Raw genomic sequence first — 65,915 nt, forward strand, 5'->3', positions numbered from 1 at the left:
TTCAATTTACAACATCTGAAGGTGTAACCTTTCAACCCAAAACCAACCACCATTGACCAATCTAACAATACCAAGCTTACAGTAACCTAAACATTACCAGGCCCAATCGCCACATGGTGTCACAGCATTTAAAGGATTGTGTGACGGATGAGACCAAAGTAATAAGACACAATTGCTGAGAAGTGTCACGGCCGTCAAAAGGAGGAGACCAAGGCGTAGCGTGGTATGCGTACATTCTTCTTTAATAAGAAGAAACACTGAACAAAATAACAAAAACGAACCGTGACGCTATACAAATGAGTGCTGACAGGCCACTACACATAGACAAGAACCCACAAATACCCAAGGGAAAATGGCAACCTAAATATGATCCCCAATCAGAGACAACGATAAACAGCTGCCTCTGAATGGGAACCAATTCAGGCCACCATAGACCTACATATGCCTAGACTTACAAACTCCCCATGACATACAAAAACCCTAGACAATACAAAACAAGCATACCCACCCTCGTCACACCCTGACCTAACCAAAATAATAAAGAAAATATAGATAACTAAGGTCAGGGCGTGACAAGAAGACAATAAAACTTTGCATAGAGTAATTCAGAGTCCACCCTGTACAGATACAAGTAATGTCAAAAGCCACACTGAAGTCTAACAAAACAGCCGCCACAATCTATTTATCATCAATTTATCTCAGCCAATCATCAGTCATTTGTGTAAGTGATGTGGTTGTTGAATGTCCTTCCCCGTGAGCGTGCAGAAAGTCTGTTGTCAATGTGTTTACTGTAAAATAGCATTGTATCTGGTCAAACACAATTTTTTCCAAATGTTTCCAAAGGGTTGGTGACAGGCTGATTGCTCGGCTGGTGAGTCTGCTGAGTATGCAGGCCATGGAAGAACTGAGAACATTTTCAGCTTCCAGGAATTGTGTACAGATCCTTGTGACATGGGGCCGTGCATTATCATGCTGAAACATGAGGTGATGGTGGCAGATAAAGCATGACAATGGGCCTCAGGATCTCAAATCAAATCAAAATCAAATCAAATTTTATTAGTCACATGCGCCAAATACAACCTTACCTTACAGTGAAATGCTTACTTACGAGCCCCTAACCGACAGTGCAGTTTCCAAAAATATGGTTAAGAATAAGACATGAAAGTGACAAGTAAATAAAGAGAAGCAGTAAAAAAAAATATATATATATATATATATATATATACAGGGGGGTGCCAGTACAGAGTCAATGTGCGGGGGCACCGGTTAGTTGAGGTAGTATGTATATGTAGGTGGAGTTAATTAAAGTGACAATGCATAGATGACAGAGAGTGGCAGTGGTGTGGAGAGGGGGGGGGGCAATGTGAATAGTCTGGGTAGCCATTTGACTAGATGTTCAGGAGTCTTATGGCTTGGGGGTAGAAGCTGTTTAGAAGCCTCTTGGACCTAGACTTGGCGCTCCGGTACAGCTTGCCGTGTGGTAGCAGAGAGAACAGTCTATGACTAGGGTGGCTGGAGACTTTGAACATTTTCAGGGCCTTCCTCTGACACTGCCTGGTATAGAGGTCCTGGATGGCAGGAAGCTTGGCCCCAGTGATGTACTGGGCCGTTCGCACTACCCTCTGCAGTGCATTGCGGTCGGAGGCCGAGCAGTTGCCATACCAGGCAGTGATGCAACCAGTCAGGATGCTCTCGATGGTGCAGCTGTAGAAACTTTTGAGGATCTGAGGACCCATGCCAAATCTTTTCAGTCTCCTGAGGGGGAATAGGTTTTGTCGTGTCCGCTTTATGACTGTCATGGTGTGCTTGGACCATGTTAGTTTGTTGGTGATGTGGACACCAAGGAACTTGAACCTCACAACCTGCTCCACTGCAGCCCCGTCGATGAGAATGGGGGCGTGCTCGGTCCTCTTTTTCCTGTAGTCCACAATCACCTCCTTTGTCTTGATCACGTTGAGGGAGAGGTTGTTGTCATGGCACCACATGGCCAGGTCTCTGACCTCCTCCCTATAGGCTGTCTCGTTGTTGTCGGTGATCAGGCCTACCACTGTTGTGTCATCGGCAAATTTAATGATGGTGTTGGAGTCGTGCCTGGCTGTGCAGTCACTGGTGAACAGGGAGTACAGGAGGGGGCTGAGCACGCACCCCTGAGGGGCCCCTGTGTTGAGGATCAGCATGGAGGATGTGTTGTTACCTACCCTTAACACCTGGGGGCGGCCCGTCAGGAAGTCCAGGATCCAGTTGCAGAGGGAGGTGTTTAGTCCCAGGGCTCGTCAGAGTCGTGAAAGAAGAAAAAGGATTCTGCTTGTCCGTGGTGAGTAATCGCAGTCCTGATGTCTAGAAGTTATTTTCGGTCATAAGAGACGATAGCAATATAGCAACAAAATAGTGAAACAAATTAGTTACAAACAACGCAGATAAACGAACAAAAAACACAATCGCTTGGGGGAACGTAAAACGTCTGCCTTCTGCTCGGCGCCATTTTCTCGTCACGGTATCTCTGTGCATTAAAACTGCTATCGATAAAATGCAATTGTGTTCGTTGTCTGTAGCTTATGCCTGCCCATACCATAACCCCACTGCCACCATGGGGCACTCTGCTCACAACCTTGACATCAGCAAACTGCTCACCCACATAGCACTTTACATGTGGTCTGCGGTTGTGAGACCGATTGTACCTACTGCAAATTATTTTTTGTGCATATGGAACATTTCTGGGATTTTTATTTCAGGTCATGACACATGGGGCCAACACTTTACATGTTGCGTTCATATTTTTATTCAGTTTAGATAGCATCAGAGTTATCCTCAGTGAACAATAGATACTAAATATGGATTATATAGTACTTTTCTATCACTCATTCAATACTCAGTCCTCTGGATACTGTAGCAGAGAGATACATTTTGGCCCCTCAGCAGGGAACAGGCTGGCTAGTCCTTGGGCATTGTTCTTTGTGCTTTCCTTGTGTTCCTGGGCCATTTACCATGCAACTCCGAGTGTCAGAGAGCACACAAATTAGGGCTGACCCTACAGGACCCTATTTTCCTGTTTTTCCAGTTTTGCATTTTGCATATAGCACCTTCACTAATCGGTTTTGGGTGTGCAGTAGATTCTGCTTATTATCAGCAACCAGCACAGAGAAAGGCCTGTCTTGCTGAAAGGGGCATTCTGGGATTCAAACAACACTTTTTTGGTAAAAAGCTGAGCAGTATTGCTGGAAAGTTTTTAACCACTCAAATTCATTGAAGGAGCTATGGATGCAAGGACAAACAATGGAATAAAACAAGATTAGAACAAGATTAACTAAGAAAGTTAAACTAAGCTCATGAGGTATTTATAAATTCTTCAAGAATAAAATGGCTATATATAATTATTTCAAACGTTTAAAAAAAGGATGTACCACCCCAGATTGCCCTTTTAAGAACTGCTTGTATAATGTTTTCTAATACTGTATGAAATCATTTAGGTTTCGCTGCATGGCTCTAGACATTTATTATAAATGCAATGAAAGATGTTCGCCATGTGTGCACATTTGTTTGAACCTTTAAACAATAAATAATGATAAATGATCAAACATATTCACAGGTTATAAAGATCAGTGCAAAACATTTGAAATTTCAAGCAGAATAGTACAATATTAGCACCTATCCTAGTCTTTGTATAATAGCATTTACTTGGCAACTTTGGGAAAAAAGTGATGTTCCCATATAATTACATTTGATTTGAAAATAGTAAGAAAGATGGCTTACCTGAGTGCGTGGCTTCTTTCTCACTGTGTTATAGTATTTTCAAGTGTGTGTTCCACACTATTATTTTGAAAGCAGCGTATTTTAGGCTACAATCGTAAACATACTGTATCTATAGCCTAGTACATGTATATATTATAATAAAGTTTCTTGAAACTAGAGAAACTCCTCTAATGAATCCACCACGAAGCGCTTGACTCCGTGCGAGCGCTACGAAATAAATGTACACATAATTGTTATTCAATAAGTTCATCCAAGCTGCTCCCGCTCATCAACCGGCATCTCCGGAGTTTGTGTAGCCAGTTTTTTTGGTTATATTTGAGAGGCTTGACGCACTGCCTGTCCTGCCCCTCCCATCTACTCATTGGTCACGAGCATAGTAAGGGTTGTGAACGTTATTTATAAGAAGACACCTCTCTGAAAATCGGACTGCTCTGAAATGAAAATGGATGGTCCTCCCCTTTCAGCAAAACATATTTTACCTAAACCCTCCCAAAAAGTGACCCTCCCCTATACCCAAAATAATAATTAAAATATAACGTGGATAGCAGAGAGCATGTTTACCATTTACCACCACTTATTGGACAGACCAGAGCCTTAGATATGCAGTTTTAGAAATTGTGTAAGCATTTTATGGCAAGACAGAAATGTTGATAGCGCACAGGGCTGCCGGCCAGAAGGTCTGGTTGTGGGTTCGCAGACCACTGTGGACAAGAGTAGGGGTGGAAAGATCTCCTTTATTTATAGTAAAAGCATTGCATGAATCTGTCATTGTATTTACAGGTCTGAGAAACAATAGCCTTTTATAAAAATGTCATGCAATTCTAAGTCATTTTACATATTAGCAGAATGAATCTTCTGGATGCTACAGATAATCCTGAATGAATGTGAATAATGATGAGTGAGAAAGTCATACCCCTCCAAAAATGCAAACCTCCCCTTTTATTGTAATGGAGAGAGGTTAGCATGTATTGGGAGCATGATATTTGTCTAACTTTCTCACTCATCAAATCAAATGTATTTATATAGCCCTTCTTACATCAGCTGATATCTCAAAGTGCTGTACAGTAACCCAGCCTAAAACCCCAAACAGCAAGCAATGCAGGTGTAGAAGCACGGTGGATAGGAAAAACTCCCTAGAAAGTCCAAAACCTAGGAAGAAACCAAGAGAGGAACCAGGCTATGAGGGGTGGCCAGTCCTCTTCTGGCTGTGCCGGGTGGAGATTATAACAGAACATGGCCAAGATGTTCAAATGTTCATAAATGACCAGCATGGTCAAATAATAATAATCACAGTAGTTGTCGAGGGTGCAACAAGTCAGCACCCCAGGAGTAAATGTCAGTTGGCTTTTCATAGCCGATCATTAAGAGTATCTCTACCGCTCCTGCTGTCTCTAGAGAGTTGAAAAAAGCAGGTCTGGGACAGGTAGCATGTCCGGTGAACAGGTCAGGGTTCCATAGCCGCAGGCAGAACAGTTGAAACTGGAGCAGCAGCAAGGCCAGGTGTACTGGAGACAGCAAGGAGTCATCATGCCAGGTAGTCCTGAGGCATGGTTCTAGGGCTCAGGTCCTCCGAGAGAGAGAAAGAAAGAGAGAAAGAAAGAATTAGAAAGAGCATACTTAAATTCACACAGGACACCGGATAAGACAGGAGAAGTACTCCAGAAATAACAGACTGACCCTAGCCCCCCGACACATAAACTACTGCAGCATAAATACTGGAGGCTGAAACAGGAGGGGTCAGGAGACACTGCGGCCTCATCCGATGATACCCCCGGACAGGGCCAAACAGGCAGGATATAACCCCACCCACTTTGCCAAAGCACAGCCCCCACACCACTAGAGGGATATCTTCAACTTACCATCCTGAGACAAGGCCGAGTATAGCCCACAAAGATCTCCGCCACGGCACAACCCAAGGGGTTGAATTATTCACTACTAATTCAGGATTATCCATAATTATGGTAGCATCCACATTAATGTAGAAGTCTTTAAAAACATATTCCATTCTTATTTACAATAAAAGTAACTCCTAAATGACACAATACATTTTTAGCATTATTTCCTATTGGCACAAAATAATCTGAAACACAACCAAAACAAACAGCAAATGCATCCAACACGTTTGTACAGTCACAAGCTTAATGTAGTCATTGCACGCTAGGAATATGGGACCAAATAGTTACATTTTACTACTTTAATACATATAAGTGAATTTGTCCCAATACTTTTGGTCCGCTAAAATGGGTGGACTATGTACAAAAAGTGCTGTAATTTTGAATCAATTCACCCAATATGGATGAAAATAACATCGAATTAAAGCTGACCGTCTTCACTTTAACTTCGTAGCTATTGTATCATTTCACATCCAAAGTGCTGGAGTAGAGAGACAACATATATATATATACACAGTACCAGTCAAAAGTTTGGATACACCTACTCATTCAAGGGTTTTTCTTTATTTTTACTATTTTCTACATTGTAGAATAATAATGAAGATATCAAAACTATGAAATAACACATGGAATCATGTAGTAAACAAATCAAAATATATTTGAGATTCTTCAAAGTAGCCACCCTTTGCCTTGATGACAGCTTTGCACACTCTTGGCATTTTCTCAACCAGCTTCATAAGGTAGTCACCTGGAATGCATTTCAATTAACAGGTGTGCCTTGTTAAAAGTTAATTTGTGGAATTTCTTTCCTTCTTAATGCGTTTGAGCCAATCAGTTGTGTTGTGACAAGGTAGGGTTGGTATACAGAAGATAGCCCTATTTGAAAAAAGACCAAGTGCATATTATGGCATGAACAGCTCAAATAAGCAAAGAGAAATGACAGTCATTCATTACTTTAAGACATGAAGGTCAGTCAATACGGCAAATTGAGAACTTTTAAAGTTTCTTCAAGTGCAGTCGCAAAAACTACCAAACGGTATGATGAAACTGGCTCTCATGAGGACCGCCACAGGAAAGGAAGACCTAGAGTTATCTCTGCTGCAGAGGTTCAGTTCATTAGAGTTACCAGCCTCAGAAATTGGCAATTAACTGCACCTCAGATTGCAGCTCAAATAAATGCTTCACAGAGTGCAAGTAACAGACTCATCTCAACATCAACTGTTCAGAGGAGACTGTGTGAATCAGGCCTTCATGGTCGAATCACTGCAAAGAAACCACTACTAAAGAACACCAATAAGAAGAAGAGACTTGCTTGGGCCAAGAAACATGAGCAATGGAAATTAGACCGGTGGAAATCTGTCCTTTGGTCTGATGAGTCCAAATTTGAGATTTTTGGTTCCAACCGCCGTGTCTTTGTGAGACGCAGAGTAGGTGAACGGATGATCTCTGCATGTGTGTGTCACGGGCGTGTGGAGAGACGACCAAAGCGCAGCTTGATTGGAGTTCCACATCTTTATTTTTAGTGAAACTTAAAACAAACCAAGAAACAAACAACGACCGTGCAACATGCACTCACTCAAAAACAATATCCCACAAAGCAGGTGGGAACAGGGAACCCTTAAGTATGATCCCCAATTAGAGACAACGAACATCAGCTGCCTCTAATTGGGAACCATACCAAGAGCACCAACATAGAAATATATAACCTAGAACACCCCCTAGTCACGCCCTGACCCACTACACCATAGAGAACCAGGGGCTCTCTATGGTCAGGGCGTGACAGTGTGGTTCCCACCGTGAGGCATGGAGGAGGAGGTGGGATGGTGTGAGGGTGCTTTGCTGATGACACTGTCTGTGATTTATTTAAAATGCAAGGCACACTTAACCAGCATGGCTACCAAAGCATTCTGCAGCAATACGCCATCCCATCAGGTTTGCGCTTAGTGGGACTCTAATATTATTTTCAACAGGACAACGACCCAACTCACCTCCAGGCTGTGTAAGAGCTATTTGACCAAGAAGGAGAGTGATGGAGTTCTGCATCAGATGACCTGGCCTCCACAATTACCTGACCTCAACCCAATCGCGATGGTTTGGGATGAGTTGGACCGCAGAGTGAAGGTGGAGCAGCCAACAAGTGCTCAGCATATGTGGGAACTCCTTCAAGACTGTTTGAAAAGCATGCCACCTCATGAAGCTGCCAAGAGTGTGCAAAGCTTTATTCAAGGCAAAGAATTTTAAATATAAAATATTTTGGGGGAAACTTCATGATTCCATATTTGTTATTTCATAGTTTTGATGTCTTCACTATTATTATACAATGTAGAAAATAGTAAAAATAAAGAAAAACCCTTGAATGAGTAGGTGTGTCCAAACTTTTGACTGGTACTGTATGTGTCACTGGTTTTGGATCTCACTGTAATTAAATCTGAGACGTCATTAGGAATCTGAGCATGTTACTTTCAAAAGCTAGGTCTACCTTTCCAACCCAGACAGAGTAGGCCTACCGACACAGAAAATTGTAAGCTTTAACTGCTGGCTACTCTTCTTCCATGGCTTTACCCAATGAAAGAACGTCACAAGGGTTTCCATAAAAGCTGTCTGGATTTAAACATATTCTATTTTACAGAAAGTGAATAGCTTAATCAATTTATAGTGATAGAATTAGATTACTTCCCAAGCAAAGACCATGTTTTGTCTCCTCTACTATAGAAGGTTGTAGCTCAGTCTCTGAATGTCAAGGAAATTAAACAATGATATTGTCACGCCTGCTCCCTCTCCCCCCTCTGGTGCTCAAGGGCGCCAGGAGGCTCATCATTACGCACACCTGTCACCATCGTTACGCGCATTAGCGCTTCATTGGACTCACCTGAACTCCAACACTTATTGATTGCCTCCCCCTTTTCTGTCTATTTCTCAGTTTCATCCCCGTGTCAGCATTAATGTATTTTTGTTCCCCCTGTCCAGACACTGTCTGTGTTTTGTTTCATGTCGGTTATTTATTAAACATTCACTCCCTGTACTTGCTTCTCGTCACCCAGCGTCTGTCTTCACAGATATCCCCATATGCATCGGAGTCGCGTCTTTCCCGGGTATTTTACAGCTTGTTTCTAGCATAAAGCATTGTGGACCAAAGCGCTGTTATAGATCACTTTATATAAACGGATCCATTTTATTTTCCTCAAAATCTTACCTTTTACTGCAGTGGGCTAAATCAGGGTCACACAGAGTACTAATCGGTAGTCTTAAGCAAATCCACTTTGAAATGATTATGGGTTTAAAAAAAGAACACACCTGTAGGGTACTTGGGGGTAACTGGACCCCATTGTAATTCACATTAAGACCATAAGATGTCACCAAATTATTTCCCCCAACACTTTTCCTGGCTGCCACTGCTCTTGCTCACAACTTTTGGAGATATTTCAACAAAACAATTTTGTGGTAGTTTCTTTGCCTGAAGATTTTGTTCTTTAATTAAACCACCATCTCTAGTACTGCTGTGTCTGCCTCATCTTCTGGGTTCTGACGATTATTAGTGACTGTTTCTCACACCGGGTCCTGACAGAAACACTGAGCCATTATAATGAACCCAGAGGCAGCCAGTACCCAGGATTTTTGTTCCATCCTGTCCCACCACGAGGGGACTGTCCAACGCCACGAAGCTGCTCTGGTTCAGCAAGAGGCCTTAATGGCTAGACATTCTCAACTTCTGTCAGAGATGCTGACTTTCATAAAGCAGATTTCTGATCGACTTTCCCCGGCAACCGCTTCTGCTCCAGTTCATCAGATTCAAGTGCCCCTGGCAGTTAACTCCCTGGCTGAACCTCGTCTGCCGCCTCCCCAACGGTTCTCAGGTGATCCGAGTGTTTGTAAGGGGTTTTTCACCCAATGTTCTCTCTCCTTTGAGCTACAACCATCGTCGTTTCCTACCGACCGGTCCAAGATAGCATATATCATCACCCTGCTGTCGGAAAAAGCCCTAGCCTGGGCTACTGCTGTGTGGGATGCCCAAAGTCCCTGCTGTGCCAGCTACTCTACCTTTGCTGAAGAATTCAAGCGAGTGTTTCAAGGTCCTACCAACGGCCCTGACTCAGCCAAACAGCTCCTGACTCTCCGCCAAGGTCGGCGCAGCGTGACGGACTATGCCATCCAGTTCCGCACTGTGGCAGCAGCAAGTGGCTGGAACGACGAGGCGCTCACAGTGTGTTTTTTGAAGGGTCTTTCTGACACCATCCAAGATGAACTGGCTACTCGGGAACCACTGGACAACCTCGAGTCCCTTATCAAGTTGGCTTCACGCATAGACCAGCGTCTGAGAGAGAGAGAACTCAACCGTAGACCGCTCACCCTAGCTCCTATCGGTCCCAGCTCCGAGTCTCCACCTTTATCCTCGCTGGCTCCACCAGAACCCATGCAGGTTGGACGCATCTCCCAGGCTGAGAGAGACCGCCGGATGAGGGAGCGATGCTGTCTATATTGCGGCAAACCGGGCCATTTTCGCTCCACGTGTCCCGGACTCCAGGGAAACGCACTCTCCCGTGCAGGCCTGGGAGGACTGTAACGGGAAACATAACCTCCTCCCATCCATCCAACTCCCGCCTACTCATTCCAGTTACCCTTTCCTGGGACGACCACGAGTTTTCTCTTCAAGCCTTGGTAGACTCTGGAGCCGCAGGTAACTTCATGGATGGGGTCTGGGCGAAGGAGAATGGCGTTCCTTCTGAACCTTTAAGTGACCCCATAAGGGTTACTACGTTGGATAGAAGCCCTTTGGGATCTGGACTTGTCACTCATGCCACTACCCCCTTGCGACTTTCAGTTTCCCAACACCAGGAAGTGATGAACTTCCATCTGATCTCCTGTTCCGAGTTCCCTCTCGTCCTTGGTTATCCCTGGCTTCACAGATATAACCCTCACATCGACTGGTCTGTGGGCACTATCAAGCAGTGGGGTCCTACGTGCCAAGCCACTTGTATCTTCCCTTGTTCCCCGAGTTCCCCTTCCGAGTCTCTAGAATCCATCGACCTGTCCCGAGTTCCCGAGTGTTACCATGACCTCAAACTGGTGTTTAGCAAACAGAGGGCTACCAAACTACCACCCCATAGACCTTACGATTGCACCATCGACCTGTTTCCGGGGACCTGCCCTCCCAGGGGTCGGATCTTTTCCCTTTCTCCTCCCGAACGAGCTGCTATGGATACCTACATCAAGGACGCTCTGGCAGCAGGCCTCATGCGTCCATCTACCTCGCCGGCGGGAGCAGGGTTTTTCTTTGTGGCCAAGAAAGACGGTGGTTTACGACCTTGCATCGACTACCGGGGACTCAATGCCATAACCGTCCGTAACCGCTACCCGCTGCCCCTTATGGCCACAGCCTTTGAGCTGCTCCAGGAAGCAGTTGTCTTCACTAAGCTTGACCTGCGGAACGCATACCATCTTGTGCGGATCAAACCCGGGGATGAGTGGAAGACCGCTTTCAACACGCCTACTGGTCACTACGAATACTCGGTGATGCCCTTCGGCCTGACCAACGCCCCGGCTGTGTTCCAAGCGCTCATAAACGATGTGCTTAGGGATATGCTTAACATCTTCGTGTTTGTTTACTTGGATGACATCCTCATCTTTTCGAGCTCCCTTCAAGAACACACTAAGCATGTCAGACAAGTGCTCAAACGCCTCCTAGACAGCCATTTGTACGTTAAGCCGGAAAAGTGTGAATTCCATTCCTCTCGAGTACAATTCCTGGGATTTATAGTGGAACCCGGTCGAGTCCAGATGGACCCCAAGAAGGTAGGGGCGGTAGCGGATTGGCCCACCCCCAAGTCCGTTAAGGAAGTTCAGCGTTTCCTGGGCTTCACCAACTTTTACCGCAAGTTCATCAAGAACTTCAGCTCGGTGGCAGCCCCTCTCTCAGCTGTAACCAAGGGTGGCAACACAAGGTTTCTGTGGGGAAGAGAAGCTGAGACGGCCTTCCAAGGACTCAAGCAGCGCATCCTCTCTGCTCCCATCCTGACACTACCAACGGCGGATGAACCTTTTGTGGTGGAGGTAGACGCATCAGAGGTTGGGGTTGGAGCTGTCCTGTCTCAGAGGGGTGAAGACAAGAAGCTTCATCCTTGCGCCTTCTTCTCTCACCGGCTTACCCCGGCCAAGAGGAATTACGATGTGGGGGATCGTGAACTACTAGCGGTTAAGATGGCATTGAAGGAATGGAGACACTGGCTCGTGGGGGCTTCTCAACCGTTTCAAGTGCTTACGGACCACAAAAATCTGGAGTATATCCAGCAGGCGAAGCGGTTGAACTCTAGACAAGCTCGATGGTCTCTTTTCTTCAGCCGATTTCAGTTTATCCTCACCTATAGACCCGGGTCGAAGAATCTCAAACCGGACGCCTTGTCACGAATCTACTCTCCTGCCATTCGAGAAGATACTGACATGACTGTCCTTCCGGCCGCTAAGATCGTGGCTCCGATCTCGTGGCAAGTGGAGGATACCGTGAAACTAGCTCAAGCCATCGAACCGGGCCCTGGAGGAGGTCCTGCCAATCGGTTGTTTGTTCCCAAGGCAGCAAGGTCCCAAGTCCTTCTGTGGGGGCACTCCTCTCGCCTCACCTGTCACCCGGGCGTAGGTCGCACCTTGGAGTTCATCCAGCGTAAGTTCTGGTGGCCCACCATAAAAGAAGACGTTGCCACTTTCGTCAAGGCCTGTTCCGTGTGCTGCCAGGGCAAATCTTCTCACCTCCGCCCTCAAGGACTCCTTCACCCTTTATCTATTCCCCACCGACCCTGGTCCCATATCTCGTTGGACTTTATTACTGGCCTTCCTCCGTCCCATGGTAATACTACGATCCTAGTCATCATCGACAGGTTTTCTAAGGCGGCCAGGTTTGTTCCCTTGACCAAATTACCTTCTGCCAAGGAAACAGCTGAGTTGGTGATTAACCATGTGTTCCGAGTCTTCGGCATTCCGCAAGATATGGTTTCCGACAGAGGTCCCCAGTTCGCCTCAAGGTTTTGGAAGGCCTTCTGCCAACTCATAGGGGCTACGGCCAGTTTATCTTCAGGGTACCATCCGGAGTCCAATGGCTAAACTGAGAGGATGAATCAGGAGCTGGAAACCACCCTCAGATGTATGGTTTCCAACAACCCGTCCACATGGTCATCCTTCATTGTTTGGGCCGAGTACGCGCACAACACCTTGTGCTCCTCCTCCACTGGTATATCCCCGCATGAGTGTCAGTTTGGCTATGCTCCTCTATTGTTCCCGGACCAGGAGGCAGAAGTCAGAGTGCCTTCAGCCTCGAGGTTCATCAGACGCTGTCGGCTTACGTGGAAGAAGGCACGTCTTAATCTTCTGCGTTCCTCTCAGCAGTACCAACGACAAGCCAACAGACGTCGCCGTCCCGGTCCTACCCTGTACCCCGGCCAGAGAGTATGGCTCTCAACAAAGAACTTACCACTACGGGTGGAGTCTCGCAAGCTGTCCCAGAGATTCATCGGTCCCTTTAAGATTGCCAGGAGAGTCAATCCCGTTACTTTTCGCCTGCACTTACCCAGATCCCTTAAGATCAATCCAACATTTCACATTTCTTTATTAAAACCTGTTGTTTTTTCTCCCCTTATCCCGGCAGGCAGACCTCCCCCTCCGCCCCGTGTCATCGGTGGCCAGTCGGCTTATACCGTCCACCGGATACTGGACTCCCGCCGGGTGCAGCGGTCCTGGCAGTATCTGGTGGACTGGGAAGGCTACGGTCCCGAGGAGCGCTCCTGGGTTCCTGCCAAGGACATACTGGACCCTGACCTCATTCGTCAGTTCAGGACCCTCCACCCTGAGAAGGCTGGTAGGAACGTCAGGAGCCGTTCCTAGGAGGGGGATTCTGTCAGGTTTTGGCCAGGACTGTTCAGGTTTTTGGTCACTAGATGTCCCCATTGCACCTTTTTTGTTCCTTTTGTTTTCTTCCTTGCTCTATTATTGTTTGCAGCTGTTTGTCGTTCCCTTGTTAGTATTTAAACCCTGTGTGTTCCTCAGTTCCTTGCTCAGTGTTTGTAAGTTAGCACCCAGCCCCAGCCCAAGCCTTGTTTTGTTCAGATATTTCTCTTGTTGGATTTTCCAGAGGTTCTCTGGTTTAGTTCTTGTGTATCATTTGAGTAGTATTTTGAGGTTTGTTTTTCCCTGCTGTTTTTACCACTTTGTGGAGTTTCTTTTGTATTTTGGAGGATTTCCATTTTGTGCCTTTTGGCTATATTTTTGGACATTGTGGATTTAGTTTCTTTGCCTGAAGATTTTGTTCTTTAATTAAACCACCATCTCTAGTACTGCTGTGTCTGCCTCATCTTCTGGGTTCTGACGATTATTAGTGACTGTTTCTCGCACCGGGTCCTGACAGTTTCTTATGAGGAATATCTTAATGGCGGACAGTGACTTCAGAACAGCGCTGGTGAATACATACACTGAGTATACCACACATTAGGAACACCTTCCTGATATTAAGTTGCCATACTACGTAATTGATACAGCTTAAACGTCCACTACACAACTTGATATGCATCAGTTGGGATTAAGAAGTGTAGTATATGCAATGCCTACAAAAAAAGTGGGTATACGGTGTATACCTGCGTATAACCTCCACTACACCACTGCCTGGCATATTTAATGGAAAATTTGTGCAATCACGTTGCATCATTTAACACATAACACAGGTTAAATGTGACCAAAAAACACACCAAATTTCCCTTGACAAACAAACCCGCAAGTGCGCAACTACACAACCGCTTACAACAATGTTGCTGACAAAACAGACCAACTGTCCGAGTCCGACAGGTAACAAACATAATGAAATACAAAACATGTTTATTATATTTTGAGAGAGTAAGAGAAAGAAAAAAACTAAGAGATTCTACAGAAGTGCAGTGATAAAATGGGAAAAATAATAAGTAATAATAATAATAATAAGTGTTCAGTCCGACAGTCCCAGCTCATTAAGCATAGTCAGTTCAGAAAGGAAAACAAAGTGCCCGCCTTAGTTGACACATCAGCCGCGTGCCGACACCGGCCTCGGGGACGACCCGGAGGACGAGGCGCAGTGCGATCTGAGTGGAGACGGTGAAATTCTTGCAGTAAGGAAGGGTCCAGTATGTCCTCCACCGGCACCCAGCATCTCTCCTCCGGACCGTACCCCTCCAACACCACGAGGTACTGAAGGCCCCTCGCCCGACACCTGGAGTCCATGATGGCTCGCACAGTATACACCGGTATACGATGGCTCGCACAGTATACGCGGAGGAACCTCCCGCACCTCAGACTGCTGGAGCAGACCAGCCACCACCAGCCTGAGGAGAGACACATGGAATGGTTAATACAATAATCCGGGGGAAGCTGTAACCTATAACATACCTCGTTCAGTCTCCTCAGGACTTTAAATGGCCCCACAAACCGCGGACCCAGCTTCCGGCAGGGCAGGCGAAGGGGCAGGTTTCGGGTCGAGAGCCAGACCCGGTCTCCCGCCTTTTTTCTGACGCAGCACGGCCCGCTGAAGGTGAGCACGGGCAGCTTCCCATGTCTCCTCCGCGCGCCTGAACCAGTCGTCCACCACAGGAGCCTCGGTCTGACTCTGATGCCAAGGCGCCAGAATCGGCTGGTACCCCAGTATGCACTGGAAGGGAGAGAGGTTAGTGGAGGAGTGGCGGAGCGAGTTCTGTGCCATCTCGGCCCAGGGCACGAACGCCGCCCACTCCCCCGGCCGGTCCTTGCAATAAGACCGCAGAAACCTGCCCACATCCTGGTTTACTCCCTCCACCTGCCGATTACTCTCGGGGTGAAACCCTGAGGTGAGGCTGATCGAGACCCCCAGATGTTCCATGAACGCCTTCCAGACCCTAGATGTGAACTGGGGGCCTCGATCAGACACTATATCCTCAGGCACCCCGTAGTGCCGGAAGACGTGTGTAAACAAGGCCTCCGCAGTCTGTAGGGCCGTAGGGAGACGACAGGACTTAGAGAACCAATCCACAACGACCAGGATCACGGTGTTACCCTGTGAGGGGGGAGATTGGTAAGAAATTCCACCGACAGGTGCGACCAAGGCCGTTGTGGAACGGGTAAGGGGTGTAGCTTCCCTCTGGGCAGGTGCCTAGGAGCCTTACACTGGGTGAACACTGAGCAGGAGGAAACATAAACCCTCACGTCCTTAGCCAAGGTAGGCCACCAGTACCTCCCGCTCAAATAGCGCACTGTCCGACCGATCCCAGGATGACCAGAGGAAGGTGACGTGTGGGCCCAATAGATCTGTCACGGACAGCAGACGGGACGTACAGACGCCCAGCGGGATACTGGACGGGAGCGAGCTCTGCACGTAAAGCCTGCTCAATGTCCGCATCCAGCTCCCACACTACCGGCGCCACCAGGCAGGAGGCTGGGAGTATGGGGGTGGGATCCATGGGCCGCTCCTCTGTGTCATACAGCCGGGACAATGCGTCTGCCTTCACGTTCTGGGAGCCTGGTCTGTAGGAAAGGGTGAACACAAAACGGGTGAAAAACATGGCCCACCTTACCTGGCGAGGGTTCAGTCTCCTCGCTGCCCGGATGTACTCCAGATTACAGTGGTCAGGCCAGATGAGAAAAGGGTGTTTAGCCCCCTCAAGCAAATGTCTCCACGCTTTCAGAGCCTTGACGACAGCCAACAGCTCCCGGTCCCCCATGTCATAGTTTCGCTTTGCCTGGCTGAGCTTCTTCGAGAAGAAGGCACAGGGGCGGTGCTTCGGTGGCGTACCCGAGCTCTGAGAGAGCATGGCTCCTATCCCAGCCTCGGACGCGTCCACCTCCACTATGAACGCCAAAGAGGGATCCGGATGGGTCAGCACAGCAGCCGAGGTAAACAGAGTCCTCAGGTGACCAAAAGCCCTGTCCGCCTCAGCCGACCACTGCAAACTCACCGGGCCCCACTCCAGCAGTGAAGTAATGGGAGCCGCTACCTGACCAAAACCCAGGATTAACCTCCGGTAGTAACTGGCAAACACAAGAAACCGCTGCATCTCCTTTACCGTGGTGGGAGTCGGCCAATTACGCACGGCTACAATGCGGTCACTCTCCATCTCCACCCCCGAGGTGGAAATGCGGTACCCTAGGAAGGAGACGGACTGCTGGAAGAACAAGCCTTGACGTACAGGTCATGGTCCAACAATCGAACAAGCACCCTGCACACCAGGGACACATGCTCGGCGCGTGTAGCGGAGTATATCAGAATGTCATCAATATACACCACTACATCCTGCCCGTGCAGGTCCCTGAAAATCTCGTCTACAAAGGCTTGGAAGATTGATGGAGCATTCATCAACCCGTACGGCATGACGAGGTACTCATAATGCCCTGAGGTCGTACTGAATGCCGTCTTCCACTCGTCTCCCTCCCGGATACGCACCAGGTTGTAAGCACTCCTGAGATCTAGTTTGGTGAAGAAGCACGCCCCGTGCATTGACTCAATCGCTGTGGTGATGAGAGGTAGCGGGTAACTGTACCTCACCGTGATCTGATAGTCAATACACGGGCGCAGACCTCCCTCCTTCTTCTTCACCAAAAAGAAACTTGAGGAGTAGGGTGAAGTGGAGGACCGAATGTACCCCTGACACAGGGATTCGGAGAAGTATGTTTCCATAGCCGCCGTCTCCACTTGTGACAGAGGATACACGTGACTCCTGGGAAGTGCGGCGTCTACCAGGAGATTTATCCCACAATCCCCCTGTCGATGGGGTGGTAATTGAGTCAAATCGGCAGATTCAGGGCGAATGCGCACGGTGGAGACCTGGTCTGGACTTTCCACCGTAGTAGCACCAACGGAAACTCCTAAACACCTCCCCGAGCACTCTTGCGACCACCCCGTGAGAGCCCTCCGTTGCCAAGAAACAGTGGGGTCATGACAAGCTAACCAAGGTAAGCCTAGCAACATGGGAAACGCAGGAGAGTCAATGAGGAAGAGACTAATTCTCTTCTTGTGACCCCCCTGCGTCACCTTACCCAGAGGAGAGGTGGCCTCCCTAAGTCAACCATTAGGGTCATGGTTGATATCTAAGGCATGAACGGGTAAGGGCACAGCCACGGGAACAATGGGGATCCCTAAACTATGGGCGAACCATCTATCTATAAAATTCCCAGCCGCGCCTGAATCGACGAGCGCCTTATGCTGGGAATGCGGGGAAAACTCAGGAAAAGTGACATACAAAAACATATGTGCAACAGAGGGCTCTGGGCGAGAATGGTGCCGGCTCACCTGGCGTAACGCCAGAGCGCCCTGCCTGCTGCCTCGATCCCCAGAGGAAACAACCCGGCACCGACCGGCAGTGTGACTCCAGGGCTTTCCCGGTGAGGAACGAAACGAGGGCAGGCACCCTCTCACGGCCCGAAGGAGCCGGGTGGACGGTTGCCAGGTATAAGTCTAGCTGCAACAGGAACCCCTGGCAGTTCCCAGCCGTTCCGTCGTATTCCCGGGGAAGGGAGAGACGAATCCCACTGGGACAAGGAGAGGGGGGGGGGGGGGGGGGCGAGTAGTGGAGACCCTGGTTGTGCTGGTGGAGGCGCTGGAAGAACTCCCTGTCTCTCCCAGCGGTCCATTGTCTGGACAATGTGGTCCATGGCGGTGCCAAGATGGTGGAGCATCGCCGCGCTTCTCCACCCCTAAACCCGAGGTACCTGCTCCTGCTGACTCCATATACGGGTCCGGAATTATGTAAGGGGTGCGTACTGGGTAGGGAAGTCAGGCGCAGGAGAGCAAAACTGGGTTACAATGGAGCAGTTTAATAATTTAAACCACCGGAAATCCAGAACAAACAATCAATGGGTACAAAACCCTTTCGCACACCAGATAAACGTGCACAAGCACTTACAATAAACAATTCTGGACAAGGACATGGGGGGAACAGAGGGTTAAATACACAACATGTAATGAGGGAATTGAAACCAGGTGTGTGGGAAGACAAGACAGAACAAATGGAAAATGAAAAGTGTATCGATGATGGCTAGAAGACCGGCGACGCCGAACGCCGCCCGAACAAGGAGAGGAACCGACTTCGGCGGAAGTCGTGACAAGCACACTGGTGGCACCATAGGTCCCAGCATGGTGGGGCAATTTTTACCATCTGGGGCCCAGAGTTTTTCCTTCTCTGTTAACCTAACCAGGAACACTCGGGACCCTATTAGGTATGACAGTGATTCATCAGTTGTAAAAAGGTTTTATAAGGGCTATGATGGGACCAGTTTTTCCTAATTAGGTCACATGGTTTTAAAAAACTGAAAAAAACTCCAGGCCCTGGGCGGGATGAAAACCCTGTCAAACTGCAGCAACCTTATACTTGTTCATATGAGTTATATTTAGACTAGATTAGGAGGGGGATTTCCTCTACCCATACAGAGACAACAAGTGATAGACATTAGAACTCATGCAACTGTAAGGCTCATAATTCCAGTTAATAATTTTGGATTGAAAACGTATAGGCAGCCTAGCCAGCCCAATTTTGAATATAAACCACATTTGATCACATTCACATTTTCTCCTGACACACAAATGGACTATAAATACATAACGTTACCCCGACCAAATGGACAGTGCACATAGGCTGTATGCATCTGCTCTTATTAGTAGCCTACATTTGATCAGACTGAAACGTTTTCTCGTTTTCATCCCATGCAGCATGTCAGATCTCTCATGCTTAGGTGTAGCCTAGAATACTGCAACATTTATGTAATTCGTTTTTTCTTGTGTCTGTCCAGAGTGATTATGTGTTATCATTTTTGCTAAATAATGCATCAACCTCTCTCTTTAATCTAACTCTTAATGGATGATGCGATGGAAGCTATCAAATCATTCTGAAATGATTTCGACATTGCAGAAAAGACAGTAGAAAGTTCCATATGTTCAGCAAGTAAAGCATCGTAACGTGCAATTACCGTTGCAAGCTCCTTGCAGTTACACTTGTTCGCGGAACTTTCCCTCTCGTTGTGTGCTCTAAAAGCCTATTCTTGCATGCCCCAAAGTGCAGTGGTGCTGATAAACTGCTTGAGAACATCCCTGTTTCTTCTTACTTTCTCGTTGTGTTGCGTAATTTGAATACGCAGAACTTCATCATGATCGATGTGGCTTTTTCCCAGAAGCTTGAATCTGATAATAATCATAATTTGGGTCAATTGGAGGTGTACCTGGGGATGTATTTCAAGGCCTACCTTCAAAGTCAGTGCCTCTTTGCTTGACATCATGGGAAAATCAAAATAAATCTGCCAAGACCTAGAAAAACATTTTTAGACCTCCACAAGTCTGGTTCATCCTTGGGAGCAATTTCCAAACACCTGAAGGAACAACATTTATCTGTACAAATAATAGTACACAAGTATAAACACCACGGGACCACACAGCCATCATATAGTTCAGGAAGTAGACGCGTTCTGTCTCCTAAAAATGAGCGTACTTTGGTGCGAAATGTGCAAATCAATCCCTGAACAACAGCAAAGGACCTTATGAAGATGCTGGAGGAAACAGGTACAAAAGTATCTATATCCACAGTAAAACGAGTTCTATATCGACATAACGTGAAAGGCCGCTCAGCAAGGAAGAAGCCATCAAAAAGCCAGACAACGGTTTGCAACTGTACATGGGGACAAAGAATGTATTTTTTGGAGAAATGTCCTCTGGTCTGATGAAACAAAAATAGAACTGTTGGGCAATAATGACCATCGTTATGTTTGGAGGAAATAGGGGGAGGCTTGCAAGCCAAAGAACACCATCCCAACCGTGAAGCACGGGGGTGGCAGCATCATGTTGTGGGGGTGCTTTGCTGCAGGAGGGACTGGTGCACTTCACAAAATTGATGGCATCATGAGGCAGGAAAATGATGTGGATATATTGAAGCAACATCTCAAAACATCAGTCAGGAAGTTAAAGCTTGGTCGCAAATGGGTCTTCCAGATGGACAATGACCACAAGCATACTTCCAAAGTTGTGGCAAAATGGCTTAAGGACAACAAAGTCAAGGTATTGGAGTGGCCATCACAAAGCCCTGACCTCAATCCTATAGAACATTTGTGGGCAGAACTGAAAAAGCGTGTGCGAGCAAGGAGGCCTACAAACCTGACTCAGTTACACCAGCTCTGTCAGGATGAATGGGCCAGAATTCACCCAACTTATTGTGGGAAGCTTGTGGAAGGCTACCCGAAATGTTTGACCCAAGTTAAACAATTTAAAGGCAATGCTACCAAATATTAAATGAGAGTATGTAAACTGACGCACTGGGAATGTGATGAAAGAAATAAAAGCTGAAATAAATCATTCTCTCTACTATTATTCTGACATTTTACATTCTTAAAATAAAGTGGTGATCCTAACTGACCTAAGACAGGGACTTTTTACTAGATTATATGTCAGGAATTGTGAAAAACTGAGTTTAAATGTGTATGTAAACTTCCGACTTCAACTGTATACACATTCTAGTCATACCTTTTCAAAAGCCTTTTCAAAATCTGCTGTGAATACCAGACCTGGTTTCCTAGATGTGTCATTGTGTTCTATTGTTTCAAGTACTTGTCTTATATTATCTCCAAAATATTTTTACGTTCAAACAGCTCTCCTGTGAAGTCGTGACTTGCGACATACGCCTCGTTTCCTGGTCACAATTTATAACCTACCTCCTCCGTCTCCTGAAATTTGAAGAAACTAATTTGAAATGAATAATATACAAAAATTGCTCAACTATCACCTTTCAATCTCTATCTAATAATGTCACTCAACACATAGAACCTCCCCCCATAATGCTCTGCGGCACAACCCTAATACAACATACTAGGTTAATTCTCTCATCCCAATCCTATGATTGGATGGACAATATGCCAGTTCATACTGCAAAAGCTTTGATTGGTTGGAGGTTGTCCTCCGGAGGTGGTCATAATTACCATGTAGGTCTATGATGAAAGGGGGTGAGGCCTATGAGCTTCCTAGGTTTGTATTGAAGTCTGTATACCCAGAGGAGGACAGAAGCTAGCTGCTCTCCGGCTACACAATGGTGCTACCCCAGAGAGTGCTGTTAGAGTTACTGTAGACCTTCATTGCAAAGCAGTGTTTTAATACATTATTTGGTGACATATTAATATATTTAGTATAGTTTCAACTAAAAAGGATAACTTTTTTAGTGTTTCACTTTTATTTTCATGAAATTTCACTGAGGAGGATGGTCCTCCCCTTCCTCCTCTGAGGAGCCTCCACTGCTGAACCCATAATGCCCATCTAGCGTCCTAAAACACACCTTCAACAGCCGATTGGCGTGGTCCAGGTAAGAAATCGGGACAATCCCATAAACCTGATTCAATGCTGCCACCCCTTAAGTGCCCAGCCGAAAACCCTATAAGCCTATGGCATGACCACGAGAGGAGCATCCTCTTCAGGAATTAACCACATAACAAAACAAATGGAAAGGGAGGGGTACGGTCCGGAGGAGAGATGCTGGGTTCCGGTGGAGGACGTGTTGGACCCTTCAATGCTGCGGGAGTTCCACCGTCTCCGTCCGGATCGCCCTGCACCTCGCCCTCCGGGTCGTCCTCGAGGCCGGTGTCGGCGCGCTGCTGGAGCCGTGCGTCAAGGGGGGGTACTGTCACGACTTCCACCGAAGTCGGTTCCTCTCCTTGTTCGGGCGGCGTTCGGCAGTCGGCGTCACCGGTTTTCTAACCGTCGTCGAGCCACTTTTCATTTTCCATTTGTTTTGTCTTGTTTTCCTACACACCTGGTTCTCATTTCCCTCATTAAGTGTTGTGTATTTAACCCTCTGTTCCCCCCATGTTTTTGTGTGGAATTGTTTTTTGTAAGTGCTTGTGCACTTGTTTACTGGTGCGCGTCGGGTTTTGTACCCATGTTGGTTATTTCTTTATGCCGTTGGATTTGAAATTAAACTGCTCCGGCTATTACCATTAGCCAGCAGCATACCACCCTGCATACCACTGCTGGCTTTCTTCTGAAGCTAAGCAGGGTTGGTCCTGGTCAGTCCCTGGATGGGAGACCAGATGCTGCTGGAAGTGGTGTTGGAGGGCCAGTAGGAGGCACTCTTTCCTCTGGTCTAAACAAAGATCCCAATGCCCCAGGGCAGTGATTGGGGACACTGCTCTGTGTAGGGTGCCGTCTTTCGGATGGGACGTTAAACGGGTGTCCTGACTCTCTGAGGTCATTAAAGATCCCATGGCACTTATCGTAAGAGTAGGGGTGTTAACCCCGGTGTCCTGGCTAAATTCCCAATCTGGCCCTCAAACATCACGGTCACCTAATAATCCCCAGTTTACAATTGGCTCATTCATCCCCCTCCTCTCCCCTGTAACTATTCCCCAGGTCGTTGCTGCAAATGAGAACGTGTTCTCAGTCAACTTACCTGGTAAAATAACGGATTAAAAAAAAAAAAAAAATTACCTAGTTCTGCTCTCCTGCGTCTGACTTCACTGCCACAAGTTACGCACCCCTTTACAGTTAGGTAGTACTGAGGACAATAAGATAGAATTTTTTTTACAAAAATACCCAGACAACATCAAAACATTAAACATAATACTAATGATAATATAACAAATAATAAATCTTCCTTATCACTTATCATCATATTCCTTATCACTAAAAAAGGCAAACTTTTTTATTAACATAATTGGTGAAGCAAAGGGAAATTCTAAATTGATCTGGGAGAATCTAAAAAAGTTAACAGGGAAAGACCATAGTAACACTGCAAAAAGACTAGAAATCATGGTGAATAACAATCTAACACGGGATGCAGTCGAAATAGCAATAGCCTTCAATTCCTACTTTATTGACTCTGTCAGGGTACTGACACAGAACCCCTCCACTGGTTTCTTGGGCTCAGTGCTAGTAAATGACACTCAACCTGTCTTCATCATAAGGGAGGTTTCTGAGTCAAAGGTGAACAAGGTGATTAGCTCACTAAAGAACTCTAAAGCCAAAGATGTGTTTGGGCTGGACTCTACCTTTCTTAAAAACTACAAAGAGTCACTCATTGGCCCCATTACTAAGGTCACCAACACATCTATTGGTCTCGGGGTGTTTCCAAGGGTATGGAAGTCGGCCATAATAACGGCTATCTTTAAATCGGGCAACCCTGCTGACGTGAGTAACTACAGGCCCATTAGTATACTACCTGTGGTGTCAAAGGTTGTTGAAAAGTGTGTAGCAGAACAACTGATTGCCCACCTCAACAACAGCCCCTTCACATTACACTCCATGCAGTTTAGCTTCAAAGCGAAACACTCCACAGAAACGGCCAACTGCTTTCTTCTGGAAAATGTGAAGTCCAAGATGGACAAAAGGGCTGTGTTTCTGGACCTAAGGAAGGCTTTTGATACTGTTAACCATGAGATTCTCATTTCAAAATTGTCCAAGTTCAACTTTTCCCCCGATGCCTTGAGATGGATGAAATCATACCTTGAAGGCAGAACTCAATGTGTCAGAGTGAGCAAGGAGCTGTCGCCCACTCTTAGCTATGATGTGGGCGTGCCCCAAGGGTCAATACTGGGGCCCCTCCTGTTCAGCCTGTACATTAATGATCTGCCTTCTGTCTGTACTGTGTCTGAAGTTCAAATGTATGCAGATGATACAGTGATATATGTGCATTCAAAGAGCAAACAACAAGCTGCACAAGAACTGACTACTGTAATGGTCCAGGTTACAAAGTGGCTCAGTGACTCGTGTTTGCATCTCAATGTGAAAAAAACGGTTTGCAGGTTCTTCACAAAGAGGGCAACAGATGCTACTGAGCCAGATGTCTATGTGTCAGGGGAGAAGCTCCAGGTGGTATCTGATTTTAAGTACCTTGGCATCATACTTGATTCCAACCTCTCTTTTAAAAATGAGCCTGTAGCCCATCCCAGCCTTGTGCAGGTCTACAATTTTATCCCTGATGTCCTTACACAGCTCTCTGGTCTTGGCCATTGTGGAGAGGTTGGAGTCTGTTTGATTGAGTGTGTGGACAGGTGTCTTTTATACAGGTAACAAGTTCAAACAGGTGCAGCTAATACAGGTAATGAGTGGAGAACAGGAGGGCTTCTTAAAGAAAAACTAACAAGTCTGTGAGAGCCGGAATTCTTACTGGTTGGTAGGTGATCAAATACTTATGTCATGCAATAACATGCAAATTATTTACTTAAAAATCATACAATGTGATTTTCTGGATTTTCTGAAACCTGCAAAATCGGCAGTGTATCAAATACTTGTTCTCCCCACTGTATATAATCCCTGGATTGCTGACGCAATGTATTGACCAATGAGAAGCTTTGGATAAGAGTGCAGCTAAATGACTCAAATGTAAATGTTGTGTAAAATGGTGACCATCGTTGTGACCACTTTCAAAGTGTGTTGTATTATGGTTATATACATTTTGCGACATGTTGATTGCATAAACTTTACAAAAATCATGTGATCAATCATGCAGTTTTTGATGAAGTAGCCTTAATGTCACTGCAGTTGCCCTTCACCAACTGCACCATGCAGCTATCACCTGCATTGTGGGAGGCACTATTTGTCAACCAACCATAACACCGAACCCAAACCAGCTGGTCGAAAAGCATTAAACATTTATGGCAATTTAGCTAGCTAGCTTGCACTTGCTAGCTAATGTGTCCTATTTAGCTAGCTTGCTGTTGCTAGCTAATTTGTCCTGGGATATAAACATTGAGTTGTTATTTTACCTGAAATGCACAAGGTCCTCTACTCCACCAATTAATCCACACATAAAACGGTCAACCAAATCGTTTATCTAGTCATCTTTCCTCCTTCCAGGCTTTTTCTTCTCTTGACTTTATATTGCGATTGGCAACTTTCATAAATTAGGTGCATTACCGCCACTGACCTCGTTCGTCTTTCAGTCAACCACGTGGGTATAACCACTGAGGAGATGGCACGTGGGTATCTGCTTCTACAAACCAATGAGGAGATGGGAGAGGCAGGACTTGCAGCGCGATCTGCGTCAGAAATAGAACTGACTTCTATTTAGCCCTTGGCAACGCAGACGCTCGTTGGCGCGCGCGAGCAGTGTGGGTGCAATAATTGAATAACATAGATTTCTACATTTATTTTGCAACGCTCGAGCACACGACGCGAGCGGTGTAGTCAGCCTGTTAGGGTGTTTTTGTTTGACCCATGCGAACGTGCTCAAAGAAGTGACTGAAACAGGATCCAAATTTGCCACAATTCTAAAGCTACAGGGAATACAAATTAATGTGATATTTGAGAATTCTCTCTAACCATTTCATTGTACACACCTTATGTTTTCAGATCGTGAGTGTGTGATATGGGGATATAGAAGGCGTAGTTTGCACAGGGTGGCGCAGTGGTCTAAGGCACTGCATCTCAGTGCTAGAGGCGTCACTACAGACCCTGGTTCAATTCCAGGCTGTATCTGTCACACCCTGATTGGTTTCTCCTGTCTTTGTGCTTGTCTCCACCCCCCTCCAGGTGTCGCCTATCTTCCCCTGTGTTCTCTATTTGTCTGTTGCCAGTTCGTCTTGTCTTGTCAGGGCTTACCAGCATGCTTTCTCAAGTTTCTGTTTCCTAGTTTCCCCCGGTTCTGACCATTCTGCCTGCCCTGACCCCGAGCCTGCCTGCTGTTCTGTACCTTATTGACTCTGCCCTGGATAAAAGACCTCTGCCTGCCCTTGACCTGTCTTTTGCCTGCCCCCTGTTTGGGACAATAAACATCTGTGATTCTAGCTGTCTGCATTTGGGTCTTATCCTGAGTTCTGATAGTATCACCACCGGCTGTGATTGGGAGTCCCATAGGGCGGCGCACAATTGGCACCGCGTCGTCCGGGTTTGGCCGGGGTAGGCCGTCATTGTAAATAAGAATTTGTTCTTCACTGGCTTGGCTAGTTAAATAAAGGTTAAATAAAAACAAATAAAAGTCATTGCATTCTTATTGGGCCAGTTGAATAGAATCTCCTCATTGCCATGTTGATCTGAGCCTTGCTGTTGGAAAACCACTACAGTGTCTGACTTTCGGCTGACACAGATGCACCTCTCCCTCATTAGACGAGAAAGGAACAGGTGAAGCGAGAGGGATAACTAGGCCCAAAATTAGTCTTCTCCAGCAGGTGTCTTTTTCTTGTGGAAACTGTTGTGCCTGTTGTTCACACGCGTATCTGCCCTCTCATTGGCTAGAATGGTCCCACCTGATCTTGGCTCGTTCAGTCAAAAGAACGAACCTTTCGACTAATCTCATTTACTTGAGTCAGTAATGCCCAGAGCCCGCAGGACCCCCTATCGGAGAACGATGAACTGAACAATTGAAAGAGCCATGATTCTACACGCCTCTCATTCACATGTCGTTCACCATAGGGGCTTATTGGAGCTGTCATTTGTGAACGAGACTTGTGTTCTAAACAATGTACATTTGTTGATTGCTAGGCATAATAAGATAATTTCTTGATATATTTGAAACAAGGTCTAGTTGTTGCTGCAACCAGACTGGTTTGTGAACAACGTATCAGTGATTTTGGTTGTCCGGTGACGTCCTCAAACAGGTGCGTTGCCTGGAGAGGTATGCCAGTAGGCCTAATACAGGTGTCGTTGAACTAACTGGTAAGTGTATTTTGTTTGAGCGTAAACGTGGAGTTAGTGTTTTGATAAACTCTGTAGGTGCTTTGCACCCATCTTTTGCTACAGCCTTTTTGAGTTGTCCTGTTTGGTAGGCTCAGTGTTGGTTGCCTTTGTTTGTTTATTTTAAACTTGCCACTGCGGTGGATAGTTGGTTGTGTGCTGCGTTGGAGAGAGTAACATTGGTTAGTTTCCAGGCCCCTGCCCAGGTTGGAAACTCTTGCTCTACTCGCTGTTGGGACATCGGTCCAAGGAGGTGAGTACAATCTGTTGTGTACCTCAGTGGGAGATTTGGGTAAGGTAGTGCCATTTGCTACCCGGAACTATAGCCTTTCTTTTCCCCTGTTAGGCTTAGCGACGTATATTGGAATACGTTGAGCATGGTTATTTTGTTTATGTTTGTGTGGTGTCTGTGGACGGTGCTCGGGGGGGGGGGGGGGATGCCAGCACGTGCTGTATTTTCGTGCCAGCGGGCTACAGTGCGTAATTACCCACGCGAATCCACACGAAGACTAGGGTTGAGCTATTGTAGGATAGAAGGATGTTTCTGCGTTCATCAAAGCCTGTCACACCTGTCATTTAACGGGTATACCTAATCAAGCTATTAAGCCGGTACAGCTGTTTCCTATTCCCGTAGTCAACCAGCCTTTTGAGTACCTGTATGTTGACTGTGTTGGCCCTCTGCCTCGCTCTAAGTAGTTACCTGTTCACTGTGATGTGTCAGACCACTAGGTTTCCTGCTGCCTATCCTATCTGGTCTATCACGACTATGTCCGTGCTAAAAGCTTTGACTCAGTTTATCTCGCTGTTTGGAATCCCTACTGTTATTCAGAATGACCAGGGTTCTAATTTCACCTTTAATCTGTTTGGTCAGGTTCTCCAACAGCTCCATATTAAACACGATTTGGCTAGCGCCTATCACGCTCAGAGTCAAGCAGCGCTGGAACGTTTCCATCAAACACGTAAGTCTTTGTTGAGAGCTTATTGTACGGAGATGGAGACGGACTGCGAGGAGGGGTTGCCATGGTTACTGTTAGCCGCCTGGGAGGTTTCACAGAAGAGCACAGGTTTCAGTCCAAAAGACCTAGTGTTCGGACATAGTTTGCGTGGGCTTTTAGTAGTACTCCAGGATGAATGGAAGTCTTCCGAGCCACCTCAGTCTCTTATCTCATGTGTGTGACGCCTATACGCCGCCTGTGAGATGGATAAAGAGAAGCTGTCATCTTCACAGGGGAAGATGAAAGGAATATTGAACGGCGAGCTGAGCCTCGTCACTTTAGTCTAGGTGACTAGGTTCTTGCTCTGCTGCCAATTGTTGGTTCTCCTTTTCAAGCCAGGTTTCAAGGTCCATAAACGGTTGTGCGCCGTTTATGCAAAACTATCTAGTTGCCACTCTGAAACGGAGCAAAGCGTACCAACTGTGCAATGTAAATCTGCTAAAACCCTATTACGCACATTCCTCTGGGGCTGAACAGTGGGAGTCCGCAGAGGACGGTAAACCTGTTATTTTGGCCGGTACTGTTACATCGCTGGGTTCTTCTTTTTGTCATGGTAATTCCGTGAGGAGGATGTCCCTAGTCCCAATGATTGCGTACTTCACGGTAGATTGAAAAATTAAATCACTGGGTGTTTTGGATAGCATTCTCGCTCATCTACCTGCTAATAGGAGAGACGAGTTGGTCGGTCTGATTAAGAGTTTTCCGGTTTTGTTTTCTGATACGCCTACACGTACAATCTTAACAGAACACGATACTGACGTTGGGGATGCTGACCCCATCCGTCAGCGGTTCTATAGAGTTTCTTCAGAGAAACGGCGTTGTCTGGATGCTGAGATCAGCTACATGCTGGAGAGTGATATTGCGTGATATTGCAGAGCCTTCTTTCTCCAGCTGGGCTTCTCCCTGTGTCTTGGTCAGTAAACTAGATGGGACAAACAGATTTTGTATGGACTACAGTAAGGTAAACAGTGTCACTAAGCCAGATTCATTTCCTCTTCCTCGGATGGAGGACTGCGTTGATCAGGTCGGAGTAACGAAGTTTGTGAGCAAGTTTGACCTGTTAAAGGGCTATTGGCAGGTGCCACTGATGAGTAGGGCTCTTGAAATCTCTGCCCTTATTACACCCTCAGGTCTGTACCTGTATTTGGTTATAGTTTTGGCCTTTTCAGCGGCTTTTGAATAGGGTTGTCTCTGGCTTGGTCGGGTGCGCTGTTTATCTGGGCGGTGTAGTGGTTTATGCAGATACTTGGGAGTAGCATCTGGCCCGTATTCAAGCCTTGTTTGACCAGCTGACCATTCCCTACCTTGGTAGGGTGGTTAAACAAGGTTGCATGGGATTTATCTTAATGCGACTCCATGCAGCCAACAGCAATGTCCGCTTTAGGAGCTGCTTGTGAATTTGACATTTCTATGCAGTTCCACCTCCTACACCGCCAAAACCACCGCTATGCAGATGTCTGCTATGGCGGATCTTATTGTGTAGAGCCCTTTATCTCATTCCAGATGGCCGCAGCTCACAACAACGATATACTATTTCACATCGCACCACACACACCACCACACACACCTCTTGGAATTATGTAAGGGGTGAATCTATCATTTATAGAAGCTCCAGTTCCCTATGAAACTTCTGCTTTTCTACTCTGTTTACACTCAAAGAGAAAAAGAACAGGAAGAAAGAGGTGGTGAAATTTAAGTCGCAAGTCTGTCACAAGAATAAAGTGTAAGATACAGTGTGAGATACAATATAACATAGGAGTTCAATTGGTACAGCATTTTCACTCATGGGTGCAAACATTTTTTGGTGCTCCAAATACATGGTACAGTACTGTATTCTGTGGGGTGGAATTACAGTACCATTCAAAATAAAGCAATTATTTCCCCGCTCACAACAATTTACACTATGCTGCAGTAAAATGTGATTTTACTGTTGATAATACCCAAACTTACCGTATCAATTACAGTTTTCCGTTACGTTCTAGGACTTTAATTCTTGAGCTGCTGCCGTTCGCTATGGAGCCGCTGGCTCACATTCTTGCTCTCCACCATAGACGTGTGTGATGGCTGTTTCAGAGCACCCTTCATCCCTCCCCACCTTTTTCAGATGGTCCTTGACGTACAGGTAGAACCTCCTGTTGGTGAAGAAGTACAATACGGGGTCCAAGAGGCAGTTGAGCTCCATCAGCATCAGGGTGACCTGGTGGGCGTCGTCCAACCACTGCCTGGTCCTCTGATCTCAGTCCGTGCTGCCCCAGCCCTCCTTGATCTCCAGCACAGCCAGGGTCCAGGGGCTCTGGACTACGTGGTGGGGGAGGAAGCACCCCACAAAAAAAAAACACAACAGCACACAGCATCTGCAGGGCCCGGCCCTTCACCCCCCTCGGTTTGGAGTAACTGGAGCCCCGAGCCTGGGTAGGGGAGCGTGCTAGTAACACCCGAAATGTTGCACATTTAATAACAGAAAAATGCTTTGGCTGGATTGTCACCAGGAAGTGATGTAACACTGACCTCTCACCTCTCTTCTGCAGTGAAAACACAACTGGTCTCTGTCTCATAATTTGTCCTATTTAAGGTAATGATGGGAAGTTCAGCTCTTTTTACTGACTGATCTTTGACTCGTTCAGTCAAAAGAACAAACCTTTAGACTCATTTCATTCACTTGAGTCAGTAATGCCCAGTGAACGCAGGACCCCCTACCAGAGAACAGTGAACTGAAAACTCAAGAGTCAGGATTCTATAAGCCTCTCATTCACCATAGGGGGCAGGCAGGACCGGAGAATGATGAACTGAAAAATGTATAGATTCTATCGGAGAACGATGAACTGAACAATTGAAAGAGCCATGATTCTACAAGCCTCTCATTCACATGTTTGTTCACCATAGGGGCTTATTGGAGCTGTCATTTGTGACCGAGACTTGTAAACATGTGTTCTAAACAATGTACATTTGTTGATTGCTAGGCATAATAACATAATTTCTTGATATATTTGAAACAAGGTCTAGTTGTTGCTGCAACCAGACTAGATTGTGAACAACTCTTGACAGAATGCATTGCAGTATTGCTTCCGTCCCTCTCCTTGGGAAGTGAATTTGAATGGTTTGAATATAAATCTTTGTTAAATCTATTCAAGAAAAGTCAAATTGGCCAAGCCCTAAATTGTTTTCTGTGCTACACCTGGAAAATGTAAATAAAATGTTCAAGTTTCCTGTAACATTCTGTGTTGTCAGTTTTCTTTTGATAAGTGAGGCATGTTTATGAATGGGGAAATGAAATGCCATAACATTGACTGCACAGAACTCATATAGACCTTTAATAGTGTTATAGATCAGAGTGGCGAAGTGCTTAGCTATAAATGCTTTATGAATGGGAAAATAAATAGATTTGACTTTACATTGACTGCATAGAATTCAATACATAGACAGTTCATGTGTGCATTATAGACCAGTATGACCAGCTTTAGTTACGAAAGAGTTATGATATGACCCTCAACTACACGACTTGATCTGTCAAATTTATCCTGAGGATTCAAACCTGTGGGGATGTTCATGCACCATTGACCTCAGTAAAGACTTTAAGTTACGGGCCTATACCGGCCAGTGAGGGGGAAATTGGGCTGGTACGGGCTAAATTTCATCATCATTTTCTAAACGTGGTTCGGCCTTTTGGCATATTCACTAGCGAACACTTGTATGGCAGAAGCACACTTTAGAAAAAAGCCATAAAAATGACAGTACGTTGTCATTGTAATAATGCATCTATAAAGATACCTAAATAAGAGTTATTGCATATAGATATGCTATGGATACACTTAATTCACATGTGGTTGGGTCCTGTTATAACAAGTTCATGAAATGCTTATAGATGTGTAATGAATGCATTATGGATATGTAGTCAAATCATTACCGAACAATATGTAGTGGACCACAATGCTGTAGTTATTGGACACATGCATGCAGTCATTAGATGTAGTGTCTGCCATCACCATTATGGTGAGGAGTCAGGCCCAGACTGGGTATGAGGGAGAAGTCTATATGAACTGGTGAAACCAAGTGAGCCTACAGCGACATGTGCCCCACCTTCATGAAAGGGGATGCTACCGCCTCCACCTTGGGATGATATCTACAGTACGGCCTGTTGTGATGACGTCTACATCTCGCTCGTGACAAGGTGGTGTAAAGTACTTAAGTAGTACGTGTTTTAACAGGACCCAACCACATTATTTAAAGTTAATTAAGTACTTACGTAGTACTTGAAAGTATTTTTACTTAAGTTGTTTTTTGGAGCATCTGTACTTTACTATTTATATTTTTGACTACGTTTACTTTTACTTCACTACATTCCTAAAGAAACTTTACTTTTTTCTCCATACATTTACCCTGACACCCAAAAGTTCTCTTTACATTTTGAATATTTAGCAGGACAGGACCATGGTCCAATTCACATACTTATCAAGAAAACATCCCTGGTCATCCCTACTGCATCTGATAAAATAAACTGGTATTTCAATAACAATTTATCTGTTAGTGTCACGCCCTGACCTTAGAGATCCTTTTTATGTCTCTATTTTGGTTTGGTCAGGGCGTGAGTTGGGGTGGGCATTCTATGTTTTGTGTTTCTATTTCTATGTTTTGGCCGGGTATGGTTCTCAAATCAGGGACAGCTGTCTATCATTGTCTCTGATTGGGAACCATACTTAGGTAGCCTTTTTTCCCACCTGTCTTTGTGGGAAGTTGACTTTTGTTTAGGGCACATAGCCTGTAGCCTCACGGTTAGTTTTTGTAGTGTTTATTGTTTTTGTTCGGCGTAATGTTTTTCAATAAAGAGAAAATGTACGCTCACCACGCTGCACCTTGGTCCAGTTCTTTTAACGGCCGTGACCGTTAGATATTTGTTTTATTTGAGAATACAGTACAGCGTTACACAATATGTTTCAATTGCATCACATACAAAGAGTGCAACATTTATACCAGTGGTCAACTTCCTTCATAAACCGTCTCTGTTTATACTTCAGCAGCTGACAGCTGAGAAGTCATCACGTTCATCACATCCCACTGGGCATATACTGGTTGAATCAACATGGTTTCCACGTCATTTCATTGAAATTACGCTGACCCAACATGGAATAGATGTTGAATTGACATCTGTGCCCAGTAGGATGGTTACCAGCCTCATAAAATGACCTTAAAAGCTTGTTACTCCACCATTCTTTACAATAATAATAGCAATAACAATAATAGCAATTCATCACATTTTAAAAAGTACTTCTTGGCTCCCAGTATTTGTTTTGCAATCGTACAAATTGCAAAACAAATACGATATGATACGATATACTTTGTCCATTTACATGTAAATTCATTTTCTGGTGTCAGCATACAAATACACAAACACAACACAATATATTACATGCAGTACGGAAAACTGGAAAGCTAGTACACAAGTCACACATTTACATTTTCACATATTCAAAGTCTCTGGGGCCTACTGTCCATCTATATCTGTCCTATGTCCCACTGTTCAGCAGCCTGATGGCTGAATGAAACTTGCCCTGCTCCTACTCTTGCTGAACAGTGGGACCCTTAGGCCTAGATTCAATCAGATCAGCATTAACCGGCAATAGCCGACACCCGCATAGCTGATGTTTTGGCGGTGTCGGAGGTGTAACTGCATTGGGGCTATCATATCGGTGAGCAGCTGCTCTTGATCATTGTCGCAAAGCCAGACCCGTCCTACTCAGGTTAGAAGTTCAGAACGAGAAAGTATAGGCTATATAGAAATAATGACGCTCAAATTTTAAATCATTCAACGGAATAATGAGGATTTCTGAATAGAGCCCTTTAATCTCCTTCCAGAGGGAATTGTATAAGGGGTGAATCTATCATTTATAGAAGCTCAAGTTCCCTATGAAACTTCTGCTTTTATACTCTGTTTACGCTCAAAGAGAAAAAGAACAGGAAGAAAGAGGTGGTGAAATTTAACAGCTAATCAAATGGCTACCCAGACTATTTGCAAATGCCTACCCCCCCCCATTTTTACGCTGCTGCTACTCTGTTTATTATTTATGCATAGTCACTTTACCTCTATTTTCATGTACATATTACCTCAACTAACCGGTACCCTCTGTATATAGCCTCACTACTGTTATTTTATTGTTGCTCTTTAACTATTTTTCTATTTTCTTCTTTTTATTTTTTACTTCAGTTTATTTTAGTAAATACTTTCTAAACACTTATTTTTCTTAACTGCGTTGTTGGTTAAGGGCTTGTAAGTAAGCATTTCACTGTAAGGTCGGCACATGGATGAATGAAATTCATTGAGGGGACGGGTTTGTAATTCACAGTATTTTACTGTAATTACAAGGGATTGGTGCAAGCAGGTTGGCTGCTAGGTAACCTAACGTAGCTGACGAGAAGAAAAAAACTGTTGGGGGAGGTTCTCTTCTGCACTGTTCAACCAATCCAATAAATGTGGAGGAGGAGTTAAGATGGAGTGTCGCCTTGTTAACGTCCAAAAGCGGAAGTCGTGTAGGCGTCACAGGCTCTCTTTCCTTTTCCCTTGAAAACCAGATGAATCTGGTTGTAAACATCCCACAGCATATTACTGCATAATTGGTATTTTATATTACTTGCACCTGTAGAGGCCTTAACAAAATCTTCCAAACTGGCAGCGACTACAGGGGTACAGACCAAAAGGACATGGCAAAATGCTCAACCATTTAAGGTTTAAGACTCACTGCCACTAAAATCTGTCCCCTGTACAATCTGTCTCCTATAACATAAGTTAAATTGGTACAGCATTTTCACTCATGGGTGCAACAAATATAGCCTCTTACAAGGCACAGCTCAAAATATGTTCATAAGCCAGAAACAACAATAACATGCACCCACAAGAGGTCAAAAGGTTTTTGACACGGTACAGTACTGTATTCTGTGGGGTGGAATTACAGTACCATTCAAAATAAAGCAATTGTTTCCCCGCCCACAACAATTTACATTATGCTGCAGTAAAACGTTTGGAGTATTTTACTGTTGATAATACCCAAATTTACCATATAAATGACAGTTTTCCGTTACAGTGAAGGACTTTAATTATTGAGCTGTTCACGATGGAGCCCCTGGCTCACATTCTTGCATTCCACTATAGAGATGTGTGTGATGGCTGTTTCCGAGCAGCCTCTGCCCATCCCCACCTTTTTCAGATGGTCCTTGATATACATGTGGAACCTCCTGGTGGCGAAGCAGTACACCACGGGATCTAAGAGGCAGTTGAGCCCCATCAGCATCAGGGTGACCTGGTGGGCGTCGTTCAACCACTGCCTGGTCTTCTGGTTCCATTCCGTGCTGCCCCAGCCCTCCTTGATCTCCAGCACAGCCAGGGTCCAGGGGCCCTGGACCATGTGGTGGGGGAGGAAGCACACCACGAACACCCCCACCACAGCGCACAGCATCTGCAGGGCCCGGCCCTTCACCCCCCGGGGTTTGGAGGAACTGGAGCCCCGAGCCTGGGTAAGGGACTGGGCTAGTAACGCCCGGGCGATTAGCAGATTACACACTACGACGAGGAAGAAGACCAAGACGAAGCACCCCACAATGATAAGGTGGGTTGCGGCCACCAGCCGCTTCTCGCCATCTGTCTCAAGGTGGTAGCCCTCAAAGCATCGCGACACGTTGCGCTCGTCCTTCTGGATGCCCGTCTTCAAGAGGTATGGCACAGACATGGACAGAGTGACCACCCAGATGACCGCTGTGACGACCACCCCACGGCACCAATGGTCGGACGAGGCGGCGTTCAGCGGGCGCGTGATGGCCCAGTAGCGGTTGATACTGATGGCAGTGAGGAAGAGGACGGAGCAGTAGGTGTTGATGAAGAAGAACACGCCGGTGACACGGCACAGGAATTCGCCGTAGAGCCAGACGCCACCGTGATGGTAGTAGCCAATCCAGACGGGGAGGGAGCACACGAAGAGGAGGTCGGCCACAGTCAGGTTGGCCATGTAGATGCAGATCTCGTTCAAGGCCTTGGCATCGCGCAGGCGCCACAACACGAACAGCACGTAACTATTGGCTATCAGCCCAAGGATGAACACAACACCGTAGAACACTGGGAAGAGGGTGTAGCGGAACGCCGAGTCCAGAAAGTTTCCGTTCCCGACAAAGTTCACAGCCGTGGTCACTACTAAGTCCTCTTTTATCCCCATGGTCGACTCCACTATTGGTTTTGCTAAAGAAAGCAACTCCCTCTGTGAGAAAAATACTTCCTATTAGAGTCATATTTCCCTACTGAGTGGCTTAACAACTCATGCATTAGAAAAATAATATAGTCTCTATAAAAGGTGTTATGATATTGTATGGAATGACATGATATCTGGACTGATGCTTTGCTTAATGTGGCATAACTGTTTGGCCGCCCTAGTGACATTCACTTAGGAATGGGAAGTGAGCGCAAGAGGAAACAAAGGTTGAACTGCACTTACCCTGGTCAGTTCAATGGGATTCCCACAATCCGGAGGAACTACGTCACTAAAATCCTTAAGGGTGGATATGTCCTGGTTCCAGTAAATCCCAAACCCTTTTCCAAGGAAAAGAAGTACAAAGAAATTGAGTGTAAAGGTTTTAATATTTCACATGTTAAGACTTGTCTTTCTTAAACTTCAAATGAAAGAGAAAACAGCCCTGTAGGGGAAAAAATATAGGGAACTTCAGTTACGGCAAGTCCGATCTGATAAGTAAATATACATTATACACTAAATATATACAGGGTACGAAACATTAAGAACACTTGCTCTTTCCATGAAATAGATTGACCAGGTGAATGCTATGATACCTTATTGATGTCACTTGTTAAACCCACTTCAAATCAGTGTGTGTGTGTGTGTGTGTGTGTGTGTGTGTGGAGGGGGGGGGGGTGCCAATCAATATTAGGAAGGCATTCCTAATGTTTGGCATAGGCCTTGTAAACATACAACAGCAACATTCACACATGGTCGACTCCACTGTATTGACAATCCACAGTTCAAATGAAGCAATTGTTTGCTTGCAGAGGAATACAGGAATGAGGTGCCTACGATTAGCAAGCAAATCTCAATTCTGCACTAACTTACTGTCACGCCCTGACCATAGAGAGCCCTCGGGGTATGCCCGCTGCTTCCCCCGATAGGTCCAGACCTCCCACAGAAGGCAGTGCCCGTCAGATCCAGAGAGAGGGAAAGGAGCCGAACTCGACAACGAAGCCACTGCTAGATCCAGCGTATTTGGAGTCAGCACCGCCAGCGCAGACACAGGCAATCCCAGCGATGAAGGCGCAGGTAGATCAGGTACGATATGACGATCGTGACACTTACGGGGAAAATGCAAATTGGAACTTTCTCGTTCTCAACTCTTATGGCTGGACGCCGCTCGGGCCTGATGGATGTTTTCCAGCCTTGTCATCTGTCCCTATCCGAATGGCCTGTGCTACCTAGAACTTGCCTGCCAAGGAAATTGTCTCCATCTGCTTCTCCTACTCCTACTATCTTGTAATGAAGTAGACCGAGAACAGCAAGAAGATTGTTCCAATCAGCGCTGGTCCTGTGTCACAAGTCGTGGAAACCAAAGGCAGCAGCATGCTGCTAAGCGGACGGCAGTGGTTGTGAGAGGTTAGGAGCAGATTGACATTAGGAATAGCGTCGCTGCACTGGTACCTGATCTACCTGCGCCTTCATCGCTGGGATTGCCTGTGTCTGCGCTGGCGGTGCTGACTCCAAATACGCTGACTCCAGCAGTGGCTTCGTTGTCGAGTTCGGCTCCTTTCCCTCTCTCTGGATCTGACGGGCACTGCCTTCTGTGGGAGGTCTGGACCTATCGGGGGAAGCAGCGGGCATACGCTATCCTGCTTCTCGTGGATCCGTGAAAGGTTCAAAGAATTGTGTGAGGGGTAGGAATGTTCAGATTTCTCCATTCCCTTCTCCGGCCGTTGTATTGGGCAGTTCAATGGTGAGTAATGTCTCAGTCCGTTGGGCAAAACCTTTGTGCTATCCAGGAGCACGAGTACAGGATATCAATAAGCTGCTACCAAACATTTTAAATCAGCATCAGGAAATTGAGTCTATCATAGCTAATGTGGGATTCAATGACATTATGAAGGGCAGCTGACGATGGATTTTAAAGAACTGATGGGGTTGAGTGTGGCATTGAACGTTTCAGCAGACTTTTAGCCCCCCATAACTGGCTACGAGACTATTTCAGCTCTGTGGGTGTAACATTTATTGACAATTTTGATACCTTCTGGAAACAAAGCTCGTTTGATAAGGAGGATGGGATCCATCCAAATCATTTGGGTTCCTGGATCCTTTCACAGCATTATAAGGCTGCATTGAGACAATTACTTATCAATGACCCAAGCCCAGCTCAGTAAATTCCTACCATTGTGTCGCTGAGTTGTCATAATGTACATTATCCCAGGGGCGTTGGAAGACGCAAAGTAACCTAATTTATGCCCCTCTAACTGCGCTGAATGCCTCTGCTGATCCCACAGCTATTGTATGCAGTAATCATGTGCCTATGAACCAGAGTTATAGTGTTAGCACTGAGGCGGTGTGCCATAGTTGGAAGTCCCATGTGTGCAGCTCACCCTGCACTAACATAAACAGCATGAGCATGTCTAATTCTGCTAAGCTACCCAGTAAAACAATGAAAACAATCAAGCATCCCAGAAAAGTGTTCAAAAATAGCCCACGTTAACATATGTAGCCTAAGAAACAAGGTTAATGAAGTAAATAACTTGCTAGTAAACAGATGACATTCATATTTTGACTCTCTCTGAAACTCACTTAGATAATACCTTTGATGATACAGTGGTAGCAATACAAGGTTATAACATTTACAGAAAAGACAGAAATGCCAGTGGTGGAAGTGTTGAAACTATACTATAAAACTAAGATAAATTATATAAAGAATGATAGTAAAAAGCTTGGGATCACCTTAAATGAAATGTTGAGCAAAAAGGCAAACTCAGCTTCATCATTCATTGAATCAGATGGCTCATTAAACCCACTGATATTGGCAACTACTTTAATGATTTTTTAATTGTCAAGATTACCGGATGTTTGTCCCTGATTCGGCCCTCTCTCAGGTCCTGGAATGTGCTCATTCCTCCAAGCTCACCTGCCATCCTAGCTCCCGTTGAACCCTGGCCTTCCTCCGACAACGCTTCTGGTGGCCCACTATGGTTCCTGAGGTCTCAGCCTTCGTCGCCACATGCACGGTTTGTGCTCAGAATAAGACTCTGCGGCAGGCCTCCTTCAGCCACTCCCTGTTCCTCATCGCTCCTGGTCTCATATATCCCTGGATTCTGTCACTGGGCTTCCTCCGTCTGATGGCAACACCACTATCCTGACAGTAGTGGATAGGTTCTCTAAAGCTGCCCATTTCATCCCTCTCCCCAAGTTACCTTCAGGAGACGACTCAGCTCATGGTGCAGCACGTCTTCCAAATCCATGAACTCCCTGCCGACATTGTCTCTGATTGTGGTCGTCAATTCTCGTCCCGATTCTGGAAAGCGTTCTGCACCCTTATTGGGTCATCGAGCCAGCTTGTCCTCCGGGTTTCATACCCGGTCCATCGGCTAGTCAGAGCGTGCCAATCAAGACCTGGAGAATATGCTTAGGTGCCTCGTCTCGACCAACCCCACCACCTGGAGCCAACAACACATGTGGGTGGAATACGCCCGCAACACCCTTCTCTGCTTGGCCACTAGTCTCTCGACTTTCGAGTGTTCCATGCGATATCAGCCCCCGCTCTTCCCTGAACAAGAGGTCAGCATACCATCGGCACAGATGTTCGTCCGTCGCTGTCGCCGTACATGGAAGACCGCCACCCTGCTCCCAGATATCGTCTTTGGCAGAGGGTATGGCTGTCCACTCGGGATTTGCCCCTCCGGGTGGAGTCCCGTAAACTTTCCCCTAGCAATTTTATCGGCCCTTTATTGGCACCGCACCCTCCGTATACATCCCACTATTCATGTATCTAGGATCAAACCTCTGTCTCACAGCCCTTTGTCTCGTTTCCACCTCTGCCTGGCTTGACCTGACGTTTCAAACTGTCTGCCTCGTATATCTGCATCTGGGTCTTATCCTGAGTTGTGTTAGATAAGAAATATTTTGGTAGGGATGACTCAATGGGCTGAATATCATGCACTGTATAGGGGTTACTGTTAAATTGACAGTAGCTTACAGGCAGCTCGTGGTAAGCAAAATTCTGTATTTCATTCTATAGTACACCTACTGTAATATAAATATGGTTTCAAAGCAAGTACTGTTTAATAACAGTACAATACCGTTAAATTGACTGTTTATACTGAAAAAAAATTATGGATGAACGAAATTCATTAAGGGGAGGAGTTTGTATTTCCCAGTATTTTACTGTAATTACAAGGGATTAGTGCAATCAGGTTGGCTGCTAGGTAATGTGTTTACACATTACAGCATATCAATGGATATTTGGTGTTTTAAATTACTTGCACTTCTAGAGGCCTTAACAAAGGCTTCAAAACTAGCAGTGACTACAGAGGAAAACAGACCAAAAAGACATGACAAAATGTTCAACCATTTCAAGTTTAAGACTTGCTGCCACTTCAGTCTGTACACTTCCAGTCAGATAAAAATGTATTTTAATAGTAGCTATGCTTTCCGTCAGTCGAGTATATACATCGCATGCGACTGTCAACGATTGGGTGCAGAGATGTAGAGGAGTCAGGCGCAGGACACAGGTTTGAGCAAAACAACTGAGTTTACTCACAAAAAAGGCAAGCAATATTCCAATAAGGAAAATACAGACAGAATAACACCTACACGAACCACTAAGAGACCAACAATCACGGACAGAACAGAAAGGTATGCCAGAGGGTTAAATAAGGAACATGATATGGGAATTGAAACCATGTGTGTGTAATACAGACAAAACAAAACATGGATCGATGGTGACTAGAAAGCCGGTGACGTCGACCACCACCCGAACAAGGAGAGGGGCCGACTTCGGCGGAAGTCGTGACAGCGACTTATAATTGGACTAGGCAATTAGCCTATTATAATGTTTATCTGACTTCATAGAGGTAATTAAAATATACAAGCAAGCATGATGCAATGAGTTGACGTTGACTAGCAAGAATTGGTCTGAGAATTCTCTATATCAAAGGCAGATATTTAAGTAACATTGAATGGACTCATTTACAAGGCATAAAGCTTAAGTTCCAAAGAATTAGAAGACAAAGCATGAACATAAGAGATGCTTATTAGGCCAGAAGGAAATGAGAATTGATCATACAACCTACAACTTAGATACAGGATACAAGAGAGAGAACAACAACATTTAATTCAATTTACAACATCTGAAGGTGTAACCTTTCAACCCAAAACCAACCACCATTGACCAATCTAACAATACCAAGCTTACAGTAACCTAAACATTACCAGGCCCAATCGCCACATGGTGTCACAGCATTTAAAGGATTGTGTGAGGGATGAGACCAAAGTAATAAGACACAATTTCTGAGAAGTGTCACGGCCGTCAAAAGGAGGAGACCAAGGCGTAGCGTGGTATGCGTACATTCTTCTTTAATAAGAAGAAACACTGAACAAAATAACAAAAACGAACCGTGACGCTATACAAATGAGTGCTGACAGGCCACTACACATAGACAAGAACCCTCAAATACCCACAAATACCCAAGGGAAAATGGCAACCTAAATATGATCCCCAATCAGAGACAACGATAAACAGCTGCCTCTGATTGGGAACCAATTCAGGCCACCATAGACCTACATATGCCTAGACTTACAAACTCCCCATGACATACAAAAACCCTAGACAATACAAAACAAGCATACCCACCCTCGTCACACCCTGACCTAACCAAAAGAATAAAGAAAACATAGATAACTAAGGTCAGGGCGTGACAAGAAGACAATAAAACTTTGCATAGAGTAATTCAGAGTCCACCCTGTACAGATACAAGTAATGTCAAAAGCCACACTGAAGTCTAACAAAACAGCCGCCACAATCTATTTATCATCAATTTATCTCAGCCAATCATCAGTCATTTGTGTAAGTGATGTGGTTGTTGAATGTCCTTCCCCGTGAGCGTGCAGAAAGTCTGTTGTCAATGTGTTTACTGTAAAATAGCATTGTATCTGGTCAAACACAATTTTTTCCAAATGTTTCCAAAGGGTTGGTGACAGGCTGATTGCTCGGCTGGTGAGTCTGCAGGCCATGGAAGAACTGAGAACATTTTCAGCTTCCAGGAATTGTGTACAGATCCTTGTGACATGGGGCCGTGCATTATCATGCTGAAACATGAGGTGATGGTGGCAGATAAAGCATGACAATGGGCCTCAGGATCTCAAATCAAATCAAATTTTATTAGTCACATGCGCCAAATACAACCTTACCTTACAGTGAAATGCTTACTTACGAGCCCCTAACCGACAGTGCAGTTTCCAAAAATATGGTTAAGAATAAGACATGAAAGTGACAAGTAAATAAAGAGAAGCAGTAAAAAAAAAATATATATATATATATATATATAGGGGGGTGCCAGTACAGAGTCAATGTGCGGGGGCACCGGTTAGTTGAGGTAGTATGTATATGTAGGTAGAGTTAATTAAAGTGACAATGCATAGATGACAGAGAGTGGCAGTGGTGTGGAGAGGGGGGGGGGGGGGGGGGGGGGGGGGCAGCAATGTGAATAGTCTGGGTAGCCATTTGACTAGATGTTCAGGAGTCTTATGGCTTGGGGGTAGAAGCTGTTTAGAAGCCTCTTGGACCTAGACTTGGCGCTCCGGTACAGCTTGCCGTGTGGTAGCAGAGAGAACAGTCTATGACTAGGGTGGCTGGAGACTTTGAACATTTTCAGGGCCTTCCTCTGACACTGCCTGGTATAGAGGTCCTGGATGGCAGGAAGCTTGGCCCCAGTGATGTACTGGGTCGTTCGCACTACCCTCTGCAGTGCATTGCGGTCGGAGGCCGAGCAGTTGCCATACCAGGCAGTGATGCAACCAGTCAGGATGCTCTCGATGGTGCAGCTGTAGAAACTTTTGAGGATCTGAGGACCCATGCCAAATCTTTTCAGTCTCCTGAGGGGGAATAGGTTTTGTCGTGTCCGCTTTATGACTGTCATGGTGTGCTTGGACCATGTTAGTTTGTTGGTGATGTGGAAACCAAGGAACTTGAACCTCACAACCTGCTCCACTGCAGCCCCGTCGATGAGAATGGGGGCGTGCTCGGTCCTCTTTTTCCTGTAGTCCACAATCACCTCCTTTGTCTTGATCACGTTGAGGGAGAGGTTGTTGTCATGGCACCACATGGCCAGGTCTCTGACCTCCTCCCTATAGGCTGTCTCGTTGTTGTCGGTGATCAGGCCTACCACTGTTGTGTCATCGGCAAATTTAATGATGGTGTTGGAGTCGTGCCTGGCTGTGCAGTCACTGGTGAACAGGGAGTACAGGAGGGGGCTGAGCACGCACCCCTGAGGGGCCCCTGTGTTGAGGATCAGCATGGAGGATGTGTTGTTACCTACCCTTAACACCTGGGGGCGGCCCGTCAGGAAGTCCAGGATCCAGTTGCAGAGGGAGGTGTTTAGTCCCAGGGTCCTTAGCTTATTGATGAGCTTTGAGGGCACTATGGTGTGGAACGCTGAGAGAGCCGTTTATCCTCCGCCTCGGGCTCGTCAGAGTCGTGAAAGAAGAAAAAGGATTCTGCTTGTCCGTGGTGAGTAATCGCAGTCCTGATGTCTAGAAGTTATTTTCGGTCATAAGAGACGATAGCAATATAGCAACAAAATAGTGAAAAAAATTAGTTACAAACAACGCAGATAAACGAACAAAAAACACAATCGCTTGGGGGAACGTAAAACGTTCCCCCAACGCCTTCTGCTCGGCGCCATTTTCTCGTCACGGTATCTCTGTGCATTAAAACTGCTATCGATAAAATGCAATTGTGTTCGTTGTCTGTAGCTTATGCCTGCCCATACCATAACCCCACTGCCACCATGGGGCACTCTGCTCACAACCTTGACATCAGCAAACTGCTCACCCACATAGCACTTTACATGTGGTCTGCGGTTGTGAAGCCGGTTGTACCTACTGCAAATTCTTTTTTGTGCATATGGAACATTTCTGGGATTTTTATTTCAGGTCATGACACATGGGGCCAACACTTTACATGTTGCGTTCATATTTTTATTCAGTTTAGATAGCATCAGAGTTATCCTCAGTGAACAATAGATACTAAATATGGATTATATAGTACTTTTCTATCACTCATTCAATACTCAGTCCTCTGGATACTGTAGCAGAGAGATACATTTTGGCCCCTCAGCAGGGAACAGGCTGGCTAGTCCTTGGGCATTGTCCTTTGTGCTTTCCTTGTGTTCCTGTGCCATTTACCATGCAACTCCGAGTGTCAGAGAGCACACAAATTAGGGCTGACCCTACAGGACCCTATTTTCCTGTTTTTCCAGTTTTGCATTTTGCATATAGCACCTTCACTAATCGGTTTTGGGTGTGCAGTAGATTCTGCTTATTATCAGCAACCAGCACAGAGAAAGGCCTGTCTTGCTGAAAGGGGCATTCTGGGATTCAAACAACACTTTTTTGGTAAAAGCTGAGCAGTATTGCTGGAAAGTTTTTAACCACTCAAATTCATTGAAGGAGCTATGGATGCAAGGACAAACAATGGAATAAAACAAGATTAGAACAAGATTAACTAAGAAAGTTAAACTAAGCTCATGAGGTATTTATAAATTCTTCAAGAATAAAATGGCTATATATAATTATTTCAAACGTTTAAAAAAAGGATGTACCACCCCAGATTGCCCTTTTAAGAACTGCTTGTATAATGTTTTCTAATACTGTATGAAATCATTTAGGTTTCGCTGCATGGCTCTAAACATTTATTATAAATGCAATGAAAGATGTTCGCCATGTGTGCACATTTGTTTGAACCTTTAAACAATAAATAATAATAAATTATCAAACATATTCACAGGTTATAAAGATCAGTGCAAAACATTTGAAATTTCAAGCAGAATAGTACAATATTAGTACCTATCCTAGTCTTTGTATAATAGCATTTACTTGGCAACTTTGGGAAAAAAGTGATGTTCCCATATAATTACATTTGATTTGAAAATAGTAAGAAAGATGGCTTACCTGAGTGCGTGGCTCCTTTCTCGCTGTGTTAGTCTTTTCAAGTGTGTGTTCCACACTATTATTTTGAAACCAGCGTATTTTAGGCTACAATCGTAAACATACTGTATCTATAGCCTAGTACATGTATATATTATAATAACGTTTCTTGAAACTAGAGAAACTCCTCTAATGAATCCACCACGAAGCGCTTGACTCCGTGCGAGCGCTACGAAATAAATGTACACATAATTGTTATTCAATAAATTCATCCAAGCTGCTCCCGCTCACCAACCGGCATCTCCGGAGTTTGTGTAGCCAGTTTTTGTGGTTATATTTGAGAGGCTTGACGCACTGCCTGTCCTGCCCCTCCCATCTACTCATTGGTCACGAGCATAGTAAGGGTTGTGAACGTTATTTATAAGAAGACACCTCTCTGAAAATCGGACCTCTCTGAAATGAAAATGGATGGTCCTCCCCTTTCAGCAAAACATATTTTACCTAAACCCTCCCAAAAAGTGACCCTCCCCTATACCCAAAATAATAATTAAAATATAACGTGGATAGCAGAGAGCATGTTTACCATTTACCACCACTTATTGGACAGACCAGAGCCTTAGATATGCAGTTTTAGAAATTGTGTAAGCATTTTATGGCAAGACAGAAATGTTGATAGCGTACAGGGCTGCCGGCCAGAAGGTCTGGTTGTGGGTTCGCAGACCACTGTGGACAAGAGTAGGGGTGGAAAGATCTCCTTTATTTATAGTAAAAGCATTGCATGAATCTGTCATTGTATTTACAGGTCTGAGAAACAATAGCCTTTTATAAAAATGTCATGCAATTCTAAGTAATTTTACATATTAGCAGAATGAATCTTCTGGATGCTACAGATAATCCTGAATGAATCGTGAATAATGATGAGTGAGAAAGTCATACCCCTCCAAAAATGCAAACCTCCCCTTTTATTGTAATGGAGAGAGGTTAGCATGTATTGGGGGCATGATATTTGTCTAACTTTCTCACTCATCAAATCAAATGTATTTATATAGCCCTTCTTACATCAGCTGATATCTCAAAGTGCTGTACAGTAACCCAGCCTAAAACCCCAAACAGCAAGCAATGCAGGTGTAGAAGCACGGTGGATAGGAAAAACTCCCTAGAAAGTCCAAAACCTAGGAAGAAACCAAGAGAGGAACCAGGCTATGAGGGGTGGCCAGTCCTCTTCTGGCTGTGCCGGGTGGAGATTATAACAGAACATGGCCAAGATGTTCAAATGTTCATAAATGACCAGCATGGTCAAATAATAATAATCACAGTAGTTGTCGAGGGTGCAACAAGTCAGCACCCCAGGAGTAAATGTCAGTTGGCTTTTCGTAGCCGATCATTAAGAGTATCTCTACCGCTCCTGCTGTCTCTAGAGAGTTGAAAAAACAGGTCTGGGACAGGTAGCATGTCCGGTGAACAGGTCAGGGTTCCATAGCCGCAGGCAGAACAGTTGAAACTGGAGCAGCAGCAAGGCCAGGTGTACTGGAGACAGCAAGGAGTCATCATGCCAGGTAGTCCTGAGGCATGGTCCTAGGGCTCAGGTCCTCCGAGAGAGAGAAAGAAAGAAAGAATTAGAAAGAGCATACTTAAATTCACACAGGACACCAGATAAGACAGGAGAAGTACTCCAGAAATAACAGACTGACCCTAGCCCCCCGACACATAAACTACTGCAGCATAAATACTGGAGGCTGAAACAGGAGGGGTCAGGAGACACTGCGGCCTCATCCGATGATACCCCCGGACAGGGCCAAACAGGCAGGATATAACCCCACCCACTTTGCCAAAGCACAGCCCCCTCACCACTAGAGGGATATCTTCAACTTACCATCCTGAGACAAGGCCGAGTATAGCCCACAAAGATCTCCGCCACGGCACAACCCAAGGGGTTGAATTATTCACTACTAATTCAGGATTATCCATAATTATGGTAGCATCCACATTAATGTAGAAGTCTTTAAAAACATATTCCATTCTTATTTACAATAAAAGTAACTCCTAAATGACACAATACATTTTTTGCATTATTTCCTATTGGCACAAAATAATCTGAAACACAACCAAAACAAACAGCAAATGCATCCAACACGTTTGTACAGTCACAAGCTTAATGTAATTGCACGCTAGGAATATGGGACCAAATAGTTACATTTTACTACTTTAATACATATAAGTGAATTTGTCCCAATACTTTTGGTCCGCTAAAATGGGGGGACTATGTACAAAAAGTGCTGTAATTTTGAATCAATTCACCCAATATGGATGAAAATAACATCAAATTAAAGCTGACCGTCTTCACTTTAACTTCGTAGCTATTGTATCATTTCACATCCAAAGTGCTGGAGTAGAGAGACAACATATATATATATACACAGTACCAGTCAAAAGTTTGGATACACCTACTCATTCAAGGGTTTTTCTTTATTTTTACTATTTTCTACATTGTAGAATAATAATGAAGATATCAAAACTATGAAATAACACATGGAATCATGTAGTAAACAAATCAAAATATATTTGAGATTCTTCAAAGTAGCCACCCTTTGCCTTGATGACAGCTTTGCACACTCTTGGCATTTTCTCAACCAGCTTCATAAGGTAGTCACCTGGAATGCATTTCAATTAACAGGTGTGCCTTGTTAAAAGTTCATTTGTGGAATTTCTTTCCTTCTTAATGCGTTTGAGCCAATCAGTTGTGTTGTGACAAGGTAGGGTTGGTATACAGAAGATAGCCCTATTTGAAAAAAGACCAAGTGCATATTATGGCATGAACAGCTCAAATAAGCAAAGAGAAATGACAGTCATTCATTACTTTAAGACATGAAGGTCAGTCAATACGGCAAATTGAGAACTTTTAAAGTTTCTTCAAGTGCAGTCGCAAAAACTACCAAACGGTATGATGAAACTGGCTCTCATGAGGACCGCCACAGGAAAGGAAGACCCAGAGTTATCTCTGCTGCAGAGGTTCAGTTCATTAGTTACCAGCCTCAGAAATTGGCAATTAACTGCACCTCAGATTGCAGCTCAAATAAATGCTTCACAGAGTGCAAGTAACAGACTCATCTCAACATCAACTGTTCAGAGGAGACTGTGTGAATCAGGCCTTCATGGTCGAATCACTGCAAAGAAACCACTACTAAAGAACACCAATAAGAAGAAGAGACTTGCTTGGGCCAAGAAACATGAGCAATGGAAATTAGACCGGTAGAAATCTGTCCTTTGGTCTGATGAGTCCAAATTTGAGATTTTTGGTTCCAACCGCCGTGTCTTTGTGAGACGCAGAGTAGGTGAACGGATGATCTCTGCATGTGTGTGTCACGGGCGTGTGGAGAGACGACCAAGGCGCAGCTTGATTGGAGTTCCACATCTTTATTTTTAGTGAATCTTAAAACAAACCAAGAAACAAACAACGACCGTGCAACATGCACTCACTCAAAAACAATATCCCACAAAGCAGGTGGGAACAGGGAACCCTTAAGTATGATCCCCAATTGGAGACAACGAACATCAGCTGCCTCTAATTGGGAACCATACCAAGAGCACCAACATAGAAATATATAACCTAGAACACCCCCTAGTCACGCCCTGACCCACTACACCATAGAGAACCAGGGGCTCTCTATGGTCAGGGCGTGACAGTGTGGTTCCCACCGTGAGGCATGGAGGAGGAGGTGGGATGGTGTGAGGGTGCTTTGCTGATGACACTGTCTGTGATTTATTTAAAATGCAAGGCACACTTAACCAGCATGGCTACCAAAGCATTCTGCAGCAATACACCATCCCATCAGGTTTGCGCTTAGTGGGACTCTAATATTATTTTCAACAGGACAACGACCCAACTCACCTCCAGGCTGTGTAAGAGCTATTTGACCAAGAAGGAGAGTGATGGAGTTCTGCATCAGATGACCTGGCCTCCACAATTACCTGACCTCAACCCAATCGCGATGGTTTGGGATGAGTTGGACCGCAGAGTGAAGGTGGAGCAGCCAACAAGTGCTCAGCATATGTGGGAACTCCTTCAAGACTGTTTGAAAAGCATGCCACCTCATGAAGCTGCCAAGAGTGTGCAAAGCTTTATTCAAGGCAAAGAATTTTAAATATAAAATATTTTGGGGGAAACTTCATGATTCCATATTTGTTATTTCATAGTTTTGATGTCTTCACTATTATTATACAATGTAGAAAATAGTAAAAATAAAGAAAAACCCTTGAATGAGTAGGTGTGTCCAAACTTTTGACTGGTACTGTATGTGTAACTGTCCCAATAGTTTTGGATCTCACTGTAATTAAATCTGAGACGTCATTAGGAATCTGAGCATGTTACTTTCAAAAGCTAGGTCTACCTTTCCAACCCAGACAGAGTAGGCCTACCGACACAGAAAATTGTAAGCTTTAACTGCTGGCTACTCTTCTTCCATGGCTTTACCCAATGAAAGAACGTCACAAGGGTTTCCTTAAAAGCTGTCTGGATTTAAACATATTCTATTTTACAGAAAGTGAATAGCTTAATCAATTTATAGTGATAGAATTAGATTACTTCCCAAGCAAAGACCATGTTTTGTCTCCTCTACTATAGAAGGTTGTAGCTCAGTCTCTGAATGTCAAGGAAATTAAACAATGATATTGTCACGCCTGCTCCCGCTCCCCCCTCTGGTGCTCAAGGGCGCCAGGAGGCTCATCATTACGCACACCTGTCACCATCGTTACGCGCATTAGCGCTTCATTGGACTCACCTGAACTCCAACACTTATTGATTGCCTCCCCCTTTTCTGTCTATTTCTCAGTTTCATCCCCGTGTCAGCATTAATGTCATTTTGTTCCCCCTGTCCAGACACTGTCTGTGTTTTGTTTCATGTCGGTTATTTATTAAACATTCACTCCCTGTACTTGCTTCTCGTCTCCCAGCGTCTGTCTTCACAGATATCCCCATATGCATCGGAGTCGCGTCTTTCCAGGGTATTTTACAGCTTGTTTCTAGCATAAAGCATTGTGGACCAAAGCGCTGTTATAGATCACTTTATATAAACGGATCCATTTTATTTTCCTCAAAATCTTACCTTTTACTGCAGTGGGCTAAATCAGGGTCACACAGAGTACTAATCGGTAGTCTTAAGCAAATCCACTTTGAAATGATTATGGGTTTAAAAAAAGAACACACCTGTAGGGTACTTGGGGGTAACTGGACCCCATTGTAATTCACATTAAGACCATAAGATGTCACCAAATTATTTCCCCCAACACTTTTCCTGGCTGCCACTGCTCTTGCTCACAACTTTTGGAGATATTTCAACAAAACAATTTTGTGGTAAGTTGTAGATATATTCCAATTACGTTGGATTTACAATTGTTTTGTAAATATACAAGTAGGAAAGCCTTAAAATAAATAATCCCCTTGTTTTGAGAGAAAAATGTAGATACGTTTTGAGTAAAGTAGTAATATGTTGGATGAGTGTGTTGGGGGCAACTCGCCCCCCCTTCCTAGGTGGTAACTGGCCCCTGGGGGCAGGTTACCCCTTTATGGTTATGAATGTGTTTCTACCTGTCATTTAGACAATGTCTAACCCAGTTAGTGCTAGATTATGCTAGCCTGCTAGTTAGCAACTTCACTCGCAGTAAATGCTAGCCAGCTAGCTAGTTAGAATAAACTGTTAGGATTGCTAGCTACTGTAGCAACCTTATTACCAGATCGTCTGATGTAAAATACATTAAAAAGATAACGTTAATGTTTCCACTAGTGACTGATAGCTTTACAGTTAATGTTACTTTATAGCCTTTTAGCTATTTTACACAGCATTTTATTACATATAGCTAAATAGCTGGCTACATTTTTAAGAGAGAGCTTTTCAGTGTGCATCTCTCCCCCTGTTTTCAGTCACAGGTTGGGACTGGATTAGGTGCGAGCAGTGCAGGAGGTGGGCTCATGAGTTGTGCTCCAATTTTACTGGGGATACCTTTATTAGTGACCTATGTACAAATTATAATCGTTCACTAGCAGAGCATAAGAGAGTTGCCACATCAATGTTACACTGAATTAATTAGTTAAGTTATTGTTATTAAATGTTATATTCCAATGTTATTTAATGTTATTAGTTATATTCCAATTATATATATTTTTGAAAATCTTTTGCTACTGAATGTCATTTTAAAGACTGCTGGGATTTAAAATCTTGCATTATTCAAATCATATTTAGTGCAATTGTATATAATGGATTGTATGGAAGGAGGGTGTGTTAAAAAGAGGAACTCTAAATGAAATCTCCTCATAGTGTGGATATTCATGCTCTCCTTCTCAAACTGAACAGAGCATAGGCTATAGGCTAGTCCACACGCAAGATAGTGAAGCTGTCCAGAACCTCTATACCAGGCGGTGTCAGAAGAAGGCCCTAAAAATTGTCAAAGACTTCAGCCACCCTAGTCATAGACTGTTCTCTCTGCTACCGCACGCCAAGCGGTACCGGAGCGCCAAGTCTAGGTCCAAGAGGCTTCTAAACAGCTTCTACGCCCAAGCCATAAGACTCCTGAACAGCTAATCAAATGGCTACCCAGACTACTTGCATTCGTCTGGGTAGCCTTGAGGCATGCTCTGCAAGGGCCATGGCTTTTGTGAAGCGATAGGTAACGATGGGAGGCAGTTGTTGATGTGTTCCTGTGTCCCTGGTTGAAGCAAAACTCTTACACTTATTATTAGACTTTCTTGATAAAAGCTACAGTCTGAGATTGGTACATCCAGTCTTGGAGCACTATCTATAGATTTGAGTGGGGTTACCTTTCCGTAGCCCTATCCCTTTAGCTGCATACCAAAATAAGTGGCGACGGCCACTTTGTTGTTGTTTTTTAATCGCAGACTGTAGCTTTAAGGAGTGATGTTCTTACTTAGTCTAATCAGGACATGCCAGGACCGCAGCTTTCTCTCACACCCCCTGTGGTGTAATCTTATCCCTAAGACAACATTCATGACAAATTGCTAATAGCTATCTTGTTCTATTAGTCATTAACGGCTGTTATTCTTCTCCCCCTCTGGGCATCTGCTTCAAAAAACAAAAATCCAATATCATTGGCTTAAAGTTAAAGTATGCGATTTGCCCCTTATTTTGGTAAACAGCTGAGGAGGAATGGGGCTAGGTAAAAGGAACTCCTCTCAAATTCATATACAGAGCTCTAGATACAAGGACTTAAAGTCCATGACATCCTCAAAACAAGCTTGTATTTTGGGTTCTGATGGGGTACAATAGTTGTGTCATCTTTTGTGACCTGCAACTGTGGATGACTGTAGAATATGCAATCTCTAGCCTGCTTTTGAACTGGGCCTAGCAGTGTACCCTTTACCAAGTCTGTTTGAGCTTTAGGCAACACCTCTCTGCGTTTGTTCATTGTATGCATGGTATGATGACAGTGATAGTTGGTTACAACAGACCATATATGTTATAGTAGGAACGAGGCTTCTATACTCAACCACTTAGAACATGAACATTTACGTTGCTTGTTTGTATAAATTGCAGAGACATTGGAAACTTTGAGTTTGTTGTCTGAAGATATCTCCGGTCACAGAGAGACGGATAAACCATGTGGTTCTATGTTTAGTGGGCAAAAAAAACATATAATGGCGCACTTAGCTGTTCTACGAGTGGTCTGAGAGAGCGTTTTCAACTGTAACGTTAATAGCGATGGTTTGGGGAAACAGCTCGGAAATGATCTAATTCTGCTCCTATGAATGCTCTAATAGGCCTTAAGATGCTTTTGGGAAACCGGGCCCAGGCCATGTATGGAAATCTCTGATTATTTAATTGCTTTTACAATAATGGTGATGGAAAACATCCAGCAAGAGACCCGAGAAAAATGTCTCAGTGCCACTTTCAGTTCCATTAAAGGGGCAATCCAGGATTGGTACATCCATTTTTGAACTTTTAAATTAATGATCGATAGCCCTTGACTCTTGAAGAATATAACTTAGAAATGCCTCATGAGCTTAGTTCAACCGTCTTATTTTATTTATTTATTTAACCTTTATTTAACCAGGAAGGGCTCATTGAGATTTTAAATCTCTTTTTCAAGAGCGTCCTGGCCAAGATAGGCAGAACCAAGTCATTACAAAAATTACAGACAAACAACATGAAAAACTACAAGTAATCTAATAAAGACCATAGAATTCACAAGAGTATAACAAAATCAAAAACAGGAAATTAAAAACATTGACAGGTCAGGGAATCAGCCTCAAAATCCTTCATCAGTGATTTAAAAACACCAATCGGGACAAGTTCTTCCAGTTTAAAATGATTTTGTAAGGTGTTCCAAGACGATGGCGCAGAGTACATAAAAGACCTTTTACCAAATTCAGTTCGGACATTTGGAACAGTTACCAGGATAAAGTCCAGCGAACGAAGAGAGTACCCACCACATTTCTGAACAATAAAAATGCCCAAATAAAAAGGTAGTAAACCCAAAATGACTTTGTAAATAAAAGTATACCAGTGACTGAGCTTACGAGTGACTAGAGAAGGCCAGCCAACCCTGGTATACAAAGTGCAGTGGTGCGTAAGGGTTTTGCAGTTTAAAATAAATCTCAAAGTGCCATGGTAAAGAGTGTCAATTGATCTCAAACACTGAGCGGAAGCATTCATATATAAAATATCCCCATAGTCTAGTAAAGGCATAAATGTAGCTGATACTAGCCTCCTTCTGGCTTCAAAAGAAAAACAGGCCTTATTCCTAAAATAAAATCCCAATTTCAGCTTCAAATTTTTTGTAAGTTGTTGAATATGCAATTTAAAAGAGAGGCCGTCATCAATTAGAATTCCAAGATATTTATATGAGGTTACAACCTCAATCTCCTTGCCCTGACAGGTAGTAATAGGTGAAAGGTTCAGAGGTCTATTTCTTGCATTAGAAAATACCATTAGTTTAGTTTTGTCAGTATTGAGGATAAGCTTCAATTGACACAAGGTATGTTGAACAGTATAAAAAGCAGTTTGCAAGTTCTGGAAAGCTTTTGTAAGAGACGAGGCACAACAGTAAATAACAGTATCATTAGCATAAAAATGCATTTTTTTACATTTTTGTCTAAATCATTTATATAAATAGTGAATAAGAGAGGACCAAGTACAGAGCCTTGGGGCACACCATTGAGGACAGACAATTAACAGACATAAGCCCATCAAATTGAGTGCACTGAGTTCTATCAGACAGATAGTTAGCAAACCATGCAACTGCATGCTCCGAAAGACCTACACTCAACAATCTCTGCCTTAGTATAGCATGATCAACTGTATCAAAAGCCTTAGAGAGATCAATAAAAAGTGAGACACAGTGCTGTTTTTTGTCAAGGGCTTCAGTGATATCATTTAAAACCTTCATGGCTGCTGTAATTGTGCTATGCTTCTTCCTGAAGCCTGATTGGTACATTGATAAAATAGAGTTAGTAAATAAAAACTCTTTTAGCTGTTCACTCATAAGGGTTTCAAGTATTTTCACCAGTGGTGACAGCTTTGAAATTGGCCTATAATTATTTAAAAGAGTTGGATCTCCCCCTTTTAAAAGTGGTAGGACAAATGCTGATTTCCAGATCTTTGGAATTTCATTACATTCCAGGGTTAGATTGAACAGATATGTAAGTGGTTCAGCTATGAAATCAGCTGCCAGATTTAAAAAGCAGGGATCCAAAAGATCAGGACCTGCAGGCTTTCTTTGATCTAAGGATTGCAGGGCTTTATGTACCACCTGCACTGAGAATGGTAAAAAGCTAAAAGTTTGACCAGCTCTCACTGGTTCATCCACACAGGGTTGTACAGAGACAGAGGACACTGGTTCATCCACACAGGGTTGTACAGAGACAGAGGACACTGAATCAAACAGCCTACCAGATGATACAAAGTGCTCATTGAAACAATTCAGCATTTCAGTTTTGTCATATATAACAACAGAGTCCTTCAAAACACATGACGGTAATTCATTAAAATTACTGTTACCAGACATAGACTTAATGGGATTCCAAAACTTTCTAGGGTCATTCAGGTTATCAGTGGTAACAGACATAAAATATTCAGACTTGGCCTTCCTGAGAAGAAAATAACACTTTTTTCATAACTGCCTAAAAATAAGCCAATCAGCATCAGAACAAGATTTCCTTGCTTTAGCCCAGGCTAGATTACGGTCGTGAATAATACAAGACAGCTCAGAAGAAAACCATGGATTATCCCGCCCTTTAACCCTGAACCTGCGGAAAGGGGCATGTTTGTTTACTATTTGGAAACACCATCATGAAAGAATATCCAGGCTGTTTCCACATTAGGAATAAGCTCAATCTTGCTCCAGTCAAAATAAAACAAATCATGAAAGAAAGCCTGCTCATTAAAACTCTTAAAATTTCTCTTACGAATAAAACGTGGGTTTGTCTTAGGAACCTTAGTATTTCTAACAGCAACAACAGCACCATGGTCACTTAAATCATTACAAAAAACACCAACAGCAGAATATTTATGTGGAACATTTGTCAATATCAAATCAATCAGGGTAGATTTATCTGGGCATTTAAGATTTGGGCAGTGGGTGAGTTAATCAACTGGGTAAGATTCATAGAATTACAAAACATTTTTAAATCATCAGACACCGGCTTTAACCAACACCAGTTGAGATCACCAATCAAGATCATTTCACTGTAAAGAAGTTTAGACATAAGGTGCGTCAAAGAAGAAAATGCATCACCGAGAGCAGAGGGGGGTCTATAACAGCCAATCACAGTAATAGAAAGACCCTTTGAAACCTCAATATTCAAAGCAAGAAATTCCAATTGTTTACAAATAGTTTCAGACTTTGCCACACTTACATGGAATTTAGATTTTACATATATAGCCACACCCCCACCTTTCTTAACCCGATCAGTGCAATAAACATTGTAACCACTTGTACAAATATCCTTATCAAAAACAGACTTGCTGAGCCAGGTTTCAGAAAACACAATTACATCAGCATCAGTTGATTTAGCCCAAATCATAACCCCATCCATTTTTGACAACAGGCTGCGTACATTTAAATGATAAATACCAAAAGCAGATCTTGATTTAAAATCAGAGGAAGTTTGGAGACATTGCATATCACGGCCAGGGTTAGGTTGCACGTTACCTGATATCAACAAAAGAAGAATAACTAGGCACCTCTGTTTAAAAACTTCTTATGGCTGCAATCCCGGTGACGGGATGATATGACAACAGCCAGTAAAAATGCAGGGCGCCAAATTCAAAACAACAGAAATCTCATAATTAAAATTCCTCAGACATACATGTTTCTTATACCATTTTAAAGGTAATCTTGTTGTTAATCCCACCAAAGTGTCCGATTTCAAATATGCTTTTCAGCGAAAGCACTACAAACGATTATGTTAGGTCACACCAAACCACAATAAGCACAGCCATTTTTCCAGCGAAAGATAGCAGTCACAAAAAGCAGAAATATAGCTCAAATTAATCACTAACCTTTGATGATCTTCGTCAGATGACACTCATAGGACTTCATGTTCCACAATACCTGCATGTTTTGTTTGATAAAGTTCATATTTATAAAAAAATCTGAGTTAACATTGGCGCGTTACATTCACTAGTTCCAAAAACATCCAGTGATAGTGCATAGCCACATCGTTTCAACAGAAATGCTCATCATAAATGTAGATGATAATACAAGTTATACACATGGAATTATAGATATACCTCTCCTTAATGCAACCGCTGTGTCAGATTTCAAAAAAACTTTACGGAAAAAGCAAACCATGCAATAATCTGAGACGGAGCTCAGAACAAGAGTCAAATTAGCCGCCATGTTGGAGTCAACAGAAACCAGAAATTACATGATAAATGTTTCCTTACCTTTGATAAACTTCATCAGAATGCACTCCCAGGAATCCCAGGTCCACAATGAATGCTTGATTTGTTCGATAATGTCCGTCATTTATGTCCAATTAGCTACTTTGGTTAGCGCGTTTGGTAAACAATTCCAAAGTCACAAAGCGCGTTCACTAAAACGTGACGAAATGTCCAAAAGTTCCGTAACAGTCAGTAGAAACATGTCAAACGATGTATTGAATCAATCTTTAGAATGTTGTTAACATACATCTTGAATAACGTTCCAACCGGAGAATTACATTGACTTCAGTTGAGCGATGGAATGGAGCTGCCTCTCACGTGAACGCGCGTAGTCAAAGCGTGGTCACCTCATGGCAGTGGTTACTCATTCCTGTCTCCTTCGGCCGCCCTTCACAGCAGAGTGATCAGACAAAGTTCTATTGACTGTTGACATCTAGTGGAAGCCGTAGGAAGTGAAAACTCATCCATATCTCGCTGTAATGTCAATGGGAGCTTGGATGAAAATCTACCAGCCTCAGAAAAAATCCAAACAGGAAGTGGAACTTCTCAGGTTTTTGCCTGCCATATGAGTTCTGTTCTACTCACAGACATAATTCAAACAGTTTTATAAACTTCAGAGTGTTTTCTATCCAATACGAATAATAATATGCATATATTAGCAACTATGACTGAGGAGCAGGCCGTTTACTCTGGGCACCTCTGTGCACCTTTCATTCAAGCTACTCAATACTGCCCCTGCAGCCATAAGAAGTTAATAACCTTGCACGGCTTCTCTTTTTTAAGAGACCTACTGCAAGCGAATTCTACAAGTGAGTTTCCAGACAATACAAAACAGTAATTTAAAACCATTAGACTTTGGTAGTGACACAAATTCGTACTGTTCACATCATGCCACAAATGCATCGGCACTTGGACGAGTGGACCGAGTAAAAAACAGCGAGTTCCTGCAGACAAAATGTCTAATGGACGGGAGAGCACATTGTCAGATGTACTCACCCTGCGACAATTTTCGTTTTCTCCAGCATTCAGTAAAGTCAGTGCACAAAGCAATACCAAGTAAATTGTAATTTTCTCTGACAAAAACATAAAATAAAAAAAATAAGAGGCCAACGAAGGTAAGGGGAGAGAGGGACAGCGTGTATGTGTGAGTCTGAATGTGACTGTTTGCGGGTGTGAGTAGATTGGGTGTTGAGGGCGATAGAGAGAACGGGTTGGGGATTGTTGAGCTGCCACTGACAGCCAGGCGAAGAGCAAAAAGGAGCAGCTTGGGCAAGACACTCCGCGGACGAAGGAGGAACTCAGGCCAGCCAGAGATAGGGTTACTTTGGTAAACTTCAAGTAATGAAGTGCCGAGTTGAGGAGGAGCCGTGATCTTTACACCAGCAAAATTAAAATAGTTTGCACTACACAACAACGAAGTTACGCAACCATAAATAAATAGGTTATTAGTAGGTTAAAATGTACTAGTCACAGACAAACGACTTTGGAACATCAATGATCACGCATCCCCATCAGAACCCAAAAAATAAGTTTGTATTACTCTGTTTGTAAACAAACATTGTATAGCTTCAAAACTGAACTAAACTATCATTTTGATCTCATGGACGGTCAGTCTGTGTATCTATTTTTCCGTCTAGGAATTTGAGAGTGGTTACATTTCTCTAGCCCCATCCCTCAGCTGTTTACCAAAAAGAGGTTGGGTAAATGTGTTGTTGTTTTTTTTAAATCACAGATTGCCCCTTTAATATTTGTTTTACAACCTTAGTAATGTTACTAGCATTCGAAGACTCCCTCAGGGCTCTACAGATGCACTTTGCAGCTGCCTTTGTCTGGACCCACATTATAATTAATTAGTCCTTTACGGGAACTACTGCCATCCCACATTATAACCACAGGGTGGTGCAAGAGACTGAAACATACTCTGTGCTTTGGTCTTTTTGTCACTCTCTCCCCAACTGGGCGATATTGTTAAAGGTCCAATGCAGCAGTTTTCCTCTGAATATTATTATTATTATTATTATTTTAACCTTTATTTAACTAGGCAAGTCAGTTAAGAACAAATTCTTATTCACAATGACGGCCTACTCCGGCCAAACCCGGACGGCGCTGGGCCTATTGTGCGTCGCCCTATGGGATACCAAATCCTTCTGGATAATAATTAAGTACTTTACTGTGATTGTTTTCAATTAAAATTGTCAGAAAGAGCTTCTTAGCAAAGAGCAATTTCTCAAGCAAAAATTTTGCTAGGACTGAAAATGCGTTTTCAGGGATACAGTATTTCCAATCTAACTTCCTTTTCCCCTGAAAAACTCTGCTAAGGCAGCTTTCTACGCATGCTACGTTGCTTTCTTATTGGTCTATAAACTCATTTACCACCTGGTGATCTCATCAGGCAGGCAAAAACTTAATCCCACCAAAATTGGCTGATATTTCAGGCAGTCTTTTCAAACAGCTATTACACTAAAAGGGCATTATCATAACGTTCACAATTTCACAGTATTATTCCAACCTCATAGTGTGGATATATACTGCATATAAAACAAAGGAAAAATCACGTTTTTGAGTGTATGGTAGAGTGTGAATGTGTGAGTACACTTGTAACCAGTGTACGTGAGCGTTGTACTCTCTCTACCCAGAGGCTTGTGCTTTTTTGTTATAGTACGTTAGGAGCTACGGTTTGAGTCCCTGTTACAGCTCTCACTTTCTCCTGCTACACTATTGCCCGATTCACACTATAGGGTCGATGGGAACCATACTGTGCTGGCTCAGATATTTTCTTTTCACATTGTCCTTTTTAGCACGGTTCCAGCAACTATGGCGGATGCCATGCCAGCCCAGTACAGCTTGGCTTGGATTGGCTCGGTTCAGCACGATGGTGTGAATCAGGCTTATGACTGGGGTTATTGTTTCCCTATCCAGATCACAATAAAAGCAGACCAGATAGTCTAAGACTAAGTGGTAAGAATGTAGGTTTATTGCCTGCCCTGGTGCCTGCTGCTCCCCACAATGTATAGTGCCGAGTCACAACAGACATGATGGCATGCTGTGTCCCACTGTGTGAAGTCCTATTTTATAACCCTGAAAACTAATCAAAGGGGGTCCATCATGCTCGCACAGAAGCTTGGCTGGTGCGTGAAACCTGTGAATAGCAGCAGAAATGGAACAAATAAACGGTGCGGGGTCTGTACTCAAAAAGATGTTGCATAAAGCTTACTTAATTGTTCATTGTTGTTATTATTTTCACTGCATCAGGGATAGTGTACACAGACCTTTAGGCTTTGCAGCCGTCTTCTGGATTTCTCTCGGTGGTTAATGACATTCTCCTTGCACTACTTTCCCCTATCCTCAAATACATGGGTCCATACAGGCACATGCCCATATATACCAATGTACCCACCATCTCGGTGCCACTGCCACCAGTGTAATTCCTGGTTTAAGGTTAAGCATAAGCTCTAACCATATTGCTGGTGTTAAGGTTGGCAGAGAACACGATATAGAGACTTTGTGGTTATCAAGACCGACATACTCAGCCACTAGAGGGTATAAAATAGCCGTTTTTACTACGCCTTGAGAGTGAACATTGGGTGTGGAGCAAAATGTTTTAAGGGAGATAAGCTTGATGATTAGTTGATTATTTGAATCAGCTGTGTAGTGCTAGGGCAAAAAAACAAAACGTGCACCCCTTGGGGCCAGAGGACTGTTCACCTCCAATTTGGGAAACCCTGGTCTAGGCTGTGGTGGAGTAGTGGGTTCTGTAGTCTCAGTACATTAAATGTAGTGTAGACTGTCACACCCTAGGGTAGTGTTTCTTACAGCTGTTATGGCAAGACCTTATTGGATTAAAGACACACATCTGAAAGAGACTTTACAGTGTCATACGAACAGGAGGAGTACAGCAGTTGATACTATTAACCGTGTGTGTGTGTGTGTGTGTGTGGTGTGTGTGTGTGTGTGTGTGTGTGTGTGTGTGTGTGTGTGTGTGTGTGTGTGTGTGTGTGTGTGTGTGTGTGTGTGTGTGTGTGTGTGTGTGTGTGTGTGTGTGTGTGTGTGTGTGTGTGTGTGTGAGGATAATACAGCAGAGGTACAGCTCAGGCCTTCGAGTTCTGCAGTCCTGCTGGTTTTCTTTTCTCCCTGGCACTTAATTGATCAATTTACACTGGTTGGTTGGAGAGTGTACATACCTGCCTTGCCAGGTTGTCTGCCAGTCTCTTAGTTTATAGTCAAGAACGAAAAATCATCAGGACAGCAGGCTTCTAAGAAGGGAGATGTACTACATGATTGGCTATGGTAGACAAAAAAGCATAGAAGTGTACACATTTTAGCCTCCACCAACCATCACTTATTATATTCTCCATCTCTACACTACCTTTCATATCTATCAACACTAATGCATGGAGGCCAGCTCTGTCTGATGATGATATGTGTTGTTGCGTAGGTCAACCTATGGAATTCCCCATCTCCCAACTTCCCAAACCCTTTGGATGAGTCGAGGGCTCCCTGACTGGGTCCAGGTGTGCATAACACCAGGAAAATGTTGGCAGGAGCCCAGAGGGTTTTATGGGATAGCGTGGAGACGGTCGGGAGACGCTTGGGGTTGCATTCCAGAGAGAGGCTGCTGGAGCGCCTCCTGGTGAACACCTTTCACGGTCAGTCCCGTTTCATCGCCAGCCTCTCCTTTCTGGCAGACATGAAAGTGTTGCAAGGATATTTTATCTCCACGGGCCTCGCCGTAAGCACAGGCCCACTTAAGACGAAGCAGGGAAAAAAAGATAAATGGGTAGGGCTTTGCCTTGCGGTAGGGCTGCTGGGCTGGGATGAAACGTTTTTGGCAGGTTATATACTGTAGTTGCCGAGACAGATTTACCGCAATGGAATGTGCTCCTACAGTGATGGGGCATGCCAAGGGTGAACTGTTAAAGACTGATCTGTGTTCACCTCCAGATAGGAGCTGACACTGGGGTTTGCTGTACATACTGTACCTCTGGAGTAGTGAGGCTACATGCCTACATTTTGAAGAGAATTTGTGTAACAGAGCAGAATTCCACCTGTCTTTAATTCAAATAAATATGATAAATCAGCCTGCCTTCAATTCATAGACTAATAGACTTTGTGGAATGGTCAAAGCTTTGAAGCACGGATGTGATTCAACTCCATTGCTGTATTCATAACACAAATGCATGTTTCGACATATTTATTCTAGATACAGGAGAATATTTCAATCCTGAATATTAAACTGGGTTTGATTGCAAAGTACATTTTAATCATTTTAATCCCCTACGATTACGCACAGACAGAGAGAGAGAGCAGAGTAACAGAATAATCTTCTCTTTCTTCCTATGAAACTGGTTGTGAGAGAAGGCACTGACTCATTTCTGGGAATTATTACTATAAGCATGCTCCTTCAAATTGCCTTAGGTTTATGCAATGCATCACGATCTATATGACATGGTTGAGTCTAGATGTTTGGATAGCACTTAACCTAGCCTGCAGTATTAATGCATCATCATGCAGTTACAGTATATTGCATGGTAAGACTTGAACATATGTGACCCATGTATTATTACCATGCAGTCAATTTCAATCAGTTTCAATTTTGATACATAGAGATGTAACACATTATAGCCTCATTATATGACATTATAAATGCTTTTACCAAGTTATAAAGCTTTACACCTGCAGATGTTAAGTATTTTTACCAATGGCTGTTTGTGATGAAGGACATTTACACAGCTTTTCCAATACCTTATTATTTTCCTTGTGTCTTCTACCTATCCCCAGTCTTACTTTCTCTCACCCTCTGTCTCCCTTTCGCTCTCTTTTTCTCTCAATCATTCTCTTCCTCTCTATTACTGTTTTTATGCTTTTCCTTCTCTCCATTTCTCGTCTCGTTTCAAGTGGTGTGCTGTCCTCCTTCCTTTTGCCTCTCCTTCAAGGGTATACCAGGATATTTATAGCCCTCTCTGACTACAGAGCACACCAGTCCCTGTAGAATCTGATGATTTTTTAAGTGCACCCTCTCTTTCTTACACGCACATTCATGTAAACACACATATATGTACACACATAATCATAGCCCATACATGTACACACACACAGTCACACATGCAAATTACAAGGATGGTTGTCATTCACTTTCCTGACACGTTTTTGTTGGTGTCTGGGCATGCCTGGATGTGAACATCCAACAGCTAATAAGACTTATTGATGGGATTTCATTTCTTTGATTATTTTTACCTATTTGGCGTCTTCAGCAATGACAGACAGCTACAGTATGAATGTTGCATTCACTTCCCCTTGTGTAAAACAATATGATCCCAGCAATTTAGACAATCTGCCAAGAGTATTTTATTTAATGGGGTTGAATGCAGCTCGTTTTAACGAGGGATACACAATGGATTCTCTGTGAGATTCCATCAAGGTGTGTTTTTATTACAGAACAGTTTAGTCACCGCAGCGTCATAAAAGGTCATGGATACGTGGGTACTTTGGATATGAAATATGTTCATCCTACTGTTTCAGCGATCATAATGATGCTCAACCACAGATTTTTAATTACACTAAGCAATGAAGGACTTCGTTTTTCATGTTCAGTTGAACAACGATTAGAGGGAAAACTGTTTCCGTGCTCTTCCTCCTCTGGTTTTGACCTCATAAACAAACCCATTTTTAGAAGCCCTTAAATGAAAATTACTCAAGAAACAAAAGCTAGCTGGGTGATTCTCATGAAACCAGTTTTAACTTTGACAGTAACAAATTCAGTTTGAAAACCATAATGCATCTGCAACAATCAACTATTGTTCTGAAGACTAAGATACCTAGTGTATGGCATAGTGTCTTATTTTAAATACATTTAACATTTCTGCCTAAATTTTGCACATTCTCACCGCAAATTCTCATTACTGAAATGCGTCCCTATTCAATTCTCAGGTTATTTAATCAAATGATACTTCAGAAAAAAATAACTTATTTGAATAAAACAGAAAAGGACACCTGCTCTTTCCATGACATAGACTGACCAGGTGAAAGCTATAAACCCTTATTGATGTCACTTGTTAAATCCACTTCAATCAGTGTAGATGAAGGGGACGAGACAGGTTAAAGAAGGATTTTTAACCCTTGAGACAATTGAGACATGGATTGTGAATGGGCAAGACACAAGATTTACATGCGGTGTATGGCAGAAGGTGCCAGGCGCACCGGTTTGTGTCAAGAACTGCAACACTGCTGGGTTTTTCACACTGAACAGTTTCCCATTTGTATCAAGAATTGTTCACCACCCAAAGGACATCCAGCCAACTTGACAACTGACAACATTGGAGTCAACATGGGCCAGCATCCTTGTGGAACGCGATGGACACCTTGTAGAGTCCATGCCTCGACAAATTGAGGCTGTTCTGAGGGCAAAAGGGGGTGCAACTCAATATTAGGAATGTGTTCTGTACAATCAATATTAGTCAATGGGTGTGCTGTGCTGGAAACTTTAATTATTTACTAGGACCACTGCTTACAGCTATTGTACAGATTTTTTGTAAAACATTGGTTATTTGACTAAGTAGGAGTTGTCAATAAATATGGATATATAAACCCCTTTTAATTTACTTAAAGCCACAATATGGAGCAACCCCCCCCCCACACCTTTTACTGCAGTGAGCTAAATCAGGGTCACACAGAGGGTTTCTTGGTAGTCTTAAACAAATCTACTTTGAAACAAAAGTATACACCTCACACACATGGTTATGGGCTTAAAAAAAGAAGACACCTGCACCATGTCAGATATAGAGTTGAAATGTGTTCCATTTTGAGTTTGCATCCCATTATTACACTCTGGCCACTCTACCATAAAGGTGCATTCGTTAAGTATTCAGACCCCTTGACTTTTTCCACATTTTGTTACGTTAAAGCCTTATTCTAAAATGTTTTCAATTGTTTTTTCCCCTCATCAACCTACACTCTAAGTTCATGCAAATGTAAAAAAAAAACATTCACATAAGTATTCAGAACCTTGACTCAGTACTTTGTTGAAGCACCTTTGGCAGCGATGACAGCCTCAAGTCATATTGGGTAGGATGCTACAAGCTTGGCACACCTGTATTTGGGGAGTTTCTCCCCTTCTTCTCTGCAGATCCTCTCGAGCTCTGTCAGGTTGGATGGAGAGCGTCTCTGCAAAGCTATTATCAGGTCTCTCCAGAGATGTTCGATCGGGTTCAAGTCCGGGCTCTGGCTAGGACACTCAAGGACATTCAGAGACCTTTCCCGAAGCCACTCCGGCATTGTCTTGGCTGTGTGCTTAGGGTCGTTGTCCTGTTGGAAGGTAAACCTTCACACCAATATGGGGTCCTAAGTGCTCTGGAGCAGGTTTTCATCAAGGATCTCTCTATAGTTTGCTTCGTTAATCTTCCCCTCGATCCTGACTAGTCTCCCAGTCCCTGCTGCTGAAAAACATCCCCACAGTATGATGCTGCCACCACCAAGCTTCACCGCAGGGATGGTGCCAGGTTTCCTCTAGATGTGACAATTGGCAAGAAACTCTTGTTTTTCATGGTCTGAGCGTCCTTTTAGGTGCCTTTTGGCGAACTCCAAGTGGGCTGTCATGTGGCTTCCATCTGGCCCCTCTACCATAA

General features: G+C 44.0%; 2 protein-coding genes across 2 annotated transcripts in view; both read right to left on the reverse strand.

Annotated features, from left to right (window-relative positions):
• The window catches only part of LOC139530561 (platelet-activating factor receptor-like), a 12,010-nt gene extending 7,882 nt beyond the window's left edge, over positions 1-4,128 (reverse strand). The window contains exon 1 of the mRNA XM_071327081.1: positions 3,751-4,128. The gene's annotated coding sequence lies outside the window, so the exon portion shown is untranslated. The remainder of the gene's footprint in view (positions 1-3,750) is intronic.
• A 28,971-nt stretch (positions 4,129-33,099) lies between these two features.
• LOC139530562 (platelet-activating factor receptor-like) lies at positions 33,100-45,854 on the reverse strand. Its single transcript, XM_071327082.1, has 3 exons — positions 45,425-45,854; positions 36,716-36,810; positions 33,100-36,481 (listed from the first exon to the last, which is right to left on the reverse strand). Exon 3 carries the CDS (start codon positions 36,437-36,439, stop codon positions 35,327-35,329), a length of 1,113 nt encoding a protein of 370 aa, XP_071183183.1. The 5' UTR covers positions 36,440-36,481; positions 36,716-36,810; positions 45,425-45,854; the 3' UTR covers positions 33,100-35,326.
• Positions 45,855-65,915: the final 20,061 nt, after the last annotated feature.

The sequence above is a fragment of the Salvelinus alpinus genome, chromosome 9 (genome assembly GCF_045679555.1).
Source record: "Salvelinus alpinus chromosome 9, SLU_Salpinus.1, whole genome shotgun sequence".
Classification (NCBI taxonomy): Eukaryota; Metazoa; Chordata; class Actinopteri; order Salmoniformes; family Salmonidae; genus Salvelinus; species Salvelinus alpinus.

Bases quoted from the DNA above. Each gene is read 5' to 3' on its own strand.
- LOC139530562 (XM_071327082.1), bottom strand. From the start codon at position 36,439: ATGGGGATAAAAGAGGACTTAGTAGTGACCACGGCTGTGAACTTTGTC.